The 72089-nt window shown below is 38.8% G+C and overlaps 1 long non-coding RNA gene across 1 annotated transcript; it reads right to left on the minus strand.

The window, feature by feature from the left end:
* Positions 1-24539: 24539 nt before the first annotated feature.
* On the minus strand, positions 24540-40599 carry LOC114147704 (uncharacterized). The gene is made up of 3 exons (XR_003596105.1): positions 40541-40599; positions 31324-31390; positions 24540-24552 (listed from the first exon to the last, which is right to left on the minus strand). It is a non-coding gene; the product is annotated as an uncharacterized LOC114147704 (long non-coding RNA).
* Positions 40600-72089: the final 31490 nt, after the last annotated feature.

Below are 72089 nucleotides of genomic sequence, written 5' to 3' on the forward strand. Positions count from 1 at the left end.
CAATGGAGATTCTGGTTGAGATACGATGTGGACTCGCACAATTTAAAAGACTACAGGCGAAACTCCACGAACATTTATGTAGATGGTAGAACCAAAAAAGAACAATTTTCCTGTCATAAACCTGCAGTTGATGCAGTTACAGATTGATATTTAAGTCTAATCAACCTTTTTCATTGCAAACATCAGCAAATACCAGATCCCAAAGTGACCATATATTTAAAGATTTGCTTTATTCAAATTGTTCCTAGTTCCCAAATCTATTACCAAGGGTTGACCATGATATTTAGATTCAGAGAATATCTGCAGCCTTTTTTATGTACGCATTTATCCGACTGAATTGTGAAAAAAAAGTAATTTATAGTTCCATTTTTGTTTGCTTGGACCAAAACTGGGTCTGAATATTCCCCTCCAGGTCCATAAACAGTAGCTGCTTGGAGTGTTTCATCGCAGACGTTATTATCTCAACCGAAACAGAGACATACAGTTTTCACAAGAGCCTCACGGGGGCTTTACTGCAGCTCTGCTCTTAAAAAAAGAGAGAAAAATAAGTAAAGTGATTTTTCACAATATCAGTGCACTTGTGTGTCCTTGAGTTTCCTCGAAACAACGTCTTTCTCTCAAACTGAGACCAAACCGAGGTTTTTGGAAGGGTAGAAACTAAACTACATCCAAAAGGAAAACAAAGATTTCCTAAATTCCACAGATAAAGATAAGCGTAACATAATGCAGGTATGACATTACTACTTTTCATTTTTCTTTACTTTTTGTGAGATCTCTTTCAGTGGGTCTGTTCCAGGGTTGTGGTTCAAACTGATAAGGTTGTTAGAGGAAGTCCCGTCCCAGAGTTAGAGAGCCAGTGAGGAAATGGAATGGGGGGGAAGGGGGACACTCAGTAATGTCAGATAAGCTCCAGCTTTCTGCTCTAACAGGGACTCCATTTATCAGATCCATTTATAACAGGAACAACAAGGAAACAGACAAGGAGCCGGACGAGAAGAACACGTGGAAAACAACTGGATATTATGAAGGTCCAATTCGGTTTTGATCTGTAATTTTAATCTTGTATGCCTTCATGTGTTGGAGGTGAGTCTGCAAGCATTGAGAACTCTCAATGATTTATGACTTACTGCCTTTAAAACAGGATCCAGATATTTTAAAGAGCATGATTAAGATTTTCTTCAGTGTACATGAGTAGATCTCTGTCTGGTGGATGAAGAGCCTCACTGCTGTTCACTTTTTATGTCCAACATTTCCTGTATTGTCATTACACACAGTCAGCTCATGTCTTAGTCACATTTTAACTTTAACTGCTGGTGAGTTTAGCTAATTTTATCTTGTAAAAATATGTAATTGCTGAATATTGTTTCAGTTTCTGTCTTTATTTCTTTATTATTATTATTTCTTTTTAACACCAAACTTGTCATATCTTTTTTTTAAACTATTCTAAATAGCATAAATTCATGCTATTGAAATGTGCCCACCACTGCACAGTGTGCATTAATAAGCTAATGCTATTAGCGCATTAGCTTATCTGCTAATGTGCTAATAGCAGAGCTAATTTTTAATGTTTTTGCTCATTTTGAAAATGTTTAGCGCACTAGCTTCCCCTAAATTAATTTTATAAGAAATTCTAAAGTGCTAATTTACTTTTGTTGTTTTGAGTGGATGGTTGGATAATTTATCCTTACCTGGATGGTGAAACCTGGGCAGGTAACCAGTCCACCACAGATAAAATGCAGTAATTCATGTTCATTATTCACGGCCTAAATATATTTTAACTGAGTTAACAGCTCCAACCTGAACTTCTTCTCGCTTATCCCATGTTATCTAAGTAAAATGTCTAAAAGGACAGATCATAACATCATTCCAAAATTAGCATGCTTATAATTCACTTGGCTAGCATCCATTTTGCTCTCTACTGTTGTCTTTGCTGACATGAACGACATTTTATAATTGCTTATCTTCCAAAACAGCTGCTCTCGTTCACAGATTTAATAATTTCATCAGCAGAAATGAAAACTTTAATGTTGACAGCTCATTTACCCGACTGCAATTGTTGTCGCTTATTAACATCAAGTCAGCGCAGGCAGGATTTGGCATCAGCCAAGAAAAACCTGGACTGGGAAAAGTAAAATGACTGGCGCTTGGAGCCTTTTTCTGCAGCGGTAATTTAATTTTCTTTAAATGCATTACTTTTTGTTTAAATCCCAGAGCTGAAAGAAACACAAATGCAATCCACAAATATTAAAAGAAACAATCAAGCCGACTGCAGACGGGGTTCTGACGCCGGCTCATTTCTGGTGGGGATTTCTGTTCATCTACTCCTGGTCCAACAAACTCCAGCAATGACCTTTGTTATGCTGTAGGTGACTCTGTTTGCTTACGTCCTCTAATGATTGCGTGTGTCAGCCAATTAGTGGGACTCACTGGCATAACAGGGACAATGTGCAAATATGTTCACCTAATAAGAATAACTTAAGAGTTAACATGTTTTGCACTCCTGGATACTGTACGTCCCTGTAATGTGTGTTTTGCTTTGACCAACATCTTTAGTAAAGTCTCAATTTGGTGGTTTCAGATTTGAATTCACCATGTTTACCATGTATTGATTCTCCCTGGTTACTCCAGTTAAAACGCTCATGTTAGGTTAAGTGGGCTGATAAAAATTACATGTTTTTCAGCCAGATATTCCATAAAATATGTTTTTGTAGGTGTTTAAAAATCCTGTTTTATGTACCCGGTTTAACTTTGTGCACCAGGATCTCGAAATATCTCTACACGGCCTGTTAATATTCTGTATTCTTTATTTAATCAGATCTCTAGATCTCATTTTCAAGAGGGACCTGAAACAAACTTCACTCCCTGTCGGGGAATTGAACCCCGGTCTCCCGCGTGACAGGCAGGGATACTCACCACTATACTAATGAGGAGAACTATAATAATAATAAAGCTCCAGGATGAATTAATCTGCATAGAATCGCTTTGTTTAATAACCTAAGAAACTCACAAAAAAGGTTCAATGAGCACAAAAATAGTGAAAAAAAACACATTTCTGTTGAAAGTCACTTGACCATGAACACAGTGAAACTATAGATTTGTCTTGAATCTCTTTACTTACTGAAAACTAAAGTTCACCTTAAATTTTGTGTTTTTCAGAAGTTTGGATTTGCAAATAAGCAAAAGAAAAAAAACTTTTTCGTAGGAAATAATCCTCATGTATAAACTAACATAAAATCAACTGTACTGCTGCTGTAAAGTGAAATACGTAAGTAGTGAAGTGGTTGACTATCCTGCTCTCTGCATCAAAAATGGGTGCAGTTTCTAATCATTGATTTAAGCATTCACTTTTACATAATAACATAATTTGATGAGCAATAATTGACATTATATGCACGGCAGTTTTGAAACAGAGGATTCTAAACAAGAGGGTGAACATTGAAACTTTAAAGTTCCTCCCCGGTGAGAATGATCTCTCTCCTTATTTCAACATCGCTCTGTTTCTAAGTACCACCATCAATCTGGTTGTCATTTTTCTTTCGAGATGAACCCATAAAAAACGCCATCAGCTCCACGACCATCCAATAACAATGACCTGTTGAGATGGAAAATGAGATTGAATATGCCTCCATTGCCTCTTCATGTCTATCTTTTTCTCCATTGTTGCCTCTCTGACCCGGGTAAAGCAGGCCCTGATAGATTGAAGCTGCTATTCCCAGAGATGAGCCCTGGCTTTGCATATTACCCTCTTCCTCCATCACTGTAATGGAAACACCACAGAGATACCTGGGCATGAATTGATACCAACACCCCAGAGTGCTGTGATATCTTCATCCATCTCTCAGCCTGATTTCACCTGGTCTTAAACGTATCAAATGCGGCTCCACAAAGCGCAGCAACCCTCTGCTTTCTGTGCATAAAGTAGAAATATTATAAATAAAACCTTATTGTCCCGTCAGTCAGTGGTGAAGAGCTTCGCATGGTGAAATATGGCACAAATATCAGCGGATGCCTGTTTATAGTGGCTGTGGCTATGCAATACTTGTAAAATGACATAAGAAAATGTTACTTCCTCTCCATCTTAAAAGCCGTGGCTGTTACTAAACAATAAAAAAACGTGTTAATCTCTAGTAAACCAATCACAGCGTCTAAAGTTTCTAATTCTGTTATTCTGGGTAACAAAAAACACAAGTTCAGACAACAGAGAGGAGATTTAGGATTAGAAAACTGTTAGAAGAACCTGACACTAGAGCTAGACAATAAGGCTGAAGAACTTATCACAATAGAAACATTTCATATCAGTCGATATCAATAATTATTGATCAGTTTTAAATATGTGAAATGTTACCAAACTGGTGGTGTGACCTTTCCACACTATTCAATTTTATTTTTAAGCAGTTATGAGTAAATTGCAGCTGCAGAAGTTACACAACAGGTTGTTGCTAGGTAACCACAAGTTACGGAACATGTTGTTGCTAGGTAACCAAAAAGTGAGCGAGTTAGTTGATTCCACCAACCTTAGCTTAGCTGGCCCAGAATGCTGTGTGGTTCTGGAATGAAATGACTGACGTTTCTATCATTAGTGTTACCTATTCATATTGATCACATGTCTGTCGTGATATTTATTATTACTGATTTATTACCTGGCCCTTCCTGACACGTTTCTTTGAATTAACTGATTTTTGAAACAAGCGTAACCTTTGAAGGACAAAAACTAAACCTTCTTGGTTTGTCTGGCCCTGTCAGGTACAGCTGCTGCCATCGCTATTTAACAAAACAGACAAAATGAGGAGCAATAGACGGGGGGTTACTACGTCTTTCTGATGTAGTGAAAAAAATTATGGCACAAGTTAGACTTGTTTCTCCACCTTTATCACAGAAACACTGACATGGGGATGTTTGAAAGCTTTATGAGCTAAAACTAAACCAGTATTAAAACATGAACATTGAAAGTATGAAGGGAGAAAAGACACAGCGAGAAGAAATCATAAAATTAAAACAGGTGTGCTGACTAATGAATTAAAACAAAGTGAAAAGAAGAATAAGCAAGCGACCAGAACTATAATTTAGATAAATATTAGTAAGTATCTATTGGTTCATTTACTATGAGCTTCTGATGGACTTGTATGTTGTAAAGGTTGAAGCTCAGAGGATCAGCATCAGGAGAGCTGAAGAGCTGCAGACTCAGGTCACTCATTTAGTGACGTCCATCAGGAGCCGAACCGACTCGTGCTACAGCACGACCAGCCACCAGGGGATTCCTGTTTCTCCCTGCCTATCCTTCAGCCTGATGAGTCTTAATTGTAAAGTCAAACACACCCGATGTGTTGTTTTAGGCCTCGGAGGAAACGGAGCGGGTCAAATCCCCCATCATGTCTTAATCTACTCAGGTTGTCATCCTCTTAGTGAATATCTTTGTAGATCCAAAGCTGAGGTGTTACTGCATTTACTTCAGACTTGTTAAAGAGTCTCCAGCATTTTGTTCTCATCCTTTTGTTGATTGAGGAGCAGAATCTCACCTTCACTAAGGGCAGATGTTTCCCACATTTTATGAGGCAGCGTAAAATGTGGCGTAAAAATTTCAAAGTAAAACTCCATGTTTTACTTTGAAAAGTTTGGAAACTTAGAAAATGTAAAAACATTCTAAAAATCTAGAGAGAGTTTTTGAAATCAGGACATCGTATAGCTCCATCTTTGACTTCCAATTTGTTCACATTGTACCAGATTTTGATCTGACGTGAAGTGGCGTTATCGAGGTTGGGCTAGGTTAGCTAATTACTACTGACAGACATTTGCTAATAGGCTAACCCCCAGGTGTAGCCCCGTCTCTTAGCCTGGCCATTGCCTTCCTATGCCATTCTGCTTGATTCTCATCTTCCATTAGTATTTTCTCCCATTGACTTGGATTTCTTCAGCAGAATTTCGACTGGGCCAATCAGTGAACAGAAGAAGTTGTGAACGATGACGTTGATTTTCTGTGCTGTTTTACCATTGTAGCATGGTGGTGAACTAACGCATTACACGTAACATTAGCAACGGCAAACGTTAGCCATTGGGTAACATTTAAAACTTACAGTTATCAATACAAAGCGAAGCGTACAACAATGGGCTGGTTTTTACCAGGCTAGCTATCTCTACGACCCACGCTATCATAAAAAGTTGTTTTACATTAGCATTCAGAATATATTTTCCGATCAGCACTTTGGTGTCACTATAAGGTCTCCGAATTTACACCACAAAGCAAGCTGTTCCAAGTTTTTCTTACCGACTTATGAAAACTGTCTTTAAATGAAGAATTATGTCAAATTGTTGATCCAGAAGACAAAATCTTTTCCCAGCAGAGACAACAAAACTTTGACTACTAAACCTGATGATGTGCTTTCTACGACTAACTCGATCATGCTCATAAAAAGCTCACTCAAAGAAATCTGACATTTTTGCCTCACATTTTACGACCTTGTGAAAGTTTCAAGCTCCATTAGGAACAGAGTGTTGCTTAATAATAGACAGAAGCTGTCAAGCAATTTCCGTTTTCACAGTGTGTGTCTGCTATTACCACAGCTGGACTCATACCAAGCAACTCCTTACTTGTTTGTTTAATAAGCCAGAAAAAAATGGACTAAATTGTATATTTGACCCCTGAGATTGGAAACGGCTCTGGAACTGTGTCATTATCTAAATTACAGGAGATCTTCTCTGGAAAATGGAAATTAATGTGGTGACTGTGGCTCACTAAGTAGATTCTTCACCTTTCAGGACTCTGGGGAAACAAGCTAAAATGTAACACTGCAAAGTTATTAAAGCTAAATTGTTCAAATCCTTTATTAAATCTGAAAATTACTTCCTCAAAGAGGACAAAGGAGCGATTTTCATCCATCATCTACGTGATTTTGTTTTAAAATGATTTCTCATCCTATACAAGATGTTCCTACATATCAGTTTCTTTTTATTGCTAAATGTTGACACTGACCATTTCACAGACTGATTCCACTACAAGGTTATCATGATTTTGAAAGAAAAGAAAATCTCTACAGTCTCTGCCAGCTGTGATTAGAGAACACTTTCAAAGCCCCTTTCAGATGGGTCTATAAAGTCTTCAGGGAAAAAATGTCTATTTTAACCTTTTGTTCTTGAACATGCTGTTTGACTTTTAAACACTCTTTTGACAGATGAATATATCTAAATAGGGACATTGCTGGCAGATTGATAAAAGCCCTCTCGAAGGCTTTTGTAGCTTTTTAACAGCTCATCTTCTCCTCCCCTTCAGCTGAAAGTTCACTCTGCAGCACTTGAAAAATATTTGGCAAACTGACTTTAGAAAGATTCTTCCCTGAAGATGAACTCGATCCCATCAGCAGAGTCAGAGCGACGTGCGGCTTTGGTTCTCTGAGGGAGTTAGGCACGGCGACATTTTTAAGTTCACACCAAACCGCAGGTACAGGCATAGAAAATGACACTGTGGGAATTAAAGCAACATCAGAGTCAAAGATTTAAAAAAAGAGTGGCTGCAAACTTAAAGCTTCCATGAAACTCTGCACCAGATCATGTTTGATCACATTTTTCCTAAAAGCAGTGTCTCTATCAGGAAAGCAGTTTTAAGGAGCTATGTCTTTCTATTTATCTATCTATTTAATCATTCCAACCGTAATTTGTGAAGGACGAGGGCTGACTTTTAAGAAGTTGTGTTGGTCTTTGAATTTAAATTTTTAGAAAACTCTAAGGGACTCTGTTATGAAACAATAAAAATGCATTTTTCTGACATGACGGTGCATTTTGGTCGAAGCTTTTGCCAGGAAGAATTCATCCGTCTTTCACACGGTACTTTCAGGTAGGACTACTCCACCTGTTGGCAGCTTCCCATCAACAGGACTCCACATGTAAACACTGAACACCTGAGTATCATATCAACAAAAAAACAGAAAGAAAAAGCCAGGCCTAAAAATATAAGATAAATCAGAAAAAAAAGATATTTACATGATTTACTGTTGTAATGACTTGAAGACTTTAATAATTAATATTTCCAAACTGTGTGCTTTATTCTGTCTACTAGCCACCCTCCTACCCTGCCAGTGGAGTCCAATCTTTTTAATTTTGTCCTGGTCATTTCTACTTTGGTTGATTTTGATGCTGAGATGCTGAGAAATTAAATCCCTCTTCAAGTTTCTACTGGACACCTGGAGGGTTCAGGTGCAAACGTTAAACTTTATAATTTTATCCACCTTAATGAAAAACCTGGCTCCTTCTGGGAAAAAACAATCAGTTTTAATGATGCTGCCATCACTATGTTTGGTGTTCATGGTTATGAACTGTGTTCCATAACAGCTGATAAGAGATATTTCATTTAAAAAATGCTGTTTAACTTTGCAGGTTTTTTTACACTAATAAAAATACGACACTCGCAAACTCACGCCCCCATGTAGATTAGACCTTCAACTCCACCACCAGAGCTCAGTTTGTTGTCCTAAGTCAACCTTAGAAACATTTTAGATCCCATATGAACAGGAAATACCGTTGCCATAAGATGCAAACTGAAGGAGGTAAAATGAGGAAGTATCTCTGACACGCAAATTAGAATGCATACACAAATTCAAATCAGTAAACACAAGCAAATTCACACACACATAGCTATACTTACACAGGCTACAATCAAGTCCATGTGCAGATAAACAAACAATGACTTCAGGTGGCCAGGTCAGCTGATAAAAAGACAAGCAAATGGCCATTTAAATATAATTTCCATAATTCTTACTATCAGAAACAAACGGAGTAGTTTTTTTTCCTGCCATGCACCATTTCATTTTCCTACCACCCACCGCCATGAGCGCCGCAGGGCAAAGGTGCACAAACACAGAGGAGCATAGTCAGGTCTGAATCGGCAGTGGCAGTCAAAACAAATGAGTGGGATAAATGCAGCAGCTCTTCCAGCTCCTGGTTTTTCACCAAACAGTCCTTTTCAGGTGCGCCACAAAAGAAAAATAATAAAGTGGCACAATTAGTGACACACTCTCAAAAAAAAGAAGAAAAACTCTCTCCCTGGGCTAATTATCAGCAATTTGTAAAGAGAGATGGAGAAAAGCACAAAGTGGGAACCTGTGAGCTGAGGTCAGTCCATCTACAGGTTAACGCTGCTGCTGCTGCTGCTGGAAAGGAGAAAACATGCAGAGTGACCAGATCCTTCAGAACAAAGAAGGAAAATACGTTTTTTTTAGATTTAAATCATCATTTTGACTGTCAGTGAGTAATTTTGCTCAACCTCTTTTTGCTCGCCACATTAACAGAAGGCACAGTGAAGCACTCAGCTTTTTAACGTGGTTAACAAAGCATTAAATGGTGCGCTTAAGTGGCTGATCTAGATGGAGGAAGCTTCTCCACCACTGTGTCAAACACAAGGCCAGGTCTGACAGGTAGGAAAGGTTTACACAACAAAAGGGAGAGCAAAGAGTGAAAAATACTTTCAGAATACAGGAGAGGACAGTGTTTTCCTCAAAAAGACAAAAAATCCAAACTCCTCAACGACTGTCAAAGCGTCCTGTACAACACCGGACGCTTTATGAATCAGAATCAGTTATTTTATTCTTAGTTTTCTAACGTAGAAAAAGTGGGTCTTTTATCCGAAGACCAGGCAGAAGGGCAGCAGATTAAGCAGAAATTCCCAGAGCTCCCCATCCCAGCTGATCCGCTGGGATTCCGAGGTATTCCCAGGCCGAGCGTAAGACTTAATCTCTCCACTGTGTTCCAGGTCTGCCCAGCGGCTTCCTCCCAGTGGGACCTGTCCAAAGTACCTTAGGAAGGGATTTTCACCTGACGCCCAAACCAACTCATCTCCCTCCAGAGAGAAGACAGGCAGACGGCGCTGAACAGCCGGAAAACTAATCACAAAAACAAAAAGAGTAATTTCCACTCCTCCGAAAAAAAGATATTATAAGCTGCTGCTGCTCAGAATTTCACATTTTCAGCTCCGGCCAAACGATCCTGATCCTAGTAAGAAGATGCTGTCCTAATATACCAATCAATAGAGTGTTTATCTAAGTCTTTGTCTGTTTAGTTTGCTTTAATCAAACTCTAGTTTGTTTGCCTAGAAAGTCTGGTTTGTTTGTGGAAGTATGAATGCTAATCAAACTCTGATGTGGACCAAAAGAGTGAAATCTGGTCCGAATACAAGCCTACGCCTCGGTTTGGTTGAAGTGAACGCTGCATGTGTGACCGCAGACTATAGCACAGGGCATCCTGGGTAAATACAAGCTAAACAAAAGCTTGAGTCTAACGCTAGCAGGGAAAATGGTTCGTTGTCTTTTGCCAAAGATGGAATAGAAATCCTACAACCGCTAAAATCTGACACCGCTCCATTTTTGTTACATTTTGTGCTCAGGTCTTTTTTGGAGGTTTCTGTTGTTTCCTTCAGGTGTTGTTGGTGCAGCGCCACCACAGGCGAGGAGGGGAACAGGTTGCTCAAATAGTTTGTATAACTTTACTCGATACAGCACGACAGCAAACCGCAGCAGCTAAAATTGTAACAAATGTGGCAATTTTGGTGTAATGGACCATCAGGTATAAAAACATCCTCAGTGACCCAATAAGGAGCGGTTTACTCCTGTTAGGGTCTCTCATTGAATAATTTGGGTAAGAGGTCGAACTAAGGTGGATCTGATAACTTTCACATCGACTTTAAGGCGGCGGCCATTTTGCCTCTTCTGGAGACAAATCTGAGAAAACGCTGGTGAACCAGACAAGTTGACCCAACAACTTTAAGGTTTACATTTTTTCTGCAGTTTTTTTCTAGCTTTTTTATTTGCATACCTCAAAATAAAAATTCTTTGTTGAATTTTTTTAAATAATCTGTTATCCAGATAATAGATTACATCATGTTGACGACCTATTAAGCAGTGACGTGCGGTGAGGTTCATAGCTGGTGAGGCACTGACGTCATCAGAATCAGATTTGCAAATAGATGCATAGATTGACAGCAGTTTACAGGTTGTTTCACTTCTGCATCCTTACACATACAAACTGTAGCTCACAAAACACACATTTCCTTAAAAAACAAAACAAAATAAATGTTATTACTGTCTTACCTGCTTCGATTGAAAGTCCACTTGAGAAAACTTTTTTAGTGTTGTAATGTAGTCATCCATGTCGAAAGTCGGGATGAGCGAGAGGAAAAAAATCACTATCTCTATTATAATCTATCGCTGCACTTGACTTGCTTCCCGAATCGTTTAGCCTAGCTCGCTGTCACTTACTCGGCAGTTGAGGAGTGAACAAGACGAACGTCTGGGATCTTGAGCGCCCCCTGCCATGAGGCAAGAGAACTGCCTGCCTCACCTCGAACCTGTTCTCTGCCGTTTATAATCGCTCATTACACGAAACACGTTACACAAACACAGTTGGTGACAAAAAGCACTGTACATTATATACATAAGCTAAATTATTGGAAATAAGTTCACATATTAAATTTGTTTAAACCATTTTATTGACGCCGTACAGCAACATGCTCTCTCCGCTTAGCAGCCAGCGCAGAGCCAGGGGTTGCGCAATCCAAGGTGAGGCAGAGCTCGCTGCTGCCTCACCGGCATCGCTTCCAAGCATTTCAATGGGAAAATAAGAAAATTCAGCGATTTTGAACAAATAAAAATCGAAATTGGTGAAGCTACATGAAAAATAAATATTTTTTAGTACAAACCACCGGATGAATATAACAATTTAAATTACTTTATGATTATATATTTTCTTTCTTTCCATGATGGCTGGTGAGGCACTGCCTCACCTGCCTCCCCTGACCGCACGTCACTGCTATTAAGAATATATTTTACAGATTTCTCCCTGCTGCTTTATGCTAATTTCCCCCAAAATAAACTGAAACAAACATTTTATCTAGCAGACACTTAACTAAAGTTATTGTGTTGTCTCTAACTGTGAGAGCAAACTGGAGTACCAAGAGAGAACCTACATCTGCACATACAGGGATTTGAACCCAAGACTTTGTGGCATCGTCATGCTGTAATCAGTTTCTTATTTAAGTTTCTTTAAAACTCAGTTTCATTTCTCATGTCTAGTTTGTTTACATTTTTACTTTCTAAACCTATACCTAATATCTAATGTGAGACAGATTTGAAAGTTTTTATTATATTCTATGTGGTGTAAATTGGTTTAATATGGTCTGAAATGTGTAAACTGAAGAGAAGGCAAGCTGCACTTGAAAAACTGATGAGTTTAGAGGATGTCTGAATGTAATATAAGACATAAATGGAGAATGGGACAAACCCAGAAAGCCTAGCTGCAGCTAATAAACAGGGTTTATGTGGGCACTATATCATTACAGTGTATGATTTCAGTGCAGACGTACAGAGGTGTTTTGGCTTTAGTTACTGCTGAGAAAAAACAAAGTATTCTCCGTAAATTAATTTTCTAAATCCCACCAATTAGGGGGTGCCGGCACTTAGATGAAATATTGTTTCTGGATCATGAAGGAGCTGCTATATTAAATTCCACCAAACTTCTGCTGACTGTTCTAATCTGAGCTGGAGCAGAGCGCCGACACAAAGCTCCCAACAGGAAGCTGCCTTGCGTCAAGACCCTTAAACTCTGCGAAAAACCTGGAACTGGCAGCTTCTGCCCAAAAAACAAGTCCAACCCGGTTTGACCCCCAGAGTCCCCGGTGTAAAACTTCTTACCTCATTTCTGACACCGAAATGACTCCACCCTCCTCCAGACACAGAAGGAAAGGCTTACAAAGCGGAGAACACCCTTTTTTAAAGTCTCCCCTCTGGTAGTGCGATGTAGTAAAATGACTTCCCCTTGTTTGTTTTCTCTGAGCTCGGACAGAAAGGATGAAAAAGACATTTGGCACGGATGAGGATGTATGTTGGTGCTGCGTTCTCTGCTCTGGGCCAAGCTCCATGGCAGAGGTATCTCCTGCCCAGCTGGAATAATAAGAGTCCGGATGATATTTCCTCCATAAACAACAGTAGGAAGAGGTAGGGACGGAGTTTGGGGAGCATCTCTTGGAAGCCTGCCTGTGACATCTAGCGAAAACTATCAGACAAAAGGTGGAAGGAGGGACGACGACAGAAAGGCTTCTGGCAGAGCTTGAAACGCAGAACTGACTAAATGTGACGGTTGAAAAACCCCCAGTCCTGTTGGGAGTCAATGAGCCATGGAGACGACATTGTTGCCCGGGTGTGTTTCATCAAAACAGGCTGAGTTTAGAGATACATGGGCTCTTACCCAGGGCAAACAACACATCAGTTATATTCTGAACCTGATTTTCCTTTTATTTTTTCTGTTCAATCAATGAACCAATGTACACGAACAGTATGAGTTTTTTATATATATTTTCTTTAAACGGTCAGTGTTATGTCAAATCAACTGTTTGAGCTTTATATCATGTTACAATGTTATTCTCTCATACCTGGATTGTTTCCTTGATCCTATTTTGAGAAATCATTTAATCTCCATGGCAACCACTCACTTGTGTAAAACGCCTGAGTGGACCTAGCTCCGCCTTTGAGACGCAGCTCCTCCTCTGAGCTGCAGTCTCTAAGCTTTAGAGCGTCTGCCTCACATAGCAGATCTCCACGCTGCTCCTTCAGACTAGCCAGAAGCAATTAGCAAACACCTGGTGGAACTGCACATCTGCCGATCTCAGGATAGGAGCTACTTCTGAGAGCAACACTGGTAAAAACGTTGTTAAGGAGTCAATAACGGAGCCATGTTGTTACGACTTCCTGAAGATGGAGTTTCAGAAAAAACTGGAGCTTCTTAAAGAGACAGAGGCCCAATTTCAAAGCAAAGTCAAATTTGATATTATGTAGCATTTTCATAACAACTGAAGGTAACATAGTTACTTGATTGTGCTATAAAATGGCGCTATGTGCCTGGAAAATAAATAGTACTGCCCCTTTAACAAAGCTGAAGGAGGTGCTTGATTAGGGCGGCACTATGGGAAGAACAGCTGCTGGTTGTTGAGATAAGAGACGTGTCGTATCCTGACCCATTCTTCATTTCTTTATATTTAGCTGTGAAATACTTTCCACTATCTTTTAAAGTGGTTTTGATTAGCAGCTCTTCATGTTCTCTGGGGGAAGTCTGGCTGCTTTTTACTCAGTTCAATATATAAACATTTTCAATATGTTTGATGAACCACTTTGCTCTGACAAACAAATCATTCAGGCATGAAAAGACTCCTTAACCAAAGAGTGAAACAGCATTTTGTCAACAGAAGACACACACCCTACAAGAATAATGTCCTTGCAGCTGTAAAAATTTCCCAGCCACATCGGCCTCACTGTATTTCACATCGGGGATGGTGTGTGCAGGCTGATGCGCATTGTTTTTTCTCCACTGTTGCATTCCCTGAAATTATCCAGGGAAATATATGTGTAACAATAAAATACGCCCATGAATGCAGAGCCAACAGATGGTCAGTGTAAAGTAAAATATTTGCAATAACACATTCAGCAATAAATACAGAGAGCACTTAAACAGAAGGTTTGCTCAAATAACTCAGATACTGCAGGGAAAGAAGAAGCAACAGCATGTCAATAAACCAAACTGACGACGGAGGAGCGGGAGCTTCTTAAAGAGACAGAGGCCAATTTCAAGGTGACAAATCACAAAGTAAAATTTATTTTAACCCCTTTTAGATATTTACAGAATTTTCATAATAACTGAATGCAACATAAACTGCATTTCCATTGATTATATATTTGACATTTTGAAAATAAATTTGCTTAATGAAAACATACCAATTAAAAAAAAAACAATAAAATGTTTTGAAGCTAGGATTTGGCTGCATTAAATTTGGTTTATATTGCAAAACTATAATGGAAACACATTTTTTAAAACAGGAATCACATGATCAACAACTGGATGTTACTACTGGCACAAACAACGAAGAAGAAAACAGAAAGTGGCAGGAGGATGATGACACTTCCTATTTTCTTCTTCTTGTTGCTTTTTTTTAATGACTTATTACGTGAACAAATGCATTCCTGTGTGGTTTTAATTGTGTTTCTTGCGTTAATCAAAACAGTGCGGTCTCTTAAACATTAGTGGAATATTGACAGTTTTGCACTCATTTGTATTGGAAAAACAGCTATAAAGTGGCACCATGTGCCTGAAAAATACATGAAACACTCCTTTTATAAAATCTTTCCTTGTGAAGTAAGCTTTTTCAGGATACTAATTACACTAAGTGGTGCAGTTTTATTACTAATTCATAATACTTTCAAATAAATAAATGTTTATTGCAGGAATCCTGTCACTTACAGGATTCAGAGCAGAGCTACACCCAAACTTAGCATGCGCCTCTGTACGTAGCATCAAAACAAAACGGGTTTTGCATGTAAACATTTAATGGCCTACAGATAATAAAAATTACCCATTAATATCATCAGGCGTCCCTTTCTTTATAAAGTATGCAGAGAGTGAATGTAGGTACATGGTGCAAGTGTGGTTGGAATTAATGTCTGGTATGCTAATCACTCTGAGAAGCACCTTGCAACACCTGCAAAGTCCACTCATGCTTTACATTAGGATTTAAATTAAATTAAAACACTTCCCTGGGGCTGCTTCACTAATAAAACTGACTACAAATTTCCCAACTGTCTCCAGCGTTATCACCTCCTTTAGACCCAGACAACCTGCACCATGTTGGTTTTCATTAACCTGATATCCCAGCGACCCCTCGCCGACCTCCTGGGAAATCCCCCGCCATGTTCGGCTCGGTGCGAATAAGCTCACCTGTGGCAGCAAAATGCCAGCCTCTGTAATAAGATTTGTGATGAATATCTGCGGCACGGCCTTGAAGTTCTTCCAGCATCTCAGTCACATCAGTGCAGAAATAAAAATAAAAAAAAGTTTTTAAGTTATCTCAGAGATGGAGGACTAACCCTTGTAGATAAAACAAAAGATATTGTCTTTGCTTTCTGACCACACAGAAAAAAAAACACAATTTATGTTCTTCTGAAGCAAACACACTAACAAATAGTATAAACAACTTATCAAGGAAGATTTTCACATTTAAATTCTGTCTCTTTTCAATCTGAATATAAAATGACAAAATCAATCCTAAACATTTTTATCTAAAAATAACTAAAATAGGCAGGTTAGCAATTAATTTATCAACTTGCACAAGTGAGTCTTGAGGCAATGAAAGGAGGGAGATGAAAGGTGATAACATTAACATGTTACTTTTAAACACTCCATTAAGCACCATAAAAATAAAGTTGAGGTTAACAATGTTAAAGCTGTTTAATTAGGTTTTATGGTGACAGGATTGTTAGCACTGCTGCCTTGCAGCAACAATGTCCTGAGTTTGAGTCTCAATCAAACACTTTCTTTACAGAGTTTGTATGTTTTCCCCGGATAATTACGTTTACTTAGAAAGACCAGCAACAAGCGTCTTTGGTTCAACACTGTCTATAAATTAATCTTATACATGGTTAATTATCCTGTTCACTGTTACAGACTGGCGATATGTTCATGAACATTCACCACTGCAATTGCAATGGTATAGAAAACAGATGAATGGATGTTGCTTTAAGATGCAAACCAGATTATCTTGCTTCTTCAGTTGCAACTGTAGAGAAATATGATAACGGCATAATATTTAGTCGATGTTAGTTCACCAAAAACAAGTTTCGCAACTTAGAAACACCAAAGGATGGTTTGTGTTTCATGCCTTGAGGGTGTAAAGTCATTGTCAACAAATGTTAGAAGACAGCAACATTCAGAAGCAGAAACATGACGAGACTGGAAAATAAAAACAGTCTGTGGCCAGCAGAGCAGCAAAGGTGATGACCTCTGAAGTCTGGCAGCAGCTCCAGCAAATTCCAAGAAAATAAAACAGATCAAATCCAAAAATATACAGCAAATATACTGAAAAAAAATCATTGAGTTTTTTTAGTATGTTATTTAAATGGAAGAACATTTCTGTTAATGTATGCGTGACATGATTTTTTTTATAATTACTTTCACACTTTTGGACCAAGACTGGGTCCAGTGTTAGCATAATTAATTTAATTAATTAAAAGTACATACATGTAAATGATAGCTTGCATATGAACGTTAAGCACTTGAAGTTGGTTCATGGACACGAAAAGTCAATTAAAATCTTATAAAACCATCGGGATTTATTTGAAAACACTGAAAGGCAAACCCAAAGTTTCCCCCCAACAGCCAGATTTCTCTTGGATAATGTGAACATGATCTCTTCTGTCTGTTCTCACTCCCTCCCTCTATCATTTTTCTGAGTCTAGGTGAATGCACATGGCTGCTTTCGTAATCATTGTTTTCAGTTGAATTTGTGATTACAGTTTGTGGGCCGGTTTAAAAACACTGTCTAGTCTTTTAATATGACCAGCTGCTGTTTATAAATCCAGACTAAGACAATGTGTGGAACTCCTGTTTATAAAACCTGATCTCAGATCAGAAAGGAGATTTCACAAACACCTGTTCTTTTAAAGAGTGTTTTTAAATCAAACTGCTGATATCAGTGTGTGCTGCAAACCTGCACAGAAACTCAGAGTCCCTCAGAGGGAGGATCAGAGATTTACTGGGAGAGACAGTTTTAGAAATGGAAAGAAAAACCAGTTCATTTCTGTTTTTACAAAGCTGGCTCTCACACGCTCCTGGTTTAGCGCTGCGACCGCGGTGCTGGAAAAAAACAAATGAGTTTGCCTGTGTGTCTGAACCGGTGGTTCCAAACTTCTCCTCATTAAAAATTATGAAGCCACCTTTGGTTTGGGGCTCTTTCAATATTGCAAAAGTACACTGCGTCCTGCAGCAGATTTGCGCTTTAACTCAAGCCCACCTCGCAGGTCTGCAGAGGATTCTCTGAACCTTTTAGGTTCTGCATTTCAGGCAATTTATTATATCATATTCTAATCACGATGAACATTAACCATGTTTTTGGCATGCGAGAGAACAAAAGAACTAAAATCAAATTAAAGAAAAGCTGGCTTCAGCTTCATCTTCTACTCAAAGCATTCGTATTTATTTATTTTTGATAACTTTTCCCCATTTGATTTGAAGTAGTTGTGATTATAAACTATAAGGTTAGGATGAGCTGCATGTGTTTAACAGCAACTCTAGATAAGAAGTTAAGTAAAATAATCCAACACTAACATGGTCTGTGTGTTGTGTGTAAGCACCTGTTGTTCTCAGTTACATTCACGGTTAATTTAGATATAATATTTGAAACATCCTGAGTGCTGTTTTAAGAGGGTCTCTACTTAAGCTGAACATGGATCAGTCAGAAAATGTGACTGTTTGTTTCATCTCATATAAAGTGCACTTAAGACAAAAAAGTCCCACATCAAATCCATTCGGTACGATCAAGGATCGCCAATTCTCCTGCAGCTGCTCGGGCTTCTAGGGAGAAAAGTAGTTCCAAGCATTTTGGAAAGCTGTCAACACTTCTAAGTGATAGTCAAGAAGAACGATTACCGGAAAATTTTGGTGAAATTTAAGGGGTGCCAGTGCAGCTACCACTAAAAATCCAGCACACAGTTATTTTCAGAAATCAGGAGGCCACTTTGTAGTTTATGATGTTGATGTAAATTCATAATGTTAGAAATGGAAAAGTGTGTAAATATGAGCAAAGTTCAGCCAAATGTTGTTGAGGAAAAAAATTACACGTTTAACGAAACATTAAATGTGGATGAATAGCAGAACGAGCAACCAAAACAAAATAGCAAAGTCTGTAGCTCACTAGTGTCAAACTCGAGGCCCGGGGGCCAAATCTAGCCCGCCGCAGCTTTTTATGTGGCCCTCTGGACTCCAAATTACATCAATAATTCCCTCCAGTTTTTCACAAATCCACAAAATTCATACAAAATCAACAAATCTCCACATTTTTTCTGATGTTACTGCAAATTTTCTCAAAACTGGTCCAAAACAATTGATAAGTGACTGCTGCCTCAGCCTTATTTGATGTCAAGTTATAGTCCGTAACTGACACGGGGAGTAATAAAAAAATCACATTCAACATCATACATCAGCTCAAATATCGTACGAATTCCTTACAAACCTTTCTAAATTGGCACCACAAAATCTGTAATTTTGATTGCACTAAAACACTAAAACTATGTGTTGAAAATGCTGGAGCTATTTGTTTTGGCTAAAATATGACCTCAAGCTAATGCTACATGTGCTGGACGGACAGGGACTTAAAATCCTTAGATGGCAGCTGCAGTAAAGTATTTGCTTCTTTATTTGGCACATAAAGAAAAATGACAACAATGCTAATAGTTCTGCACAGGCATGAATTATTGTTTGGACAAAGAGGTTATTAATATTGAGAAATGATCAGGTATTTTGTATGGAGAGGAAACATAAAATACCTGATCCTTATAAACAACAGCCACTGTTATCTCAATTATCTTGCTTCTGTTTTTACTCAGGGTGTAACTGTGTCATAAACTTTATGTCTTTTTCCTCAATTTTAATTGTTTTCTTCATTAAATAAAAGTAAAAAGTACCACTAAGCAAAACTGCAAACATTTATCTCCTCGTTAGTACAGTGGTGAGTATCCCTGCCTGTCACACGGGAGACTGGGGTTCGATTCTCCGACGGGGAGTGAAGTTTGTTTCAGGTCCCTCTTGAAAATGAGATCTAGATCTCAACGGGGTTTACCTGATTAAATAAAGGAAAATTAAAACCTTTGAGTTTTTCCACTTATTTCGCCTCTAAGCAGCAATGTATTGCAAAAATACATTGAAATAATGTGTTATATAGGAGCACCACATCGTGGTGTAACGTAAGAAAGCTGAAGTTGCTAAGTAATATAATAACAATGGACCCGGGAGATGCCGAGTCAGCAGGGGAAGCCCACTCTTTTTCTCAGACTGGCACACAGAAACACAGACAGGTATTTAAGACTCAAACAAACATTCACTGTGAGGTTAAATATGAGTCATTTCAAAACCATATCTGAGTCCGTAGTGACCGAACCCTCTGGTGACCGCACATGTAAATTTGTATGTCTAGAGTTTTATCTCAGCGATACAACAGGGTAATTCCAGTTTTGTGCTGAAGAAGTAAAATGCTGAAGAGTTTTCACTGTCTGCACTTTACGGTAATTCACCAAAATCCCCTGATTCTCTGGGAAACGTTTTCAGTGTTTGTGAATTTTGTAAACACGTACAATGCATAACTACCAAAGTCATTTCCACCGTTTTATGTTTTGATCTACTTTGTTCTACGCATTTTCTCCAAAAATATAGCTAGAAGTCAAGAGGGAAATGGAAAAATAATAAGATGAATAAATCTGCTGAATGGTGATAAGGGAACTTCAATATGTTTGCACTGTGACAATAAAAAGGAAAATGAAAATTATAGTGGACAGTTAGTATTTGTGGAGGTTAGGGAAAACAACTACCTGTTAATATCCGAACTTGACATTCCTCTAAAAACACACAACTGCCTCTTCTAGTAGTGCAATAATCAAATATACATTAATATATCCATGATTTTCTTTGTTTTCTCTCTTTGAGTTGCAGCAAATCAGCGACAGGTGAAATAAAAGCTGCTTCTGGATTGGATGCTTTGTAAAAACCAAAGAGTCAAGCAGCATTATGCCTGCATATTTCAGCTTTTTTTATGCATTTGAGATATATTCTAAAATCTGTGAATAGGTAAATCCACAAATCCTCAACCACCACTAGTGGTCCACTGTAGTTTACTTAGTACTTCACTTCAATCTTCAAACATTATTAGCATATTTGATTTCAAAACAGTATTAAAGCTGAAGTACGTTATCTTAATCCAGTTGGTTTGTGTGCTTTGGTTCCTGAAATCTCTGAAATCCTGAGGTGTTCAGGGTAATCTGGTACACCTGTTTTTTCTGCTGGAACCTGAAAGCACCTCACCTGAGACCTTTAGAGATCACATGTACAACTCCTTTTTATTCTCCAGCATCTGCATCGACAAGACGCGGCTCTGCTAACTCACAGCGCCGTGTTCACGCTGCAGATGTTTGTCATAAATATTCATAAAGGCGCCTAATGGCAATCATTACTCCAGTTCGGTCTCTTTGCCTTGGCAGGCCCCCCAGTGCATCTCGCTGCCAAAGCGTCTCTTGAACTCTGCACTCTGGTGGCTGCTGTGATTGATTGGGACTGTCATCGCGGGAATCCTCCAGTCGCGCTCGCTCACACGGCCGGCCAGACAAACATATGATAAACACAAACACGGCGGTACCACACTGGCACGGACAGTCAGCTTACTCACTAATGTGATCAGCCATCAATCTCACAGTCCCTACACGCTTTCTGAGTGTGGGTTTGCTCTTACGTGCTTGCAGCCGCTTGTTTACATCCTTTTCCTGCCTATAATCTTGTGTGTAAAGCTAAAAACAAGCATGACTGATCTGAGGTCAGGATAGGTGGAAGAGGTTCACCTAAGGTTGCCAGAGGAAAAAAAAAAAACAACAGCAGAAGACAATGGATGTTTGAAAGACTTTAAGAGAATGTGGGATGTTGACTAAGAGCTTAACGGCAGCCCAAGATGGATCATGGCCGGTCTAACTGTAAAAGCAGTAATGGTAGGCTATAAAAGGGTGAAGGGTCTGCTCCTTTCTACCTCTTTCCTCCACATTTCTTTGGTTTGTGGCTGAAGGCCCACGTCTCTCTCTGTGACAACGATCTCTTCTGAGAGCGAGCGCTTCATAACACCAGAGGGATTAAAGTGGCTGTGGGTCGCCTCCAAATGAGACTCGAAAATCCACAGGAGACACACAGAGGAAGTGGAGGCACAAACAAGAAGAAAACACTTATTTTGGCAGGCAGACAACACAACTTGATGAACAAACAGAAATATAAATCTTTCAGAAAGAAAGCACAGGCGGAAATCTCTCAGAAACACACATCAGATCGACTCGTTTCATGTTAAATTTATATTTGCTTTCAGGTCAGATCTCTTTAGAAATACTCCAAGGCTTTTGATAGCCAGGAAGTAAAGCTGACGTTCTTTCCTGAAAGCAGATCCAGATTTGATCCACCGAGGCGCCTCTCAGAGGGCGCCATGTTGGGTCGCAGTCAGGTGGCCCAAATTTCAATCTTCCTCTTTTGAATTGAACCATTTCAAAGTGTCTCCTGGGACGTAGCAGTAGGCAGACGGTTGGACTTTGAAGACAAATGGAAGAAGTGAACATGCTGCAAACTGTTGAAAACACAGAACATCAACCAGAGGACGAGACTTGCATCTAGTCTTTGCTGTTACATCTGCTCATGTGGTTGATATTTGATCAAAAGGTCCAAGAGGAACAGGAGTTTCATTTTCGCCCTTGCTGGATGTACTGGAGGGTAAAAGTGGAGCGTGCTGGTTTTAATTCCCCTCTGTTGACGCACTAAAACACACAAACAACAGTTTGTCCCAGAATGTTCCACGATGCTCAACGGGACAGACATGCTGAAGGGTTTTGAGTTGCACCTTGTGGGTTTTTTTCTCCTTCCATCGCTCTCTCTGACTTGCAGAACAGAGTAGGGCAACAGGCTGGGGAAACATTGATTAATCAGCTCCTGGGGGCCATGCGGGGCCACGCGGGGCCCAGCGTTGCACATGAAAGCTTTGGGAACGTGAACACTGGATCTCTGGTTCCTGACTGAGATATGATGTCTTAATTTGTCTGTGTCAGGATCAAGAAGACAGAAAGGGGAATGTGCCATGTCTCGCAGTGATTAATCTCAGCTTTGTGTTTCACAACAGAGTTTTAAAGGTGTCTGATATCCTGGTTGGGTCAAAGGTCACAGGCGAATTGCTTGTTGAGAAGGAAGGTGAGCCGCGAGAAAATCTATACCGCTCCAGTTTGTCACCGGTCCAAGGTATGCACTTTATTATTTCAATGAATTTCTTACCAGTAACTTCTACATAATACATTAATTTAACATTTTAAGGATGTTGATAATTCAGTCTAATTTTTCTCTGTATAAGATGATTTATTTCAGTTATTTAATTAAAAATGGGAAATCATTCTTTCAAATTCTCAACTGGGCTTTGGATCAAAATCCTCTCTAGCCTGCTTTTATTTTTGATGCTTGTGTCTCATTCCAGTGCACTTTTTCCTTCCACTCATCTTTCCGATGATGTGAACGTCCAGCTTCAGCAATGACCTTTTGGGTTAGTGACTCTTGATACCTATGAAGTCAGCAGCCTTCTTTATGATTGTGTCAAATCATACATTTTTTAAACCAAAAGAATACATTTTAATTTTAAAAACTCGATCAATCTAACAATCTAAATTTTGTGAGAAACTGAATTTTTAAGCTTTCATTTGATACGCAGGATTCTACTTTACTTTTTTTTCTTTAATTACCGAATTAAAAATAATTTCTTGATGACACTATTATTTATATCTTACATAGAAAAAAAATTACAGGATTTTTTACTGTATTTTTATGATTCAAAAAGATTATACTGTAAGAAGATCAAATATTTGTCTCAAATATCAAGTTACAGCAAATAAATAGAAATTTTTGAAACTTTGCCTTGTTATCCGATCAGAAGAGTAGACCATATGATCACACAATCAGCAACATGCATTATGGGTAATCTCCTGTCCTTTAATTGGTGCATCTGAGCAAGATGAAAAGTGAAAAGATCACAGTCGTCTTCTCCTGTCAAAAAAGTCGAGTGCAACATTCATTATCATACATTAATTGCTGTTGATAGTCATATTTATGAGATTAAATTTTTTATTTTGTTTTTTACGTTGCGTTCTTTGAAGATGTGGCGTGTTACAGTTTTTTTAAGCGAATGCCTTGTCAATGTTTTTCATCAAGTACTTTGGAATAAATTTTTTTGGGCGTGCATCTTGTTTGTGTTGACATGTAAAAAACAACGTTTGCCATAAAGCAGACCTTTGTTTCAACAATAAACAACAGATGGAAGATGCTGATCCACGGATATCCGCATAAGTTCCCTGAAGATGTCGCCTGAGCTTCGGGTTCTTTCAGACATTCTGGCATTTATTAAAGAGCTGTATGTGAAAAATCCAAAAAGAGGGGAAAACAAACTCTAAAGATGTAATTCCAAACAGTATACACTCAGGGCTGTCTGTGAGCTTGAGAAATTTACACATAATTGTTTCAGTATGGTCCAACGGCATCTGTTTGTTGGAAATAAACACCAGTTTGAGAGGGTAAAAGGTCCTGAAACCCAATATTCTAATTGCTCGAACTTCTTCCATCGGCTCAGTGTTCCTGCTTTAACAAATCAGGACTTTAGTTTTAAAAGCAGGAGTCAATTGGACGAATCAATCAGTCATTGATTTTACTGGTCGAGACCCGTGGGAGTTTCACAGAACAAAACATGCCAGAAACACTGCTGTACAGAAATTAACATTCTGTATTTTCTGCCATCTATTGAACAACCTCTAAGAGCAAAAATGTTTCTCTCAAACCTGTAATCTTCCAGTGTTGCCTTTAATATGTAAGAGGTTATTATGTTCCAGAAGGAATTATTGCTGCTCTGTTTCGCCAGGACCACAAAGTGTTGCTGTGCCAACACTCGTCTATGGAAGAGGCAATCGTTTCTTCTTTTCCTTCTGATCATACCTTAAAATGAAACATGCAGAATTTATTTTGAACTCAAACGTACAGTTTAATACACCATTAAATTATATTGCTTTATGTTTTGGCTTCTAGAAATACTTTGAGTCTGGAATAAACTTTAGTTTAAGGGAGAGGTCAGCATTTTGATAGAGTTTCTGTTAAAGTCAAACATTTAAAAGCGTTCTTAGAGCAGATACTTTTAGCAACACTTCAGTTTGACAGCATTTAATTAATCACTTCATCTGTTCATTTAGTCATCTGATCTTCTCATTTTAGATCTTGATCTAGTCTTCAACAACTAAAACATTACATTAAAAAAATCAATGCTGCATTCAGGGTAAATGTTTAGCAAAAATGATTTCTGTAAATATAATTAATATTTCACCTAGAGTGAAACTCTGCTTTGTGTTTGATTAAAGGTCATTACAAAAAAAATCTTCAAGTTAATTAATCCACTTAATTAACAACCTAACAACCAATCTGTTGAAATTTTCAAAAATCATGTTTTTTTTTTCACATTCTGTCACGTATGGAGCCACAAAAGGGTCATAATTATTGCAAATAAAAACACAAGTTGAAACAGAAAAATAAAACATGAATCTGAACATCAAATTTTAGATTTATGACCTGAAAACAGTGTTCAAAAAGGAAATTAAAAAAACTTTAAGTTTAGTTAATTTTAATTAGACTTCATATTTTACATTGTTTTTGTTTCAGTTTAGATTTCAGATCTTCAGATTGAAGTCTGTTTCAATCAATTTTCAAATTAAGAACTTTCAGGTTATTTTTATCTGACTCAAATTTTGACCCCAATATAAAAGGAGGAAACATAAACGTGTAATAAAGGAAACACAATTAAATCTTTTATCATCAAAGAAGGTTGAAACATTCAGTTTCAACTTTTATTTTCTGTTTCAACTAGTTTTTTCAAACATACTGTAAGTATGACCCTTTCCTGACTCCGTACCACAGAAAACCGGTAAAATGTTATAAAGCGCTCCACTTAGTCACTAACATAATTTTTATCTTCATGAGCCAATTCTTTTATTAACCAATCAAATTAATCCAAATACATCTGTAGTGCTCTTTTCATTCAAACGACGTCAGACCAAAGAGTTTAGTTTGGCCAAAAACACACAAATTGCTAAATAAATTTTAAAAAGAGTCATTGTCACTTTTATCACCTTATTTTCCTCCAGGTTTCTCATTATTTATGTCTATTTGACATGCTTTTATTGCATACTCTAATAGAAATCAGTGTTATTTATTTTATTGGTTGTTCTCTCTGACAGATTTTTTTCCTGTAAGGAGTATTTGCCACTGACTTAATTCCTTAAAACTTGCCAAGTCGTTCTGGAGTTCCCTGAGTTCTCAGCCTGACACGGTCACACACATCCACTCAGGACGTGATGCAACCTCACCAGCCTTCATTACGAGGCCAAGGTTGCCAGCTCTGCGCGGTATTTTCATTTAACGTCAGTGGCTCGATATTAAAAGGGGCAGAGTTAGGCCCCTCCAAGGCAACGTTCACACTTCTGAGCCATTAGCCCCAAGAGGTGCATCAGTCTGCTCTTTAAGGGCCGTCTGCATCTGGTTTTAGTTAAAAAAGCGTCATAAATGTGAAGTGAAAATATGCCAAAGTCATGACAGACAGATGGTGCAGTAATGATTTTTAGAGTTTGGGTCAGCCTGTATAGGAGGAAGTGAGCAGGGCCTGCTCAGACTCATGCCTCACTGCGCTTACTGTCGCTAACACAGCTTCTTTCAACGCACAGGCCTGAAATGTTCATTTTAACCTTCAGAAGGATAAATTGTTTCAAGTTTTTCTACTTTCTGAGAGCAGGGAGGGGCGGTGGGGTAAATTAGGTCCAAATTGCAGCATATTCAGCCAATATTATTTACATGGCTGTCATTCTGACTTGCTGTGGGGCCACTCAAAGCCCCTTTTTATTTCCATTTCTGCTGACAGCTTCAGGCTCATCCCTGAACTGGTATAATTTGCTGCTCTGCCTCACGGTGCTCCGTCTCGAGCCGAGGCATGCTCCCCGCCTGCTGCTGCTGCAGGATTCCCACTAACACACACAACCCAAACATGACTGCAAGGCATCATTTTCTTTCTATCACATTCCCACAGGTCCTCCCTCCCTCCTCTATGTTTTTTAGCTAAAGCGCTTTGAAACCTTCTGTAGATTTCTGTGTAGGAGTTGACCAGGGTGAAAGCGGCGAGGCTGGAAGCCAGAAAGTTCAAACACATTGTAAAAAGACACCATTTATAACAAGATATGGCAAACATGTCGTGATCAAGCCCTTCCACCGACACAGAGCTAAAACAAGTGATTAGAGATCACACAGTCATCTCTTCACTCCTCGTTCCTTCAGTGCAAATCTTTAAGACAGTGACCTTTCACCTCCCCTATGTCCACAGAAAAGTTTTCCTAGTGGTTTTAATTGTTGCTTTCCTCACAAAAGACACTTAGATAAATAATAATCAAACTTCAAGGAGGGCAAAATACAAAAGCGAGACATAGACGTACTCTTGAGGTCTGGGCTTCGACTCGCAGACGTTTTTGTCACAAATCAAAACATTCCACATGAGCGTGGAGATGAAGAGGAAGCCCACGGGTGAAGCCTGCTGCGATTGTCTCCTGCTCTCTGAGCCCCGCAGGCATGCGAGGTGCCGCAGTCCTTCCTGCCTCCAACAACACGGTGTCTGCAGCGCCGCGGGAGCCGACTGACACTGACTGACAGCTGGTGTGCTTCTGCTTCTGATGAGCTTTCTTCTTTTTTTTCTACCTTCTTCCCATCTGCTGGCTCCCATTTGTGTCTTTGAGGGCCTATTCACATTTTATTACAATATTTTTTCTCTCTTAAAGATCTCGTCGCCCATCAGTAACTCCTAAAGTTATGACCAGGGACAGGTAAAGTGAGAAACATCGATTATATTCATGTTAAAAAATGAAGATGCCACATTAAATGTTGATTTCTCATTGAAGATATCATCAGATATTGATTGTCTGGTCTTATTTATATCTCTGGGTAATAACTTGATTTTATTGGATGAAGCAACAAAAATTTTGCCCATTTAACAAAAGTAATTGTAAAATTTAGTTTGTTTGGTAAAAACATCAATGAAACCACTTTTTGCCATTGGTTTAAGGAGGGTTTGCTCCAATCCTCAAGTTTAAAGAGTTTATTCCATTTATAGACCATTCCCCAAACCCCACAATAACTCAAATGGATAAAGATACAAACTTAACTCTGGCCAGAACTTTCCACTTCCTATTTGTCCACTGGTGGCATGTTCTGCCACCAGTGGACAATGTCCAATTCTCAGTCCTGAGCATGTTGAACCATTGTTTTTCTAAATCCTAAACTGGAGAATAACTTTCTGTCAAGAACTGAAGATGAATAAATACAATTTTAATTGGTAACAGGTGAGGAAGTCAAAATTGGTTGAAATAAAGCAACATATGCCTTTGATATATGCAGCAGATAAAAAAAGCTGAAATATTTGATCATTTAATTCTTGCAGAGCACAAAACAATAAAAAATACTTAAGAGGTCAGTGGGGACTTTTGTATATATAAAGGCCAGAGCAAGAAAGCAGCTTTGACTTGTATCAAAGCTGGTCGACGCTTTGATGCAAGTCAGAGCTGCTTACAGGTAAGTCAATGGGTCCATTAGGATTCTGGTGTCATCATGACAGTGAAGGGGTTTAAAATAGTAACCAGCTGGAAACTTAATCCACAAACGTAACCTGGAACATCTATACCAGAATCCATAGATGTTTAGTGTTTCTATCAGTGCTTACCGTCCAGCTGTTTCAAGGTATGTTTCTGGAAACAAAATAAAGTGAATTCATGTTTTTGGAAATGTAATATTGGTTTTCATTTGTCCTGTGTAGGAAAATAATCTGCAAACTAATAAGAACATAAAAACTCAGGTTAATTTTATTGAACTTCTTTAACTTTCTGAAAATGTCAGTAGAGGTTAAGTTGGTGAGTTATTACTGCGATTCATGCTAGATTTAAAACTAAATCATGCTTTCTTGGTCAGAAGATATTGTGGATCACCTCAAGGAGTTATTTGTATTTTAAATTTTACAAAACCAAACTCTTTGTAACGGTGTCTTATATGAAATCCAGTGTGTGGTATTCCACAAAATGGTTCAGTGCTCAGGATCCATCATGGAAACCCAGAATTCGTCTTTCCAGCCAAACTATCCAGCAGATTCTGGGAACTACATGCCGTTTGCAGGCCAGAAGGGATACATAGTCTCTCTAGTGAGTTGTGGGTCACCTCCTAGTGTGATTTTCCCAGAAAGTCTCAAAAAAGAAGGCGTCAACGAGACAGATGTGGACGAGAGAGAGAAGGCGCGTGAGTGTGTGAGTATTTCAAGTCCCCTCTGTCAGAGCTTCACCACTTGTTTCTAAGGTAACGCTGGGCCACTGTACATTTTTTAAGTTTGTATCTGAACTGCAAATGAAGACTGTCTTGTCACATAAACAAGACATCAAGATTTTTGAACTTTTCTTCTGGGAGCAGAAACGTACCCCAAGCTTATCTGTAGATCACACATACAACGTCTAAAAGTGACTCTTTACCATTTCTGTGATCTTTTGCTAACAGGTTATGGTATAATATCCCTTTGACATGGTATAAGAGACCTCCCCATCTCCTGAATCCAACAGGGAAATCAGTAACCGGCAGCTATAGCTCACCTCTCGAATGTTAGCTTTGCCTCCCAAAATCCCTCCCTGTCCCTGTGAAGGGACAGATTCTGAATATGGCTCCAGCTTTCTATTTAAATCCATAACCTATGTGAAGGATAAAACTTAATGACCTCTGCATCTCATTTTCTGGGGTCCTGTCCGTGCCCCCTCTTCCTTCAAGATCACCCTGCAGCTCAATGGGACAGAACAGACGAGAGGAGCCACCGTGCCGTGGAATATATAATGACATCTTCTGTTAAAGCCCCGAATGGTTATAGGCCATAAAAACACAGGAGCTCATCTTAGAAATCCATGGTCGAAAAGGAGATGTGGACAGCAGCAGCAGGACAGCCGGCATGCAGCTCTTTGTTATGTATAAATATCTTCCCTAAAACTCCAGTTTAAAGTATTTCCCATCTGTTTCAGTTGTTTATAGCCGCCTTGTCTTTGCTGTACAGTGTGAATCTTAATGTTAACTCTCCCTGCTCTTGTAGCTAATGCGGCCTGGCCTCAGTGTATTATCTTAAAGTATCAAGGGTTGTAAATCAGAGGTCTAGGGGCACTCTAAGGAGGCTGAAATTAAATCAGCGTTTCCTCCCATCAGCACGAAAACTGAAACCTAACCCCGAGATGCTGGGAAACACGCACACACACCCCGACCCGAGCTCACACATCCAAAGCCGTTAGCTCCAGGTACTTTAACCCTGACGGTAGAGCTGGGTGGGAGCCAGCGCCTTCAGTCATACACCCAAATATTCGCCCTGCTCCCACTTTTTTTCCCTGCTCTGACATATAGCTTTGGCCAAGCTCCCAAACCTAAATGGCTGAAGTCATATATACTGTATATGCTGCTCAGTATGGGGAGCTTAGCTGAGTGGTAGACCAATTTGTGAGAATAAAAAAGGAGCCATATGGCTATACGATTTCAGCCCAACACATAGAGGTGAAGCAGATTAAAACCCAAAGGATTTATGACTTATAAAGTTTGAATATTAACTGTAACCGACAGCATTGTAGTTTTTAGGTGGGCCATACCTTATATCCTGGGATTACCAAGCCGGTTGAAGGTTTTTATTGATAGCACTTTCAGGAAGGCGGATGAAAAACTACATATCAAGGAATGAAGGACAGGCTTAGTGTTAGCTCCACACACACTCCAATGCTCATTAACATTAACCTCAGCACTTCAACAATGTCAAGTACCATTAGGAGGCTGATGCAATGCAACAGAGAGCTGGTGTTCAAATTTGAGTGTGTCCCCATCACACAGAGCCTGGCACTGCGTCTTGTCTAGTCTGCATGAATTTAAATAGTGCATTCAAAAATCCGCCTTGCAACAAATCACTGCTGTTTTTTGCTTTTTACACTTGCTTGACACAAAAAACTGTTTCAGATCATCAAACTAAATTGAGGAATAAAGTACTCAAACCAACAACTGGCTTGAGTTGGAGCAATGCTGTCTTTGCTTTAAACCAGACATAACAATATGCCCTATGTACCATCAGACCACAACATATTTTTTTAAATGTTCTTTTTGTTTTAGAATCATAACCACTGACCGTGAGGAAAATTAAGCTTCAGATGTTGATTTCGTTTCATTTCTTACCCCTTGAAAAGTGACTGATTGAAATATTTGAGTAATTTTTGTCGACCAGCAACTGCTGGGAAGATTCACTCTAGTTCCATGTCTTCTTCATTTGTGGTTAATGGAAACTTTGGCTTTCCAAAGCTTTCCAGATAGACAGATATTAGTGACTTTTTCTCTCATCTGTTGTTGAACCTGAGTTTGGGGAATGATGTGTTGTTGAGGTTTCTTAGCCTACTCTATGCAGGTTCTGTTGAAGCAAATTTCTGATTGTACACATCTGGCAGAATTCAGATCGAGATGTGTAAAAAATATGGTTTATCATGTATAATTCATGATTTTAGCCAACAGGGTCGTAAGGGACTGCAATTAATTTTTCACATGGAATTTGGTTGGTTACCAATTGTATAGACAAGGTTATATGTGTCTGTTGTTAAACGAAAACTCAAAAAAGAAGAAATTTAATAGGGAGCAAACCTGTCAAGGGTGCATCCTGTACCTCAGTCAATGAGCGCAGGAGATAGGCACCAACTCTTCCATGATACTGCAAGGATAAAGGGGAATAGTTAATGGATTAATGGATTAATGGATGCACCTGAGTCCTGCTCTGTTGGTAAACCGTGGGTTTGCCCAATGCTATCAATGTCACCTTAACAGTAGCTCTTATTTTAAGTTTGTTCCTGCCAAACTTCAGCTCTTCATAGAAACTGTATTTCCTGATGACACTTTAACCGTTTTAAAATGGATCAAAGACAAGAACTGTGCTAAAATAATCACAGACCTGGTGAGAGACACATACTGTGAGCTAGTCTGAGCTAGCATGAAATACATGAATGCTTTTATGGGAATAAAAAAGTTACACAGGGCTTAAATACAACCTTCGATGATCCAAACATGTATTTCATACATGAAAGACTGCTTGAAGAAACTGGGGTTCATGTTGGAGAACATCTTACCTTTATAAAATTGTCCCGGTATTGGGATCGACAGGGAACTTTAGAACATATGTCAGCAAAAGTTGATCTACAGTCAAATTTCTCCATGTGGTTCTCAACCGGAAAAAGGCAAATAATATCAAAGACATATTTAGTTATAAACTTGATCTCTAAAGCAAAAGCAACTATAAAAACTAAATTCCTGAGAGGTTTTCAAGATAACCACAGAAAAATAACACTCTTTCAAAAACATAAGATTTTATTTAGTACTGCTCTTAGAACAGCAAAAATACCTGAAATTAATTTTCTTTCCCCACCAAAACTCTCCTGGGAAATCATATGTGTTTACAAAATTTGGTATAAATAACCACAAATCAGAAGTGACACTTAGCACACAAATAATAAATTGTTTATTCCTTTCTTGGGAACTGCAAACTGCAGGGTAGATCAATAAACACAAACCAGACAGTCTCTTAATGTGCTTGGGTTTAAGTCAGGTTTCCTATACAGCCTGAGAAAAGACCCTTTCTCCATGGTGTGGAGATCAAAGCAACATTAGGTGCAAAGCTGCAGCTGACTGATTTCCTTGATTGCAGATTTAGAAAATGAGCAATGTGTGTTAATGCGTCAACCAAAGAATTTATTTACATCTAATCAAATGAAAAAACCTGAATGATTGGAGCTTGAAGCTATCAGTGAGTAATCCAAGCTTAGATTTTGATAAATGTAGCACCTTTTATCTAAATATAAGTTATTTTATGTCATATTAGGTAACGTCATGATACCTAAAAACCCCTTAGTGCCATCTGTTGTCCAGTCTAGTCATCAAATACCGCTCATGTGGTCACAATCTTTCTCAAAATAAAGTTATATTCTCCATGAGAAAAATCTACTTACCCAAGAAAGACAAATAAAATGAATAACTGTGACATATGTTATGTTTTTTTCTTACAGTGCACTGATGATCCCACTTTGTAACTCATGCATTTATATATATTTTAGCTCAACCACATGATCCTTTGCCTAAAGCTATGCATTAGTGAGTAACAAAGCTTGCTCACCACGAACAACAAATTCCCGAAATTTTGCTCCCCAAAGTTTACTTGCTCAGCCGCAGAAGATAACAAGCCGTGCACATCACTTGTTTTCTCTTGTCTGCACATCTGGCTGCACTTTGAGGGCCATTACAACGGCCCCACACATGTAAAAGAAACACATGCTGGAAACACAGTCCAAAAAAGTCCCAAACTATTGTGTTTCTGTTGGGTTGGGTGGATTTTTGCATGACGATTATTAGATATGCTTCTTCAATGTCATAAAAATAATGTGGACCAGGACTTCAATAATTTTCTACAGAATATTGTGTAAGTAAAAGCCAGACTGAATCCCTTTCTACCACACACATGAAAAAAGACAACAACAAAAAACGCATAAGCTGATGGTTTGGATTTTCTGATGCTGGTTTATGCAGAATTATGAATGTATGTCATTTATCTTCCTTTTTTCTTGGTTGGTATTTTTTTACATATACCAACTGGTGCCAAACTCTCACAATCACAGTAGATGGTCGTTGAACCTAGTTATGGCTCTACTAGAGATTTACTCCTGTTAAAAGAAAGTTGTTTCTCTCTACTATCGCCCTGTACTTAATCAAGACACCAAACTCCACTAAAGTATTTTTGGTGTTTTATGATGTAAAGCACTTTGAACTGCCTTGTTGCTCAAATGTGCTATTAATAAGAAGTTCATTGATTAAAGTCAAGGTCTGTTGGTCACTTTCATGGTTTTCGTAGATGTTTTTGTTTAACAATTAGCATCCATCCATGTTTTGAATTAACCTGATGTCTCCTCCCATTGAAACCTCCAAAGCGAGTTTCCCAAACTATCTCAAGTGTTTGCTTCACGGTGCACCAAATTCTCTAATTTGGTGTTTAAGGGCAGACAGAGAAAACTTATTATATCCAATTGTATCCAAGATTTTGTTGTATCAGACATGATTGGTGTCCTTTCATCAACACAATGCCTGGCTTATAGCACACAAGGCCCCGACGCATCAATCCATCTCCTGTTCCAACCAACAACATAATAAAGCTGATCTGCATTAGGCAGAGACTCACTTCCAAGCAGTCCACCTTTCTGTGGAGCACATGAAGGAACCACTTCATGTTCCAAAAGCAACCACTTTGCTGTTCCCAAACCCAAAGATCCTCTTCTAAAGTAAGGATTGCATATCTGCCCATAAAAACAAAACACAGGATCAACAGAAGGGAGCAACCTGGGTCTGTGGAACAACCTGAACTTGGACTTTGTGCCAAGAATGCAGACATATCTCTTACTTTGGTCATCCAAGGAGTGGATTACCCAAAGCTACATTTCCTGAACCTCATACTCCCTGCAATGCCTCAAGAACATTCATCAATGGACATCTTAATCCTTCTCTGAATCCACAAACATACATGGAGTAACTAAACTCTGATACTCTACACAGGATTTCTGTTAAATGTTTCAAAGCTGTAGTCACTGAAGCATTAGCCCATAAAATGTCAGGTAAGTTAAATGATTTTCTGATTGTAATTTCCTTTTAAACGACTTTCAGTGGAGCAGCGATTATTCCTTTTATTACTGCGAGGGGTAAACCATCAAAAACTGGAACCTTTCCTATGACCACCAATGCTCAATTGTGGCTCTTTCATCCCCAGCATCCAATTATAAAACACACAGCTCAAGACATTTGAAGCCTCCAGAGCAGACATGGTGTGAAGAGAAATGTGCAATATGATTCCTTCTGTTCCTTCTCAGGTCATACTGACATCTTTAGCAAATTTGTCATCATGTTGTGCCAAGAGTTTGAGAATAGAGACAATGAGCAGTTATCTCTGTCATGTTGCCGCTCTGTATTTTGAGAGTCCCTTGCCTCAATTGTGCAGATGTGCAGCACAAAGGAAAAGCAGCTCTCAGAAGAGGTCGACAACAAAGCAGATTCAACACAAACAGGTTTTCTTTGTGATTGTTCAATGGACAAAACCTGAAGTAAACTCCATTATATAAGAATTTCTTTGTTTTTATCCATCTCTTTCATGTTGGTCTCTTATTGCACAACATGTTCCTCTGGCCCACCAACCGTCTGCACATTTGCATTACTACATCCATCAAGCTTCTCCGGTATCTTCTTATAGCTATTAAATTATGAACATCCATCCATCCATCCATTTTCTGTTCACCCTTGTCCCTAATGGGGTCGGGAGGGTTGCTGGTGCCCATCTCCAGCTAACGTTCCGGGCGAGAGGCGGGGTACACCCTGGACAGGTCGCCAGTCTGTTGCAGGGCAACACAGAGACATACAGGACAAACAACCATTCACACACACACTCACACCTAGGGAGAATTTAGAGAAACCAATTGACCTGACAGTCATGTTTTTGGACTATGGGAGGAAGCCGGAGTACCCGGAGAGAACCCACGCATGCACAGGGAGAACATGCAAACTCCATGCAGAAAGACCCCGGCCGGGAATCGAACCCAGGACCTTCTTGCTGCAAGGCAACAGTGCTACCAACTGCGCCACTGTGCAGCCCAAATTATGAACAAATTAATAAAATCATTATAATTTTGATAAATATGTAAATTCTTGGCTATGTATGCACATGTTTTCTCTGTCCTACTGATTGCTTGTTTTCTTTTTTTAAAAACCTGTTATTTATGGAAGTTATAAAACGTTGAAACAATGAATTGAATTTTGCTGTTTTTGACCAACAAATTTGCTTACAAGTTAGTGCACTACACTACTAAATGCATATATTCAAATTTAGATGTCTAATAAATCCAGTCAGAAGTAAGTTTCCTGTGTCTCACAATCTAAGGTGTTCCCGCTCAAATGCACAGCGATCCGGTTTGTCTATTAAATACTTCGGTTGTAGCTGCTGGTCATTATTCACCTTCGAAACAGTTGGAAATCCACATTAAACATGATGTATTACAAAATAAGAGCATATTTAATGTATGTGTGAAGCAAAAATATTTAAAAAATAATGTTTCAAAAATTTTGATTTTGTGATTGTTTGGCAAAAATCCAAACTTAATGATAAAACCAGTTAATTTTTAAGATCCAGATTGCCCTTTCATATATTTTGTCAAATATATAAACTAGTCCTTCTCTCCATCTGACAGGTCAACAGAAACTTTACTTGATTACTTTTTTTCTGTAGTCTTTCAGCGGATTTGTCTGTAAACTTTGCTGGAACACAGTGAAGAACTGACATTGCACAGTTCTTCAGGATTCAAAATAACTTGTGAAGAACCCTGCTAGGAAACAAGAAATGTCTTTTATGTTGGCTGCTTTCATTAAATAAATAATTCATATTACAAACTATCATCTGATAATTTAAGCTGCTTTTGCTCCTGTAAAAACTTTCATGTCAACAAATACATTTTAAATTCCCATTTGTGTGACGCTGGATGTGTTGGGATTACTTTTGCTTCATGGTTGGAACATCCATGTTTGTTCTGCTTCCATTATTACAACACTGTCAGCATCAAAGCAGCACTAATTATATCATGAACTATTCAGGACTTTACTTCTGCAGCCGGTTGTTGGTAAGCATAGGATGGTTCTGCCTCAAGGTTTTTTATTGCTTATTTCTCATTTTCTCCTAATAAATACAAAATGTTTGCTTGGAATTTCAGAGACATGTCAGTAGTTCATAGAATAAACGAGCAATGGTCATTTTACTCAAACATATACCTATGAAAAGTAAAATCAGAGAAATTGATCATTTAAAAAGGTCTTTTAACTTTTTCCAGAGCTGTATAAACCCGTCAGAACAAAGTTGAATCACTGCAAAATCTCCTTCAGTGAGAAAATGAAAGTGATATGCTTTTCAAAAAGGTATTTTTCAGGCATTGTCTCCCAATTTTATCCCTATTGATATTGGAAATTGGTCTAATATCAGCCAAAAATTTAGTATTGGACTATATCGGCCTACATCTAAAATCTCAGATAGAAACACAGAAACACTCCACTCCAGCATTTAGTCCAGCCCAGCATTTCTATCTATCAGCATTTTAATCACATTGGTTGTTCTCATAGCTACGGCTGTTGATTAATTACAGATTCAGATCTTTACTCATGTTTGAATAGGCCAACAATTTTATAGCAGGTCACAATAAAAACAATAATTCATATCCAGGTAGAGGGCAAGGCAATAAATTCCCATTCTTCAACTAATGAAGATTAAAAACTCAAAACTTGTTGACCAAAAACATGTAGGTGCTGGTATGACTAAAAAAGTGAACAATAAATAAAACAATAAATACATAAAACATTTACAATCCCTCAAAAAGACACAACATCATACCATTTAAACTCAGTGGCTAAAAATACAAATGGTTTCTATCGACTATAAGACTAATGTTCTCTGAGTAATATAAGCTTTTCCTAACATTCCACATTACAAAATAAGTGAATAAGTGAAAAGGTAAGTACAATTCATGCTAATATCAATATCAATATCGGAAAATACTAAAAGCTGCCGTATTTATATCGTAACAGAAGTGAAAAAGTTGTGTCGGGATACCAATAATGATAAAATACTCCTTTAAACTTTAAACAATCTGAGGAATTTTATGTTTCTGGGTCTCCACCATCAGTTTCAGCTCTAGTCCAAAAATGAAACTTAAATTTAAGTTATAAACTGCACAAAAGAATGATCCTGTCTTCTTGCTCATTAATAAATGTTGACAATGATGAAAACGTGCTTCTGCTTAAACTGGGAGTGTGGCAGTGAACAGATGGGAGTCATGGGACGCACTAGACAAGTCACTAGTCTATTATAAGACGGGCAATTGAACTGAGGAGTTTCTTTTGGCAAGGCGATAGTGCTAACACTGGTGCTACTGCTTTTAGCCACACGTTTCAAATCTGAGCTTCTGCAAGAAATTCTCAGCCAACCAGGAATGCCAGAAGATGAATGCCAGTGAACTCAGGTTCAACCCAGGCTCCCTGCTGCCGCCACAATATTAAAACATAATGACATTACTATGCAGGTTTTTCACTTACTCAAAACACTTGGGACGCTCTCATGCTCTTTCAAGATGGAGAGCCCACACCGTTCTTTACAGCCCCCTGCAGACCTCATCAAGGCGCTGTAGAGACCACCCATCCTGGATGATTCTTTTAACATTGAAGTCTGGGCTGCATGCTGGGTAGCGACTCTGCTGCTACATGAACAATTTGTCCAAAATGGCAAGAAGTAAATAATTACCTGAATGATGTCTTGGGCATTTTGCTGTATTCATATTTTAGGTCTTTAGGATAAGAAATGTGATTTTTGTTTTTGTGTTTCAGCTTTGATTTGCTAAATGTTCTGTGAAACCTGCCTGTAAAATATAATGGACTGTGAAAACAGTAAAAACTAACCGTTTTTCATGGCTTTAGTTTTAACTTCAAATATCTATTGAACATGATGGAAAGTCCAATGTTGAATCAATACTTTCAATACTATTTTCTGCTGCTTTTAAACTCCATATGGAAGTCTTCTGTCGTTTTCTTACACTTGGCAAGAAAAGTAGTCAGTCTCTCTTTCCTGTGCATGGGAATTTCTGCAGCAGCTTCTCACTTACAGGCTGACAACTTTTATGACACACTTCCTGCCGTTTTTAGATCGAGGTTCTCATCACCTGTCGATCACCTCCAGACTGCACTGATTATCCCATGACACAACTGTAGACATGTTCAGCACAGGAGACAGGAAGGGGAGAATGTATACGTGGGGTAAATTTGGTAAAACACCTAGCCTATTAACAGCAGTTAATGTTGTTTCCAATTAATTTAAGTGATTAAAACTAGCGGTGTAGATGCTAAATTTTGGTTGCGGTGACTCTAAACCCTCGACCCAAATTTTCCATTTTTATCCACCACCAGATGGTTTGTACCAGAAACTACTACAACCCAAGCAAGTCTACAGGAAAATGAAACTTGCAAGAACTCATCTCATGTGCAATGCATAACATATCATACAGTTGCGTGTTTGAAATGGAAGCCACACCAGTTCCTTTCCTCACTCTATTACTTGTAGTCTTTCACAAAATCAAAATGGTCACAGGATTCAGATTTAAACCCTGCAATATTTATGCATGTGGAGCCCCGCTTGGCTGAGCCCACCTGAGCCACTGAATCTGGGCTGCCACTCAAAAGGACTTGGATTTTTTATCTTGGCCTACATGCATTTGTAGTTTTTTGTTCTTTATTTCTTTCTCCTGGCAGTTGTGAAATGAAGTCCTGTCAATTGCTTGCCTTGTGTTTGAACTTCTACAACCAGAAGAAAATATGTATTTATGCATATCCAAGTGGCTGAAAACATGTCCAGATTTAGGTGTTTTATAAAGAGAACAACAAAGCTGCAGTATCTCTATTTTATTGGTAAATAAGAAAGAGAAAATGGTTTTGAGGTGAGATTGTCCTTTATAGGGCAGGGAATAAATCTTTTCAGAGAACAGATGGAAGAAACCCTCAAGAGATGATGCTATACCCTTGTGTGAATAGTAAGGGACCTATATATTTTGTCAAGGTTTGGACACTGCCAGGTGCAAAAGTTTATCATAAAAAATAAAAGTTTATAATGTCCAAACAATAGTCTGTAAAGAAACAGACCAAGTCAGAATATTTAGGGAAGTAAAGGACTAAAGATTGAGTTTGATGGTAGCTGCTGTCCCTTTTTTGTTGCTACTCAATCTGAAACAACTTAAATTTAATAAACATTTAAAAACGATGCCACATGTTGAAAACATAATCTAGTGGAAATATTGTGTTAGTAATTGAGATGTTATAATTTATGGTTAGTTCCTTCTGGTAAAAATAAGCCTATGTTTGGATTTCAAGCAAACATCAAAAGACACCAGACAAATTCTCACATTTAAATAAAATAATCCATGTCTGTGAATAATTTAGGCATTAATCAGAATTTAATCAGTCCAGACTAAAACACATTTATTTTCCCTGGCCTTCAACACCAATTAAAAATAAAAAGTAAAGGAGAGAAAAATATGGCTGCAGCTAAAATTAAGTATTGTTTTTTTTTTTCTTTATATTATTTATTAGCATTTGGTATCTTTGTCAATTTTATAATTGTGTTGTTTTTTTCTTTACTTAATTTTATTTTCTATTTTATCAGTTATCTACTTGGGACATTGTGAAGCAATTTGGTCAGCTGAGGCTGTTATAAATGTGCTACATAAATACATTTTGACTTGAAATCGGTCTCACTTGGTCCCCTTTCTTTTTCCAGAATCTAAATTTTAATATTAAGAAATTCAAATAGCTGTCCATCCTGTTTTGGACAGGCATCTATGTTAGACCATTTTGGCGCAATTCCGGTCCTGCAGAAAACTGTAGGGAGCCAAACCACGAAAAAAACTCTGCGTTGTGAATTAAACACGCCTCAAGAGTTGCAGGTCAGCTGAAGTTATGGCATATTTAATCTGCAGAAAATGGACTTCAACATTTCAGCAGCACAGAAAATATCCAGCCGTCATCAGTCCACCTGCCCATAGCAGAGGGAGGACATTGAGAGCAGTCAGCTAGCTCACTCATAGGCGGTAAAACTGGTCCAACACCAGACAAACACATTCATTCTTCTGCCAAAATATAAATAAAAACCGAAACGAACATCATACAAACACGCTAGCTAAACAATAGTAAAACATTTTGTCATCTACAGCAACGTTTAAATACGACACCGACAGAAACTCCGCGAGAAACTCACCTTCTTCCGCAGCATCCGGGAATGGGCTGGTGAAGGAGGAAGTGACGTCACGGGCTATGACCGCAACAATAAAACAAGACTAAACTTTCCCAAACTTATTACATAAATTTTGTCTAAAAAATGATTCCAAGATAAAAATGAGAGACAAAGAAATAAAAAATTTTAAAAATTAAAATATATTTTAAAAAATTTACATTTTTGGTGGAATGCATTAGGTTTTGTTGTTTGTCTTTTCCATTGTATATTCATGGATACTGGATATGTTTGACAAAAGATGCTGAATGTTGAGCGATTAGGGAGGAGAAAAAATGTAGTTGTGGATGTAGTTAAATTGCTGGCAGTTTGTGTATTAGAGAATTATGGTTGGGTCAGGATCAACAGCCACCAGTATCTAAAAGCCAATCAGGAGTTTTAAACAAATTACGGGAATTCATTTGCTACTTTCAAACACTGTCAGGGTAGTTTAAATGAAATGACTAAACAACATTTTTGGTTAGTTAGCTAGTTAGGGTGAAAAAAGGCTCAAACGGTTTTTGCTAAGATAAAATTAATTTGTTGATGCAGCAGCACTTAATAAGTTGTGTAGATGGACTGACTGGGGGAATAAGTTGTAGTCACTTTATCCTTAAAATGCTTTTTGTCTAAGAAATTTGTCCCTTCCAGTGTTTTACATGTGTACGCACAATCCCATAGGGGGTTGTGTATGCAGGAAAGCTGCATGGTAAACAGCAGAAGGGCCATGTTGGGGAATCAACATTTCAAGAGAAGGGGAAATGAAGACATGGGAGATCAGGGATGATTTGACATCTGCCAGGTTGTCATGCCATATTCCCAGATGACAATGACTGCAGGCTGCCTCCAGTAGCACAAAATCAATGAAGTAATCGGGCATTTGCAACAGTTTGGTTGATTGCTTTATCTGGCTTTGTGTTTCTGACTTTAACATTCTCAAGCTAAGATATTTCTATCAGAAAACCACAAGGCGTCTGAGGTCATGGCCAGCCATTCTCTTTGTCGAAGTAAACTTCACCTCACCTGAAAACAGTTGATTAGCAACAGCAGGAAGAGAGAAAACACTGGAATGAAGACAGATATCTGCAAACTTGTGTTTGCGCTCCAAATTAAGGGAACATATTGCACATCTTGTTTCATACTGTTACTGATTTGAAGCCATCTTAAAACATATATATATATATATATATATATATACTGCTCAAAAAAAGAAAGGGAACACTCAGATAACACATCCTAGATCTGAATGAAAGAAATATTCTCATTGAATACTTTGTTCTGTACAAAGTTCCATTTGCACAACAGCAGGTGACATTGATTGTCAATCAGTGTTGCTATATATGATATATATATATATATCTATATATATAGATATATATATATATCTATATATATAGATATATATATATATCTATATATATATCAGTTATTTTGGTCAACATTTTTCTTATTTACAAAACTAAAGCTTGAAGTTACAAATTAAAAAGCTACAGTTTAAACAACCTCAACAACAGCTGTCTAAAGAAACATCTTGCATCTTGCTGCTGGACTATATGAAAGCACATTCAAGATTAATGTGTATTTATTTAGTTCATAAGTTTGGTGAAAATATACAGTGCCTCCCAAACATACTGGAACACTTTTTAAAAATGAGTAGGAAGTGAAAAAAAAGAAAAAATCAACCACCAGTCATTTAAATAATTTAGGTCTGGGGACGGAGATGGTAGTAGAAAAGTTGCTCTTGTGTCTTAGAGTAACATTTCTGTGTTGGTTTGACATTATCATGCTAAAAGAAAAAAATACTGACCCACATTAAGTTATCTGTCAGGGCACAATCTATTTCTTCCTTAAAATGTTCTTGTATAATGATGTCATTCACTCTGGAAGAACATCAGACCACAGAATCGAATCTTTCACCAAACTAAACAATGGAGATGAAGGGTTGGCCCATTTATTCATTCATTGCTTCATCCCACACCCACCTGTAAAGCTTGTTGCTAAAACAAAAATGCTTTTTTCCAGGAATGTTGCATTGGAAGAAGATCCAAAGACAAACCTATTGGCATTTCCCATTGGTCAGAGACTCAGAGCCAAACCAAGAATTTGTCCCAGTTTCCCCACTTAGACCTGTTTTCATCCATAACTCAATCTTATGGATTGATGAGTATAATTATAACCTTCTTCCTTTCGATCAAAGTTTGCTAATTGTTCTTTCCTGTAAACAACAAAAAATAAATAAAAAGAGTTTTATGTAGGATAAGGAATTAGGGATTTTGTCTCTTGATAACTTGTCCTGTACTTGCAGTTCTGCTGACAAAATTGGTTCTATCTGGAGAACCAGCAACTGATTTATAGGAATTGCGGGTCCTGTGACCCGACTGGAAAATGGCTACAAGAAAACTTTATTTGGCTTTAATGACAAAATGCTTTCATTGGCCGATGTGTCCAACCAGATTAACGCTGAGGCTTAACAGCGAGGTCCAACCATGTCAAGTTAACCACCCACACATATCATTAGCATGACATTAGCAGAGACCTTGACCATAAAGGCAAAGAATGGAGCCAACAAAGTTATGCAAAACAATTGTACAGGTGTCAAATACAAGAAAGCAAAATATGTGTTCTGATTTTTGCTTTTCTGTGGTCTACATTTATTAAGTTGAAGTTGATAGGAGCACAAAGACTTGCATTTTTACTACATATCTATAGTCTTATATGGGTTTCACAATGTCCAACTCTCATTTCCCATGAAATGTGACCATATGGAGGCCTAAATAGTTCAAGACTTGCTCCATTTGTGTTTATATCACACCGCAGTGCTCAGATTCTGAGAGCAGCTGCATCTGGCCTCTCAGCAAATTGTGCCTGAAATTGGCAATGTAGTCCAAAACAGGTCTGGAAGTAAATGGAAAAAAGGTACAATGCAGATCTCCCACTCCTCTATACCCACCGCAGGTGAATTGATCACAGATCTACAAGTCTGCCTTGTTTTTCTGTCACAACCGGTTCCCAGAAAAGGTCAGTAAGTCTTTAAATGCAGAGCCAAAAGGCCTGGAGTAATCCACACACAAACATAGCGTCTGTGTCCTTCTCTTTAGTCCGTCTCTTTCTGCTGTTAATTGGCTTGGTTTTACATATGGGATGTCTGTTCTCCAGGAAGAGTTTGAATCCGATCTAGGAAAAAAAATATTTAACTGAGTGGCATTGTGAGCTGGCTTTCATTATGAACTGAAATCCTTTTTCTTTTTTTTTTCCGGTTGACCATTCTCTGGGGTTTTGAGTCCAAGAATGAGCAGGAGATACGTCTTCCTTAGCTGGACTCAAACTTTGGTTTCTACAGAGGCAGTCACTGGAAACACCGCCATGTATCAACGCCAAAATCTTGGAGAAATGTACCTTTAGTGGTTAGTTTTTGGAGGGGAGCCAGCTCTGTGGGCCATGCTGCTACTTTATCCTTCCAGTTTCAAACCTTGAGTATGCTAAAGCTGGGGATGAATTCGGCTCTTATCACTTCATACCTCATCTCGTGCATCATGAATAACCATCCAGTGCAGATCCCTCGCTTCTAAAGTTGAATTACTTCCGAGACCTTTGCATCAGAACCCGCTGTTGTGCCAAAAATCTTATTTTTAAAGAACAAAAGAGCTTAAGGGCATAAATTGCTAAAAGGAAATGGCTCAAATTTGGACACAACTCAACAAAACCTATAAAGCCTTAATTCTCATCCCCGTCTGCCCCGAGGTAATGAATAAGTTATCTGAGCAGAACCGCTCGGATTACTGAACTGACCCAATGGGAATAAAATCAGAGGCTGTTTGGCCTCATCTGCAGCCTCAGTTTGTTGTAATAAGTTTTTATTTCTTGTCAGAAAGACATTTGAGCAACTGCACAGATCTGCAAAGACAAAGACGAAATGGGGAAGTAAAAATGGGGTAAGAATAAGGACAAAACATTTCAAATAGTTTCATAAAACTATGATTAAAGAAACAAATAAAGATAAAGACTGGGAGGTTTTCTCTATTGCCCTGTGACAGATTAGCCACCTAGAAAGTTAACTTTCCTACAATAGATCAATTTGATGTTTTTAATCACAGTTCTATTCCTCTTTAAATTTTAAATTGGGTGTTTAGGAAAAAGATTGAACATAAAGAGTTTTAAAGCACATGTTTAAGGCACACCCCAAGAAAAGGAGAAAACATTTTCAGAGACAAAGTTTGCATCCTCTAAAAACTGGCGGCAAACTCTGAGGTTGGTTTGCTGACGTAACAAATTCCCTGCAATAATTTTCTATATAGCCAAAGTATATGTGAAACCCTGGCTCATCTGGTGATCAAACTGCATGCTACAGTCACAAATGCATAGCAAGGTAATAGTGTGACAATATTTTATAGTCCTGTGTCTTCTTATGTCATTGAAATTAAATGCAGATATGGTGTAGAGTCTCACAGCATTAGTGCAGTTGGGTTAGTTTATCTTTGATAAAAATTGATAAAGATTGAAGTCCAGATTTGAAATCTAAATAATCCGTCAGGATGATAAATTATTCTGAGAGGTCTGGATCCTGGTTCTAGACACTAGCTGCGTTTCCATTTACCTTAAAATTACACAAATTGGAACTGGAATTACAAAAATAAATTACTTTAACTCACCCATTTAGAAAAAAACTAATTTTTCAATAAGATTTTTTGCGCTACAATGAGATGGTTTGTCAGCTGTATTGAAATTAGTGCAATTCTCAAAACTGCTATGGAAACACTTTTTTTTGCATCTCATGAGTCATGTGATCAACAACTGGATGTTACTACTGGTGGAAGTGACAAAGAAGACGACAGGAAAACGTAGGAGGATGACGGTGGCTCTTTTTTTTACTGACTTATTGCATGAAGAAACTGATTTTAACTGTTATTTAATGGAAACATTGAATTGCAAAATTGTTATTTCTTTTACATTAGCAGAATATCAAGAACATTTTGCTTAAATTTGTTATGAAAATGCAGCTACTGAGAACTGAGAAAACATGATTCGTACTAGGAAAAGCCAGCACTGAAATAAGGTAATTGTTCATCTTATCAGCATCAGTGCTTCAGTTGAGTAATGGTCAACCAAAATTTCTGTATGTTGTATTATACCTAATGTGGAAAATGTCTAGGTTTTTCCATTGTTTGAGAGAGCTGAGTATTTAAAATCCAGTGGGAGGTTGTGATATGACAGATCTGTCACAGCCAGCCAACTCACTGTGGTTCTTCAACTAAGAAATGCCTGAGCTGCAGGCATGCCCTTGGGATGTGCTCTTAAAAATAGCGGCCGAATATGCAGCTGCATAATTGGAATATTAGATAAACTCAAAGAAATGTGAGTTATGACAACCACCTTGAAGGAGAGGCAGTAAAAATAAAAAATAAAAAACCTCGCACTGGTGGAGAGAGAGGCAGAAAGGGAGAGACGAAGGGAGGACAGGAGAGAGGAGGAGGGGGTGTAGCGATATATCTTTTAGCCTCCCCAGCCCTTATTTTCCACAATGATTGGAGGCCCTCTGTAGATGATGAGGGAGGCAGCTGTGAGAGCGTAGAGGCTCTGCAGGTTCACAGCAAAGTCAACACCGTTCAATCCCTCTAAACCCTCACACCGCTCACCGCAGAGCAGCATGCCAAAATAAAGCCAAGTCTGCCTGTGCAGAAATGTGGCTTGTGCTTGGCTTGTGTTTCCCACTGCCTCTCCATGTTCACGTGTGTTCAAAAGCCTCAACGCTCACGTCTAATCCAGGACCATGTGGGGTGCAGTGTGTCTACAAATGTTCTCAGTTTCTGAAGCGAAGCCCGGGGTTTGATATGCGAGAGCACCTGTGGCATTCACTTCCCCGCAGGATGGATCCTAATCTTCTAAAATCTCCAACGCTGCAGGCAGGTTGTTACCGTGTTGATTCAGATTTTCCCTTTCAGTGGAAGGGTCAGCACATAATTGACATTAATGAGGATTAATCTGAAATATTGCTCCATTAAGTCCAAACCTCACCCAGCCCTGCTTTCACAAAGGGTCACTAAAGCCCAAAACTGTTCTGCACAAAAAAACCCTCTGAGACTGAGTCTCCATGTTGAGTAAGAAAAAACATAAGGAAGACTGTAAAAATGTATCTATATGGTTTTACAGAATTGAAGAGGGAAGTGAGAAGCATTTTTAGAGGAAGTCTGAAGTAGATTTCAGCCATAAGCAGGTGACTGCGGATCACAAACCCATGTGTTCAGAAACATAACTACTCTGGGCATTTATGAACAGTTTAGAAGTTATTTGCATGTATTTTAAATCATATATACCTAACTCGAAACATGAAATCACTTTGGACAATAAAAATGTTTTGACTAAATAAGCAGCAAATGGGAAACTGGAGCACCAAAAGATAAGCAGTACGTAGAAAATGTTCATTGTTCTAATGATATTGATATATTCTAAAATATAGATAAGTACTCTTACACAAAGACGCAACAACTCACTACAGTGTCAAAGGTCACAAGTCTGTGGATTCCGTATGTTGAGCGCAGGTTTGGTCATGTTGCATTTATGAGGCGTTTTTCTGTTTCATTAACTCATCCAGCCAGAGAGCCGAGGTTGCCTCAGGTTGCAATCCCAGTCAAGGAGAATAGAGAAAACATTGTGTGAATTCGACATTCAGCTCTGGCTGCAAAGCCAGTAAAGAAACAAAGCTACACAATATTTGCAAGTATAATTCGGTCTCAGGGGCAGAGACTGTGTAACACCGCTTGCGCTGTGAGACATTTTCTTTGGTTTTGGATTTTTTGCGCCGGTTGCAAATGGAGATATTGACCCCTCGGATCTTTCCTGCGGGTCAGCGGGAAAAGCTCGGTGGATGCGCTCGCTGTAAACAGACAAGGCATCGGGTTTGATTGGAGACAAGCAGCTTCTCTCTAATCAGCTCTCCATCCTCTCCAGGGCCTCTGTTTCCAAGGCAGCCGTGTGCTATTCACACCGTTTCACTCGGCTGCAGAAATAGAGCCGATAACATTGTGGGTGAAGAATGGAAGAACAGAATTTCTACTTTGAAGGGTGCTAGATGACACACTGGATAGCATTTTCAATTACTTGTTGTTCAAGTTGATTGTTGAAGTGATATCTCAACTGCTGCTTGTCAGATGGCCATGAAACGCAGCAGAAGCATAGGGAGCGTGCTGTTCACGACATTTCTGCCAATATATAGTTGTTTTGAAGTTTTTGAAAAGATAAAGAGAGATCTTCCTCGTTCATACTTGTTCTATTTTTGCTCATAAACCATCCACAAGAGACATCGTCTTTAATCACAGTTTTGAATTAATGTTGGTTTCACTGATGACAATGAGAAAAAAACTCATATTTTCCTTAATTTTTTTGTGGAGCAGAAACTGTCACATTGTCACTTCCCTAAAATGATGGTGTGAGTCATTTTTTGCCAAAAGTGTTTTTTTTTCTGCCTAAATCATCTTTTGGTGATAAAAAAGGATTTTTTTCTTTCTTCTTTTGCATGAATAACTTTTAGCAAAAAATGACTCATCATTAATTTAGGAAGGGGGTGATATTCAAAGCTGTTATTACTGGACATCAAAATGCCCAATATTGTTCCTACAATGGTAAAATAACTCATTGCAACATTTGGCTTTAGTTAATGAAGCAGCAAGGGATCATTTAGCATAAAACCGCTAATGATGTAAAAATAAAACAACATCTTCAATAGATTATAACTACTAATATTCCTCCTACTTTGTATATACAAAAAGAAAGAATAGTTAACAATAAATTATAATCACAAAATGTGGTCAAACAACACAAACCGACATCATCATAAAAACATCATAAACACAACATACAGTCAACACACTGTAAAAACACACAATCTTACAGAGTAATATTGGATTTAGTTTCTAGTGCAAATATCTGAATAGATTTGAAGTGCAAGAAAACTAACTGACAAGTAATTTCTCAGCAAGATATAGGAGTCAATAATTCCTTACGATTGATGAAAAAGTATTTGTTCCATTGGCAGATAATTTCACCAAAAATATGGGAAAAAGTGAAATAATCTACCAATGGTACTTTTTCACCAATTTTAACAAATTATTGACTGAAAACAAGCTCTTATATCTTGTTATTTTGTCTTATTTTAAGTGGACTAAAATATTTGCACTAGAAATGAGACCAGAAATACTTGGTAAGATTTTGGGTTTTCCCAAAGCAATTGTGAAAATTGGAAGCATTTTGTCAGGCGGCATCATTAAAACCATCAATACCTGACAAAATGAGACTTTTGCTCATTTTCTCAGGTCACAAACCACAAATGCAATGTTTTTTAATGGACACAAGCCCAATATGAAGAACGATGTGGTTGTGAAGTGGAAGGATTTGGTTTTCATTTTCCTTTTTGTTGCAAATAAAAATGTGAAAATTTTTTACATGCTTTTATTTTGAGTCCCTGTTAAGATCTTTGGAATAATTCATGTAGTCAAGGAGGCAAGGAGGGCATTTCTTCAGAGAAGTGCCCCCATGCAACATTAGTAACTCTGGGGGAGCTGCAGACATCCGCGGCTCAGGTGGAAGAAACTGTCATCAAGACAACTATTACTCATGCCTTTAAAAGGAAGGTTATCTTCCTGTCTGAGGGCAATCAAGCATTTGAGCTTTGTAAGATTGGAGCATTTTAATTCTTGTTTACCAGTTTGTTCAAAAACTCCTACAAGGACTTCGGTTTTCGGTCACTGAGCGGTTTTCTATTTTTGGTTTCTTTGTCAAGCTTTGGATGAGAAAGCCAAAAACATCTACGGCTGAAAGCTCTGAGTCACACAGAAATGTCTTGTGACCTTGGAAAACTGAAAATAAAATACGACCTGGTATCCTCTTCACCTGCCATCCTGGATGATTTTCTTATGTTTCTGTGTTTTTAAAGGAATGCATTATGATGTTGTATTGGACAGTCTTGGTTCTTGTTGTCTTCAGTATTGATCTACCTACGTTACTGGACTTGACTTAGCTTTTTGCAGATATCGTGACGTCGGTGAAATCAGAGGTTTCAAAGTTTTCTGCAGGTGTTTATTCTCCCAGACGTCCCTGGAATCATGAGAGGAAAGAGCCAGAGACAAAGAATCAGTAAGAGTTTTCCAAACGGTTCGTATTTCTGCCTTTCATACGCCAAGCTGCTTTTGATTTTTGCGCTGGAATGGAGAATTTCTGCAGAACTTTTATAGTTTTCAGTTGTCTGTGCCGCAGTATGGAAACTCATTAACCGCCAAAATGGGAGGAGTTTTCAACTGTTCCTGATTAAAAAGAAATACACGTTTTTCCTATCAGCGAAAAACGCTCAACATAAATGTTTTTTATTGCGGCTCCATTTTGACCCACTGACTTTAACCCAGTGAGGCGTAATAACACTGTTTCTGTATCCACCTCTACAGTACAAGCAAAATAAATAAAATAAAATAAAAAAGCCATCACGGCACTCATCTCTCCACCCTCAATCGTTCACGCTCCACTGCCAAGTCAGAGGTCTAATTATGCATTTGAGCATGAGAGTTTAATTTGTGCTTTTCATTTGGAGTGATTGGCACTCGGATAAGTTATGCTGAATCCTGTTTAACTACAGAGGACGCAGGCGGTATTCACCGTGCTCCATCACAGAGGTTATTCCCTCTGCTGCTGCATCTATGCTGCACCATCTCACAGCAAGCAGGACATTTTCAACTAAAAAGGCTCTGAGTTACTTTACATGACGCTTGATTCCACCAGAACTAGTGATATGTGGTGGGAAATGATTCATCATTATTATTAAAGGCTTCTAGATCAACAAAACAAAACATTGCCCCATGAATACTTGCTAGATTTTCCTTTTATGTTTCAGTTTTGCAGATCATACTATATTGTCCATCTACTTACTACAGTACATATATGCCAATAATAATATGTAAATGCATGGAAATCTGGTCAGCAAGTGGAGTAAACACACATTGCAAATTTAATAGGCTTGGTTTATTGAGCTTAAAACATAATTACGATTCCTTTTTATTTACCTATAAATACTGAAAGTATGAAACATACATAGATCATAATTAGCTTTCCATTGCACAACAAAATATTCTTGGTAGAATAAATAATATCCATATGTGGCCGTTGATTACATGAACATTTAAGTCAGATATAATAATGTTTTCCTTTACAGAATTAAAATTTTTAGCTCTAACATCACAGCAAATGTCTGCAGAGTCAATCTGTCGATATTTTATTTGAACTTCCCTCTAACAATTGTGTAACGTAACTTTGAAATGACTTCTGAGGCTAAAAATTATGTTGCTAGTGAACAAACAAAAACATGTTTCTTTGATGACTTGTTAAACTGCAGAGGAGTTAAATCCTCAGAATAAAACACAAACTGGTTATGTGGAAAAACGTGAGACATGCACAACCACTGAAATATAAAGTTAAACATTCTGTTCACACAACACTCTGAGGAAAGTTTCTGCACATGAATGTGGCAATATTGCTAGAGAACTAGAGCAGAAATTCAACAGTTTAGAGTGTTTAAATATTAGTTTTTGTAACTATTTACTGTGGAGATTTCTTCAAATAAATACTTGAACCTGGATAGTTATTGTTCAATGAACTGAAGTCATAGTTTAGCATTCTGAACATGACATTGTTACTCTGTCTCATCTCGCAGCTGCTGTTTGTTCTTTTTTTAAAATTTATTTTCACTGTTTAACATATTTCTTGATTCCAGCCATGGACAAAGATAACATTGTGAGGGAGAAAAGAAGGAAAAATAAAACATGTACAACTGGTTTGATTGGCAGAAAACATTTTCCTAAATTTGTTTTGTTGAAACTTACTTGGATTTACTGGACCGTCCGGGTCCAGTAAATCCAAAAACATTTATTTTAGCTGGAAAATTCACAGTCAATATTTTTTTTAAAGCCATTTTTATGGAAAGCGTTTAGTTGTTTGGAGACATTTGTAGCAGAAGACGACAATGATTTCTGCTCTGTTCTTGGCAATCAGTGTCCTGATTGGACTGAAATGATTTGAGCTGGACTCCTTGACCTTAGTGCAGCCAGCTAATGTTTTTTGGTAGAAAATGTTGTCATAATGAGTTTTGTTGTGAGGCCGTCTGCATCGGACAATACCACACAATCATCCTAATAAAAATTACCTGTAAGCACAAACATTTTCAGTAACAGCTAAAGTTATAGAGTCACAAATTCCACTTTTGTTGCTGGATATGAGTTTGATTCAGATAAAACAGACTGAAATAGAAGCAGAAAAAAAAAGCTACGATAAAATGCATTTAGACTCTCTGAAACTAAAACATATTAGCTAACTGAAAGGACAGAAACAACAATCACACCTTCCTCCACCTGCAGTTCTTCTTCTGCTGTGAGAGCCAGCAGCACCGCCTCCATCCTGGAGGTTTTCCTTTCAGTCTTCCCTTCTTTCTCTGCTCTCTCTCCTCCATCCCCCCGTTTTTTTCCTCAGCGCTCCCCGCCTGAACGCTGCAGCACCGAACAATTTCCTTCCTTTCCTCAGAAGCAGATCCCCATGTGGTCAGACACATTACAGGAGAACTCCGCCTGTTTCTGGCTGCTTATTACCCACGCCAATATGTTTTCATTTTGGGTGCACAGAAACCCCACACTCACAAATAATTCCCTGATTAAACAATTTGTTAAAGGGAGGAGGCAGGCAGATGTTGGCAACAGAAATTGCTGCTCTCAGGGTTTGGAGAAGCAGCGCTGGCTCTTTGTAATCGTACTGACGTGTCTGTTGTGATTATATTTAATGCTGTGCAGCTCTGGCTCCATAAACTCCTTCTAGGAGGTAATAATGGTGACATCGGTGAGTTGAGCCTCAGACATCAGTTATGTGTCAGTCAAGCTTTGTGTGAAGAAGAAGCTCAAAGATCCAAACCAGAATTAGAGAAGGCAGAGGAGAGAGTTTGTGCTCTGTGTATTTTCCTCAAAAGCCACAGAGCATACTTGTTTTGTTTTTTCTACTCTGCCTCACTTTCTTTTCACATATTTGCTTCCTCCCCTGCTCTGTGCACCTGGTTCCCCCTGACGGTGGAGGTCTCTCAGCAGCACAACCAGAGCTCTTACTTTGTGTTATATTTAATTCTCTTTGCTTTAATAGCCCTGGCAGCAGGTGAGGGATGACTTCACCCTCCCAAGTCTCAACTACTGTTTTCATTTTACTCCTGCCTCTGATCTCTGAGTGTAGAAAACACTGGATGGATGCAGCTCCTTCAGATACGAGTCAATAATCTGGTGTGTTTCTTTCAGAACAGCTTGTGATGCATGAATGTTCGGGTTTCTGCAACCCAACCAGATATTGTAAACACTGGCTAAGTCAAACATATGGGACTGTAAGTCCAGATCTACAGATTGAATTTGCAGAATAATACATATAAAATATTCTATCTGCAGTGGAACTCTGAATCTGGAAACAACCACTAAATGGATGAACATTAATTCACTAAATTAGGCGTCTTGTCCTGATTTCAATCAAAAGGAGAATATATTCTGTGTGCCGTGATCTCAGAATGGAGATTATAAAGAACTGACCAATAAACTCCAGAGATAAGATATATATATATATAAAGTAAGAAATATAAAATAATTGTTCTATACCAGTGATTAAATAAGGAGTTTTTTCCAGTCAGACTTCCTGTTCCAACATGGGTTACATTACTTTATCATTTATTCCAAATATATTTAAAGTTAGACACGCATATTTATATAAACAGCATTATAAAGTACTAAATGTTTCCTGTTGTAAATCAGGAAAATTTTTTCCTGTCTGTTTAATGAGAATTTAAGTAAGAGATTACTATATTTTAGAATAGAATAGTACAGATTATTCTTTATTGATCCCCATGAAAAAATTGCTTATTTGTTGAAATATAACCAAGCGCTGTAAAATTGATTAAAATATATAAACATGAGTGTGGTATTGTAATTTAAATATGGCCTAGATACAAAATAAGCAAATAAATAAATAAATAAATAATAATATGTACATGGAAATATGTTCATATACAAATAAGTCTAAAATTTAGTCCAGAGTAAATTTTGTCTTTAAAACTCTAATAGTTCAGCGTTGCAAAGTTTGAATGATTTCCATGAATAATTACCTGTGATTAATTTATTATTATTACTAATTATAGAAATAAAAACATACAATACCATTCATATACCTGTAGATAAACTGGAAAACCCCAGAAAAATCAATCAATCAATCAATCAATTGATTGATTGATTTCGTAATTTCTGTTATTTTACATTATCTGATACATTTCAAACTCCGCTCCTCCTTGCTCTGCAACTTTTAGACGTTCCTCTTGTCCAACAGACCTGAAACATCTAATTAGGTCTTTAGCTCAACTCTGTTTGTTCGCTGAAGTTCAAGCAGGAACTTATTCTGGAAAACTTGGACTGGGCCGACATGGAGATGGGAGGAAACCAGTCAGTGTGTGCTCTCACATGATCTCGTCTTCTGGGTTTCTGATCATCTCCACTACGTGAACCGTGTCTCTGTGGGTTTGGGGATCAGGCTGCAGGACCTATTGGATCCCAGCTGAACAATATCAAACATTTATCAAATTGTCCTTCTTTAAAGTATTTCATCGCATCGACTTTTAAGCGTTTCCCACACTGAACGTCGATCCTTTATTACAAAGAAAACTTCCAGGAATAAGGTGGGAAACTGCAGCAGAGAATTCACCACCTGTTACCTGTTTTGTTCATTTCAAAAGCCATTTTTTATTTCATCAGTGAGTCTCTTCATCCTGTAGATGTGCCAGGCCACATGGACACAAGCGTCCGCTAAAAAGGCTCTTAGCCTTCCTGTGGTGCTGATTTGTTTGCATTTTCCCTCCGTTTAGCTGCTGTTTGTCCACACACCTCACCACAGGTAGATTGCTTGCTGAATTATTAAATAAACTGGATTGGGCCGTCAGAGCAGAACGAGCTTAGAGGCAGTTGTTTGCTGCAAAGGAATAGAAATCAGGGAAAGTAAAACCAGGTGATTGGTTGGAGAGAGGAACCCAGCTTCCTTATTCGCTTTAGGAGGGGAAGATTGATGAGCGACTGAATAATTTCTAATCTTAGAGGACCTGCAGCAGACGATGGGGGACAAGACGATGTTTATTTATGAAATCTGGGTGGTGGGTTTCACCCGTCCACAGAATCTTCCTCTTATGGGAGAAAAATGAGGAGCTGGATGTTCAAAATGTTCTCATAAAGTTGCTGCAGCTCCATGTTATAGGTAGGAAGTTAGAAGGAAGGAAAATAATTAGTGTAACTTCTTTTAGCTGTAGTTACATCTACTGAAATGTTTGTCCGTTCTTCTAGACGCTCAGTCAGACTGGGTGGAACATGAACAAGTCTTACCACATCTTTCAGTCTGAACTTTAACTGGGACATCTTAGCTCATGAGCCTGCTTCAATCTGAACCATACTTTATGTTGGAAGGTGAACTTTAACCCTGTTCCAGTTTGTCCAGACCCTAATAGGGATTCTCCCAGGATGTTTGGCATTCAGCTCCATCAACTTCAAACAAACACGTTTTCTAACTTTCCTTCAACTTGAGATGCACAACATTTCAGGAAAACAGCGACTCTGCACTAATATTCCTGAGCATCCTGATGTGATTATGATATGATGTGATCCAGATTCAGAACAAACAACCCGGAGTTTTTCTTCCAGCTTTATTAAAACAGTTTCTTGTGTTCGACGTCTGAAGGGATTATACTTAGATAACTATCTAACCCTCATTGCAGTCCATGCGTTTTTCAAACTAAAACTGCAATAACGAAACATTTAATTTTCTTTTGCCCCTCAAGGTTTGCACTTTCTCTCACCTGACTGAAGCGTCCAAAGACTCCATCAGTTTCTCAGCTGCTTTTTCTGGTTTAGGTTTCTCTTGCCTGACCTGGTTGTTCATCTGGACGGTCATGTCTTGGCAGGTCTGAAGTTTTCTCATATTCTTTCACCTTTCAGATATTTAATATTGTTTTGTAACCGAATCCTGTTTTAAACACCTCCAGGACTGTGGCTGTGTTCCTCGGTTTTGTTCACTGATATTTTCTAAATGTTGCGTCAAAAAGTCAGATTAAATTACACAAAGGTGACCAGAATTTACTAGTAAAACGACATCTAAAGTTATATAAACTGGGGTTTATTTAGGGTTATAAAAGTAAAGAAAATTGAAACAGTTACTGTTCCTTCCTCTTGACATTTATGTGTAAATATGCGTTCTCCAAACATATAAATAAAATAAAATAATGCTCACTCAAGTTTGTGGTTGTAACATGACAAAAAGTGAGATATGTAATTCAGTAAAGGCAACATGAGCAGCATCAACAGATTCATTTTAATTCATTCTAGCTGTTTTTTCCTTTTACAGCTGAAATGATTTTATCCTCTTTTATCCAAAGCTTGACCTCAACGTCCTCTGCATCTCCTCCGTTATCCGCACCGCATCCTTTTTCTCCAGAAAACATATTGGTGGTGTATCTTTAGGTCTAATCTTTCCTGCTGACCCAGACGCTAGAAAAGTTATGAGTGGAACAAACAGTGTGTGCAGCAGAACTGCAGCCTACGCGGCTCCTTCTTGTTCCCCAGCAGGGCTCCGTTGCAGGGATCCTGGTGTTTAATCAAGCCCCTGGTTTCAATTCCCAGCAGGCCCCAGTTCCTCTGACCTCCACCATCTGTGGAGGCCTGAGCTCACACATTACCCCATCCTGGACTACCTGTCCTTGGGCGTACTCCAGTTGTTTCCTGGCTTCAGCTGACATTGCTAATTCACAGAATATATATATATATACTTATATATATAGGCCTTCCTAGCGTACACACTTGCTGAACGAATGCAGTTGAGAGCAAACCTGGAAATGATCAATGGGGTTTGCAGGAGAGACAAAGACAGCAGCCGAGGATCAAGGGCAGGCATCCAATTTAGCTCTTAGTCCTTTAACAAATCAACAGAAACATAATATTACACAACCCAGTGCCCTAATTTAATGAATCTCCCAGTTTGGCTCTGAGAGCAGCAAAGACAATCCGCAGTCAGAACCACAAATATTCCTCTAATGGTTCTCGTCCGTCAGCAGTGCGTTAAGCCTCTGAGCGCTCCGGAAAGCCGTCCAACCCAAAGCGAACGGCTGTTCCTCTGCTCCTCATCACGCCTTGACCACAGAGAACATCTTATCGGAGCCGCGTCTGCTGCCGATCTGAAGCCCGGCTGACGGATTGGGCCGAGCCAGTCAGGGGGGCTGACTCTGAAGCAGATCCATATCGAGGTGATTGAAAGACTTTGGGCTTTTGGTTGGCAACTGCAAGTACTGCTGGTGCTGTTATTGCTTACACAAGTGGAGACTGCGACACGATAGCTGCAGTGATGGATGGACAGGCGGAGAGAAAATGGAAAGGAGACGGAAGAAGAGGAGCAGGACGAAGAGAATAAATTGAAGGGTTTAAATGTGAGGAGTGATTTAGGGAGCATGTGTGTGACATTTATTGCATGTAAAATGGATGTCAGTCATTATAGCCTCAAGTGAACTCTTCTTTATTCACTGTTCAAGTGGACAGGATGAACATAATTATCTCTGAAGTGAAAGTGCATGAAGAGTGACTTTAATCAATGCAATTATCATTCAACAAAGGGCGGTAAATAAAGTGTTTTGAATGAGAGGTGAAAGTACGAGTTAGTGCTTATTTCAGGCATTTGTGCAGTCAGTCATGGAATTTGGGTAAAACAGAAATTAAAAATTAATTTCAGGCTTAAATTTTAAAAAAAAGTGCAACATCTGCTATATTTCTGTTCCTTTAAATCACAATGATCGACATGCTCCTTCTTTCACTGGGCTGCTTTTGAGGATTTGTACTTTTTTTTTTTAAAGCAGAACATTTTTGTCAAATTTCTGAGATAAACCTTAAAAATTTCTAAAAAAACAACAAAACTAATTTTTTTTAACATTTCTTAGAATAATCTCAACATTTTATAGCTTTCCTCTAGCAAAGTTTTTACTTTTAAAGACTGAAATATTCCACATTTTTAGAGATTAATTTCAAAATTTCTGAAATTTTTGGCAGAAATGTACTCTTCCTTTTTTCTGTCTGCAATGCACATCATACACTGTTGCACCTTTTTTGGCATTAATACATTAAAAAAATGAACATTTAATTCACTTTTTTTCTCTTAATTTGATTGTTTATGTTTTTATTGTGTCGCTTCATTTTTCTAACCCTCACACATACAAATAAAAACTAATCTAGGAAATATGTGGAGCATTTCATCCCAATGCATTTACTCATGAGAGGAGTTTGTCCCTTTAAATCACAGCTGACCTGTTAGAGCAACATAAGATTAACTGTTAATACCACAAATATGCAAAAGAGATATAAACTACTGGAGCTCAATTCCAATTACACAGACTGGAATTCATCATGCTCTGCTGGTGTAAACACTTCATTGATTAATTTAGATCAGAATATAGATCTTGGCATTGAAACGAGTTTCTATCAGCCACATGATGAAAGTGAACAATGATATGAAGTAGCAGGCAAACTCTGCCTGTTGTGAGTCTGTGAGGAGTGTGACATCAAAACTTGATTTTTGTTCTTGTACTTCTGAGGGGAAAAGCCTGAAAGCTCCAGCTTTCACATTTAACTGGCCAGAGAAGGTACCACAGCTTTTAATAGAGTAAAATATATTAAATTTAATCAGCTGAAGAATCAAACAGTGGCAGCTTGAAACATCACCTCACTTTGAGTTAAAGAAACCAAACTGCTCTAGGAAATCTAAAAGGAAATACGACATCGGAAAATACAAACCTACTGAGAAACTCCCCAAAAACACAAACCCATAATGACGACAACTTGATGACATTATACTGCACTCTGCAGACTGCTGCTGTTTGATAAGCATGACTTTTTGGGGCCAATTAAGCTGCTTTTCTTTTTGACTGGTCTGCAGAATCAAAAGACTGAAGCAAATTTAAGCATAAAAGCACAGAGTGGAGAGGAAAAACCACCTGGTTGTATCTTCAGAAAAGATTCGATAGTTTCACAAGTATCACACCTGGAGTGGAAACTGGAAGGTCGCAGTTTAAAGGACAAAAAATTCTCCAGATGTGGTGGTTTCATTAGCGCGAGGTGCCTGATTCAGTCTGAAAAGAAGTGAGTTCCTAAGTGGGCGCAGACAGAGCCCAGAGGAACACCAGGGCGGGAAGGACGACAAGACGAGGCGCAACTGAGGGAGTCCAACATTAAAACGGTAACAGACGATGATTGAACAAAGATAACGATCACATTTGGAGGTTTAAGAAAAAAAAATCTTTCTGTTTAAGCATGATAGTGAACTTACAATATTCCACAGGCTGAACCAATAAAAATAAACTATTTATTGGGTTCCTATTTTTACGTCTAGTCTCATAGAGGAAAAAAAAATTAATAATCCCACTAATTGGTTGGAACAAATAGAAAAACAATAGGTGCAGCTTAGGTAATGTTTGAAACTGCAGAAACTTTCTGTCATACCATTTCTACCATTTCCTGGTAAAAACCAGGAAGCTACGCTTTGCTTTGTACAGAGAGTCTGGATCTTCAGCCTTTGCTTACAGGAGCTGTGGACTAGTTAAAGTTTTAAACAATGGATTTGATTTTCCTCCTAATCGCTGACATCGGCCAGGATGAGTGTAATGCTCCAGTTCGATTGTGAAGGAAGCTGCGCTATGATACAACCATCTTTGCCAGAAATAAAACATCGTAAATGTTCCTCTTTCTCCAACTTTAATCGCTCAGTTTCTGGAAGCCAGGTGAACACAGACTGAATGGCTTTGGTCCGCTGCCATCACCAAACAACAACCGTAGATACACTACGATTCAAAAGCATTGGCAGAAAATGGTACGGTAATTTTATTTATCTTTCTGCAACATTTATTTTTCATATAAAGCACTTAAAGTTCAAAGTGCTTTATATGAATTCAAGAAAATACAAACAAAACCAAAAGAAAGACAAAAGGTAAAGGTAACAACAAAAAAGCTAAATGTTGGATCTCCATGTTTAATTATTGTTCTGGTTTGCTAAATATTCCACAATTTATAAACTAACAGGAGTTTTTCGAGGTATTTTCTATCTGTTGCTCCGGTTTTAATCCTTCAAGCCTGGAAATGTTCTTCAGGTAATAATAACAATAATATGAATAATAAGGGTGTTGAAATGACAAAGTCAGGAAGGAAAGGGAAACCCCAGCGCATACAGATAAATGGATAAATGGACGTCATTGTTCATAACTTTTCCTTCTGTTCGCTGATCAATGAAATCCTGAGAAATCAACGCTCAATGGGAGAAATTCCAGACGGCACACTGAAGGAGATGAGAATCCAACAGGATTGCACAGGAAGGCAAAGGCCAAGCCGTTCCTACGATATAAAGTCCTTTTGAATGAGACAGCAGAGAAAGAGCTGCAGAGACTGGAGTTTTTCTACCTCTGTAAGTCATGGAGTTCTGACACTTCTGGACTTAGTGATGATGTCTTACTTCAGTTCGCACCGAGCATCAAACCCAGCAGGAAAGACGATGCAAGGTGCCGCTGAAAGTGGCAGGAAGGTTGGTGACAGATCACTGGTCTGTTTGAGACGCTGCTGATCTGCTGGGATTTCCACATTCTGCCATCAACGAGGTTCAAAGACGAGCATCTGAAAAAGAGAAACTATCCACTCTGCAGCAGCTGCATGGACAGAATCAGTTAATGATGTCTTAGGAGAATTAGCAGATCAGTTTGAGATAAAAAAACCCCCCAACAAGAACAAAAAAAAAAACAACAGCAGCTCTAATAACCACAACCAAAGTATGAAGGATCACATCTCTGAACAAGACGGGCGCAAGGCCACGTCGGGTGAAACTCTTGTCAGCTAAGAACTAGAAACCAGACAATAAAACTGAAAATACATTGATTTCTCCAGGGAGTCTTAGTTACAGCTGCATGTAAACATGGATTCATCCTGCCTTTTATAAATGGTTTAAACCAGTGGTTGATGCTTAATGGTGTAAATGTACTAACTGAGTATCATATAAATGCAGCAACATGTCAAGTTTTGAGGCTTTAGAGGATCCAAATGCAAGAAACATGATGAAAGAATGACAGTAGAATGTTTTTATAGGAGAATATCAACAGGTAGAGAAGAAACCGTGGAGAGTAACTGCTGTGGGAATGACAAATGGTTCCTAAAAGTAAAGAGAGTATTTAAACTGAGGAGGATGATTCATGGAGCCTGAATCTGGTGAGTCTAACAGACTAGCAAGAAATAACACAAAGAAATAACTAATCACAGGAATTATTAAGAAAATCACAAAAATGAGAATGATAAACTCTAGGAATACCAAAACGTAGTTGCAGACCATGTTCATCTCTTTATTGTTTCCATCCCCCGATCTGATCACCATGACAACAAGCTCAAACTGTCTTAAACTGGTTTCCTGAACGTTACCTCAGTGGGTCCACAGTCACTGTGTCTCAATGCGACGGAGTGAAATACGGAGGACTGGGACGGACCTGCAGCTGACAAACGAGCCACAGCTGTGAAACTGTCAAGCAGATACGGACAGAAGTGTGTGATATTTAACAACACCTCACTGAATCTGTGCCAAGAAGTTTGGAGATTTAAGGCGGAACTGCGAACTAGCAGGGAATTTCTAATGAAGTGTGTAACTTTAGACATAAAAAGCTAATCTGCATATTATTTTTGAGCATCAGATTGTGTCTAAATTAGACTGTAGAATAAACCAAATCCAGTAAAGTGTTTCAAAGGTAAAGTTTCCAACATTTTCACATTTAAGCAGCTTTTATTAGAAGGTTCATCTTAGCTTAGAAACACATAAATTAGAAATTTGAGCAATACTTTCTTCCTGCACAGCTAAAATATGAATGATTTATTTCATGTGTTTGGGTTTATGGAGTTTTAAATCATGTTGTAAAGAGTTGGAGCTGCAGTTTTCTTACATTGAGGTGTGATGAAAGTCACTGCACAACAACTTCAGGCTTAAATCAGGCAGCTGGAATCATTAAAACATGAGTTTGCAGGATAATAAAGCTTTCAAATGTCCACCAATAACCAGTTTTACATTATTTGCCATGAAACTGTGAAGGATCTTATTTTTCTTTCCTTCTGTTTGTCTTGGTTGTTTAACAGTTGGTTGTTTTGGTGTGTCTATATTCACATGGTAATACGAGAATTTGACTCGCAGTGAGAAAGAATCACACGTTTCCCAGATTTCTAACATCTGATTGAAGCTGCAACGACCAAAACAAAATGTGGATAAAAGCCAGTGGCTGAGCGTTAGCCGGCAGCGCAGAAGCCACATAAGCTTGCGAGTAAACACTCGGCATTCTGCTACTATATGTTTTTTTTTTCAATACTTACTCTATCAGCATCGCAAATAAGAGCTGTGACCCCTCGTGACCTGGCCCTTCACACAGATAAGCACTGCAAACACAATGTGAAGTGGTTCCGGCAGCCATGGTCACACACAACGGAGGACGCTAAGCCAGCTGTCCCTCCACTCCGACAGACGGGGTGTGTGTGGGTGTGTGTGCGTGTGTGTGTGTGTGTGTGTGTGTGTGGGAACAGAAAGTAGATGAGTCTCTCCAGGAGTTAAGTGTCGTTCGGGTTGTGTGTTCACGCTCGCCTGCACACATGCGTGTCACTTCCTATTTGTTGTTGGGATGTGTTTTTTTTTGTCTCACCTCTATCACTCCTGCTACACTGACAGACACATCAGTCTCTGCACTTTAGAGCCACAGGAGGAACAAGGTAAACAAAACCCTGGAAGAGCAGCAGTCATGTTTCTCTTTCACGGTCGGGAAAGACAAACCTGAATTTATTGATAGACTAGTTGGAATTGCCGAAGTTTAAGTTATTATTATGAGTCACAGACGTGACGGCGTATGTTTTATTTTGACACCCTGTTGTGAGTATTAAGACTTTCCGTCATTCTGGCTAACTGCTAAAAAAGCCTCCACTCCTTAAACTATTTATGCAGCAGGATTTTGGGTGAAAAAATGAAATGGAGACAAAGAAGTTATGATCCCCAGGCTTGGCCACGCCCCTCAGTGCATCTAGGCTCCGCCCACTTTGGTTGAAATTTTCAAAGTTTGTCAAGAGGCGGCGTTTTGCTTTTAGAGGGTGATAGCTACACTTTAAGAAATAATAATTACAAATTTTGGTTCTTTGAGCACAGAAATAGACTAATATTCTATTAATGTTCTCCTCAAACTACTTTTTTATCTTTTGGTTGCTCCTGACGTTGGTAGATCATTGACTGCACACAGAGCTGGATTGTGGAGATGCTCTGACACCATGAAACGGTCACAGATTGGTTCTTAGTAACGCTGTGCAAATAAATTCATCATTATTTATTTTCTTCCAAGTCAGAATGTTCCCTTTCTGCTTCATAGATCCTCCCAGCAAGACGCATTTAGGGAAATATCAGTGAACACTGTGGAAAATTCTCATTTTAATTCAGATTAATTGACTTAAAAATGCTTTTAGAAAATCATGAAACTACAGTAAGTTACAACAACCAGATACATGTTGCATACTATCGTTTACATCCAGAAGTTTTGTGCATGTGCACAACGCCGGAGGGTAAACACACGATTCTTTTACTAACCATCCGTAGCTGTTCTGTTCACAAAATGAAACCTAAATATTTAGGTATTATTAATTTGGAGGAGCGCCGCAGCAAAGGGAAAAATAAATCAGAAAAACTGTTGAAGAACGACCCAAAGTCACTCGTACTCTTCTTTTTTCTCGCTATCTTTGTTGGCTAACCTATACACAAACCCGTTGCCATAGCAACTGACTGACAACAGCTCCACTACTGTATCAGGAAATCGCGCAAACATTTCACACACAAAGAACAAAACATTCAGTCTGTTTCAGTGCCAAGTTTTCAGGTTTAATGTTTATTTTGTGATCATTAATAACTGATCGTCTGAACACAGCGGAGGTCGATCAGGAAATTTAAACACCTGATTATTGATGATGTATCAAAGAGTTGGTGTGTGGGTTGACTTTTTTTAACTGAATCAAAACACACAGAGTTCTGCAGCACATCTACAGGTGAAGGTTGTCAAAGTCAAGCTAGCATAGCAGACCTACTTCCCTCTCCATCGGTGTTTTGTTTTGTAATCAAAACATTTTCCTGACCTAGGAAATGTGGTACACTTTCACCTCGTTATCTAGTTGTCACAGTGTTGACAATTAGCAAGCAAAGCTACCCGTCGTTACATAACAGATAGACGGATATCATTATTACTTTTCTATTTATTTTTTACATTGCTTAACAAAAACTTGATTTATTAGTAGAGGTCAGCTCACTACAGTTATCGTTTTTTCTGCTTTTTCTTCTTTTTCCCAGCACATGATAATCTGCTGCACTTAGCCAGTTACACAGTAACAAAGCTGTCAGGCCTCGTACAGCCGGAGGCGTCCGGCTGGGTCACTTCTTCCAACAGATGTAGTGGAAAGAAGAGGGAACGAAATAAGGAAAAAGCAGAAAGAAATAAACCGAGATGGAGTTTGTTATCATCCATCTCTGGCTGGTATTTCAGCCTCCCGCTGTCACTTTTCAGCAGCCATTGTGCTGTGTGGGACAATTCTTCTTTCTGCTCCTCAGAAACGATAAAGAAGTGAGCAGTCGCATTGTGAGAGAAACCGGAGTCAATTTCCATCTTTTCTACCCACAAGCACAGCATTATGGAGGTCAGCTGCTTGAAAGCTGTGGAGGCTAAAAAAAATAATAAGAAAAAAACAGTTTTATGTTTATTTTCGGTATTTGTCACCAACTACTATTAGATCTCCCACCATGTGCACAGCAAACAGAAGAAGCACCAAGTGTTCTGCTTTGAAAAGTTTCTCCAAATAAGCAACATTTTTTTTTATTGCTGTGTGTTGAAAGTTTAAAAACTCCTCAGGAATATAGAGCTTTACTGTTCCTGCTGTCAGAGTAAAACAAAAACAGACAGAGGAGGGAAAAACTGTGTGTGTGGTTTGTTTTTTAGAGATTCTTCTGTAAATGACCAGAGGTTCAGAAATCCCCTGAAGACAGCGATTGGACAGATACGACACTTCTATTTATGCGGCGTCTGTAATAACTTCGGCCTCTTCGTTCCCAGGGGATCCGAGCCACAGTGAAAACGGTTTTCTGTCCCGGCGTAATGATGGCTAATAGAAGCAGCAGCCAAGCCCGTTTATCAGATGTCATTTCCTGCTACAGATCCACGTCCGCATCTTTATGAATTTTCTCCCATGTCCCAGGGATTAGATGTGAAATAAGATGAAATGCTTGTATTCCTCCCCTCCTTCCTCCTTGATAGTCAACGGTAAGCTCCTGTATTTCACCTCTCTCTTTTCCAAAGCGATGAAAATATCATAGAGATGGAACAACTTGACCATTCTCCTCACATCCAAACCCACACGCTGGAGCACTGAGGACAGCAAAAGGTATACTGTATGTCTGAATGCAGGTTTCCCCATCAGTGGGACTGGACACGCTGGAGGCCTTTACACTGCCAGGTACCAAGTACAAAGTGCTGATGAGGATAAATCCCATCTGTGTGTCGAGTGAGTATCGTCCTACCTCAGGAAAAGTTACGAGGATGTGGAAAATGCTAAGAAAAAACGGAAGTTGTACAAAACGTGGTTCATTCGCAATTTCTCATCAAGGAAATTTAAATTAAGACGAGATTGTGGCAGCAGCAAAGCAACATTTCATAGGATCCCATGAGATCTTATGAAAAATACTAGATCTCAGCGGGAGATATGGCAAGATTTCTTTCCAAACAATCAGACCGTCCCAACGGTTTCTCATCTGTGTTTCTTGGTTTTCTCTTGAGAGCTCCCCAGCACAGCTGTCTCTGGTAAGCGACTTTTAACTAGCTGCGGTTCCATTGACCATATAATTGCGCAATTTGACATTTCAAAAACAAATTTGCATAATGGAAACACGGCAGTTTTGAAAAAACTCTCGTCTTTTGGCTGTACGATGAGGTGGTTTTTCTCTGGCCGTATTGGGATTATTTCATTTCACGAAACCGCACTGGAAACACTTTCGATGATCAAGTAACACTGACAGGAAGTAGCTGGAAGATGATGGCGCTGCATGTTTTTAGTGACTCACCGCGTGAACAAACTTATACATGTGATTTTAATTGCGTTTCTTATTTAATGGAAACACTGCAATTAGCTGGTTGTCCACAGCGTTTTGCGCTCATTTGTAATGGAAATGCAGCTAATGTTGGAACGGTGATATGTTTGTGGTTTTGTGGTTCCAAAATGGCTCCCTGCAGCTACGTGGTGCAGCTCTCTGGAGATGCATCAGGAGGCAGCTGTACACTCAACGATCAAACCACATTTACTTCTGCCAGAATGAGATCATTTTCTATGCACAACATGTTCCTTCCTGCTTTTAAATTCTTCATGACCAAGCTCAAAGTGTGCACTAGTTCCAAACAGGTCCCCTAAATGCTGCCACTGCTGGGGAAAACCATCAGACTTTCATCTAGAAAGTACTGAGTTCAAACTAAAATCGTACCAGAGCCTAGCATGCTTTGTCACATGTATAGAAGACAACATCAGCATCTTTCAAAGGCTTTAAACGTTACTAATGATCATAGAAGGTTATTTAAAAGTAGAAATAAAGCCATATGTTTGAGGTTAAGATTTTACTCACCAAGCAGAAGGTCAGGTGTTTGATTCAAAGTCTTTCAACATGTTGGAAAATCCCCAAAGCTGCTCAAAACAATGAAGAATCCCCCCAGAATGGCAATGTGGGAAATAATCAAGGAGGTAATTCAGTCTGGACAAAAGTGACAGGCTGCTTAATAAAGCCATTATATTAGCGCGTTGCTATGCTAAGGCCTGTAATATCACTTTGATGCTGCTTCCTCTCTCATTGGCTTCACTTTAATCACTCAGCAAAGACTCACAGACTTCATACCATCTGAAAGCTGCTGCTGGCCCCACGCAGGGCGCCATCAATTATGTTTGGACGAAGCTACAAGGCAAGTTAAAAAAATTAATAAGGCTCTTTGTGTGCAATTAGTCTTCAAGGAGGGCTTTGATTGTGGCCTGAATATACATATAATGTTTTGATTCCATCGTAAAATCCTTGAGTTAATTTTTATTTGCAAAGTTGCTGCTGGGATTCATTTGGTCCGACGGGATTTTTATATATTTTTGATGTCAACATTTAATTCTGCCACCAAACCAACTCCTTCAAATGTTGATCTTCCATCTTCTAGATTTATGACAAGATTATTTGAATGTTTTCAGGTTTTATTTGTTTGCGCCAACTCTTCCATTTCCCGTAGAAGCCCACCTGCTGTGTTTTTCTCCAGCTGATGTCTCCTGGGGAAGCAGTGGTCGGCCAACAGGAGATCATGAATGAAAAGTTAAAAGCAGAGAGGTAATCAGAGGTGTGTTTTGCATAACCAGACCCTCTGTGGAAGAAAGATAAGGTCTAGAAACATTGCTCTAATGCGATCAATAGATTTCACACAGATTAACATTGTAGTCTGTAAATGGCTGACTGGGAGAGCGGCGTCAAGAATGGGAAATCAATGGGAACCACGGACTCATGCGCCGGATATTTTGTCAGAAGAAGATTCCTTTGCTCACACCATCTAAGGGAGTTTCAGGGAGATCAATTTCTGTGCAGGTGTTGGAAAATGTGGAAAAAAACAGCATGAAATCAGATAAAAGATAGGGCTAAATGATAACCAAATACCAGATTGTATCAGAGTTTCATTGTCATTTTTTGTCTTTCTCTTCTGAATCTGTTATTAGATGCGTTTTTACAGTTTAATTGAATTTTCCTTATTTTATTCAGGAAAGCAACAACAAAAGTAATCTGAGGGAATTCTGCAGCAGAAAGCACATACAGTCTCCTCCGCTTGTCGTAAAACGGAACATCTTTTTTACAGTTTACTGCACTTATCGTGAAACTTAACATCTTAACAATATGAAAAGGATTAGAAGGGAGACGTTGCTTCATAAATCTCCCATCCAAAGCAAACAGAAGGAGCAGGAAAAACCTTCACTGGTTCCAGGAAAGGCACTACTGCTGAGACCTTCCTCTGGCTCTGATTGGTTGTTTCTGACTGGGAGCTGAGTATTTCTGCAGATGGCAGCAGGACCACTGGAAGGAAGCAGAAGATAAATATTTATTCACAGATAATCTGTCACTGCTACAACCATCATAACATTTCCATTAGAAATTTACACAAGTCTTTGTCGATATTCTGCTAAAGTAAAAAAACACACAAAAAAACCAATTTCTCGATTGTTTCCATTAAAAAAAGAAAACAAATTAAAATCACATGTGGATACGTTTGTTCACGCAGTGAGTCATTAAAAATGACGGCACCAAAGGACGTAAACAGTTACATGAGACATATTTATAATTCAACCATTATGCTAGCGCTCATCAGCTATCAGCTAATCAGAGGAGACGTCGTCGTCTTCGTCATTTCTTCCAGTAGTAACATCCGGTTGCTGATCTTCCTCATGTGATGCAAAAAAAGTGTTTCTACTGCAGTTTCTGTGAAATACATCGACTTCAACATGACTGAACTAGTCCTAGCACAACAACTTTTTATTGAAAAACATGGTTTTATTTTTTTCAAAACTGTTATGTTTCCATTAAGCACATTTATTTTCGTAATTTTGATTTGAACAATTTTATGATTAATGGAAAAGCAGCTAAACTGCTCTGTTATCTCCTAGTGAAGTACACAGAATGCAGAGGTAAGTTTGTTTTTTTGTCATGAATTACGGTGCGGTGTTGGTGAGGCAGACGCAGCGGACCCAGGTAGGATGAATAATGATTTTAATGAAGAAACTCAGTCCAAACAACTGGCAGCACGCACATGGACACATTGACAATGAATTGACGAAACATTGACAAGGACCCGACGAGGAACAAGGAACACAGGTGGATTTAAATACACAGCGGGTAATCACAGAACGACACACACCTGGGAACAATCAAGGGGAGGACAGGACAACGAAGAGACTCAAGGACACAGAAAACTCGAAATTAACACACAGAAAACACAGAACACGACATTTTTATGCAATCGGGTTACAAAATCAGCTTAAAAGAAACGGTAAGATGTACAGTACAGACCAAAAGTCTGTACTGTATATGTTGGTGAAATGTGACTGATTGGAGTTCAAGCCTGGAGACCCGTTTCCCCACAGAAGCTGGGCCCCCTGCTTAGTGCCCGTGTCGATCTCCAGGCCCCTGGGACTAATCTGGTCACAGGCTAAAGGGTCAGGATCTGATGGAACCTCCTGGCTGGGATTGGTTCACATCCCTCTTTTCATTTCAAAACACCTTCCTCCATGTTGTCTCTCATTACTCTCCCAGCACAGGGGCCTCTGAGCTCCTGCTCTCGCCTTCCCAGACCCCCTGGTATCTGGGTTAAACTGAATCGTGCACGCCTGGAGGGGTGGGTTCTATCTGGAGCCATAACTCTACTCCTTTGGCCCCGGAATGGAGACATTCCTCTGGATGAGAGGCTGACCCGAGGTCTGGGGCTCGGGACCTGTATGAACCTGGTTTAATTATATTAGCTGCAGTATTTTGACCCTTTGGCCTTGGCTTTCAAAAGCACTTTAAGTCAGGACGGTTTTCATGACCACCTGATTTGCAAAGACCCCCTGGTGTTTTGGTGTGCTGCACTAAACCCCATCATCAAAACTATTTGTCTGACAAGGTCACGTCACATGAACTTGATGTGCACAGCCCCGTCCTCCATTTCTCATCTTTCCATCACAACCTCCTTTGTAAAGAGAGCCGGCTGAATGGCAGTCGCTTCAGGCCAGTGTTCCATCTACAGAGCCGGGTGGTCAGGATTATGGACCATTTTCTCCATCATGATCCGAGCAAATCAGGCTGGTTGTTTCCCCGTCATGGAGCCGCCTCTGGTCTCAGACTGTATGTCATAATCCCAGCAGAACACAGTTAAAAAAAATCCCTAAATTATTAAAAATCACTTGAAAGCATTAATGTGCGGTGTCTACCTTTGCAGCGCTTCTTTGCTCTGTGCATTATCATTTCCTAGCGGTGAAGAGATTAAATTAGCGTTCTGTTCCACCTAATTGCTCAGCTCAACAAATTAACATGGCCTCATTCAACCCTGTGTTCGTGAAATGCAATTCACGCAGTTTGTTTCATGTTTAAATAAACATATCTACGTATGAAAAGATTAGTCAGCGCTATTAATATCAGTAAATGCTTTATCCAGCCTGGCTCTGTGCGGCTTAGGCACAATTTTCACTGACAGACACAAAAACCGGAGCTGTGGTCCATTAAGGGCTCAAAGAAATACACGCTGCTCCTCCAGCTGGAAGGAAGGGAAAGCTGTTTCAATCAACGCATGCATTTCTGTTACTGTTAATTGCAAGAACAAATTAACGAGATATACTGCGACCTGATAGCTGCCTTTGCAGAAAGTTTGTTTTAAACAAACCCCCTTACACAGCACAGGCGCGTTAATAAATACCGAGTTTTCAGCGTCGCTGCAGGGAGGGAAAGCACTTGATTGTACAGGTATTTATGGTTTCAGTGACAACAACGTAAAACATTAAACACTGGATGCAAGGTAGATGTATTTTTATCGCTAAATCATGAAACACTTAAAATCTAGAGAGATTCAAAGTAAAAACGGTGAACAGGAGGGAGGCTGACATTGACCATTAAACTGTAAATACAAAGACTGGCAAAGAGCTATGCACACAGTTCAGAACCCAGACAGAATAATGTGATTTGAATCTAATTTGGTCAATCAGACCAGCGATGGAGATGTAAATTATTCAGTTTGTAAAATCCATAGCGGCCACCAGAGGGCATTATGGGAATCACGGTTCTGTTGGTGGAACAGGAAGCTACCTGCCAATCGAAGGCTAACCCCCAAAGGCATTCCTTCAAAACGTCTGTGGATTGTTGCTTTGTGCTGCAAGTTCATTAGTAACGTAAAAAGGCGTCAGCATCTGATCCCAGGTATCATCCCAGGGTCATTATCACATTTTGTGTGGAGTGAGGTGAAGAAATGGGGTACTAGCAATCCTTCTGTCGGCCATCTTGTCCTTTTTTACCCAATGGAGGTGCAGAAAAAAAATCGATTCCATAAAGAATTGCAATTCTCAGTCCTGGGAATTTTGAATCAATTCAGAATGCTCAAAGATCAGTTTCAAGTTGTAAGTCTTTGGCACTCCTCCACTCACCCTCTGCATGTGGTTTTAATTTTTATTTTAATTTTTTTCATTTAAGTAAAAGCCAGACAGCTAAGCTAACCTAATGCTGGTAATTTAAGTCACAGAATTTTACGCACAAACCTATTTTTGTTTAATTATAAACTGATGGAATTGATACCGTATGGAAACTAAATGTTCCATTTGTTTACAGTCTTTTCCTCTCGTCTGCCACATAACTGAACTCAATCTGTAGATTCAAAACCATTTTTGAACAGATAAATTGGTTTCTGAATCAAATTGTGATCTTAAAAATTGGAATTGAATCGAAAGGCACTGAACGATTTGCATCTCTGAAAAGATCTGTGCCCTCGTTCTAAAGTCCAGCTTCTTCTCAGAGGGAGTTAGACTCCATTACAGCGGCTCCTTGAAACCAAACCAGATTTTCATTGGTAAGACCTCAGGAAGGAGGCTGACGGATTTGAGGAAGTGAAGCAGATGATGCGGCTCTACTCAGTTGAGATTTGTCCATGACTGATGGTACGATGGATCGTTAATAAAGAAAAAGCAAACCTATAGATTTCTGGTTCTGGCTACATTCCTGCCCTTATGCCTGGTTATGAGTTTTGGATCCTGGATATAAACAGCTTCCTCTGCAGTGCAACTGGGCTGAACATTAGAGACAGGGTGTGGATGAGTTTAAAATGGAGCCACTGCTCTTCGTCTCACTGACGGCAGCTCAAGTGGTTCGAGCACCTGACCAGGATGCCTCCCAGGCTCTTCTCCATGAAAGGTTTCCAAGCACTTCCAAAGGGAGACCCCGGGGCAGACCCAGATCAGACCGGAGAGAGCGCATGTTTTTTCTGGTCTGGGAATGCTTTGGGATCTGATGAATGAGTCGGAGAGTCACTGGGGAAAGAGACGACTGCCGTTCTCTGCTGCAACAGCTACTACAGTCATTCACTTTATGAAGTTGATGTAATTAATCTGGCTTCCCTTTAGCAGAATTAAAACTTTAGTTCATTCTGCACAAAATGCTTGTGGCCGTCTCTGAGATATTCCACCATCTTGGAAGAGACAAGCAGTGAAGGTTAAGTTTTTAATTTTATTGATACGACTTTTAGTAACAAAGTAATTTACCTCTGAAATAAAAAAAAAAAAACATCTTAGCGAAACACGGTCTTGAGGTAAAACTTTCAATTTACAAAGTTACACAATGAAAATAACCAAATTAAAATATGCATCTATCT

The sequence above is a fragment of the Xiphophorus couchianus genome, chromosome 7, assembly GCF_001444195.1.
Source record: "Xiphophorus couchianus chromosome 7, X_couchianus-1.0, whole genome shotgun sequence".
Taxonomy (NCBI): domain Eukaryota; kingdom Metazoa; phylum Chordata; class Actinopteri; order Cyprinodontiformes; family Poeciliidae; genus Xiphophorus; species Xiphophorus couchianus.